The sequence below is a fragment of the Pieris brassicae genome, chromosome 7 (genome assembly GCF_905147105.1).
Source record: "Pieris brassicae chromosome 7, ilPieBrab1.1, whole genome shotgun sequence".
Taxonomy (NCBI): domain Eukaryota; kingdom Metazoa; phylum Arthropoda; class Insecta; order Lepidoptera; family Pieridae; genus Pieris; species Pieris brassicae.
In genome coordinates, this window is record NC_059671.1 from 9792019 (window position 1) to 9853238 (window position 61220).

The following is a 61220-nucleotide window of genomic DNA, read 5'->3' on the forward strand; positions in this document are numbered from 1 at the left end:
TGCTTGGTAATGTCAAAATACCGAGCTCGTAAAAAATGGTATACAGCTTACAAGAGGTCCATAGAGTTATAACCTCTACCCTGTTTTTTGTTAATTGGTATTGTTGGCAAGACTATGTATAAATAAACAATGTATCGTTAATATTTTCAGTACATTAGCTTAGTTATAAAATACGCATTTTTTCGATGTCGGTCGAACGTCATCAAAATATAAAAGCAAAGTGCATGACTATCTATGTTAACCCTCCTAAGCTAATAAAATATAATTGACCATGCGGCAGGTGTGTGCAACATATGCGCCACCCTATAATGATTATTTACCAACTATTTTAAGAGCTTACAATTTTAGGCTTCACTAGCCCTAAGACATCGCCCTTTAATGATATCGGGAGTGCAAAATAGCTTTTATGCGGCCCCTCCACCACAGATGAGGGTATGAGAGACTTAACTCTCTCCAGGTTTCTCCCGCTGCTCTGGAAAAGCATATCTACTAAAATTATCTCGAGTGTCTACTTAGGACATTTACGGTAAGTTTAGAATCGAGACTTAGTGCTCAGTCTGACAATTTTACGTGAGAAACATATTGGATTTTGACATACGGATGTCAAAGTTTACGCTGTCTTTTTCTGAATATCACCCTCTCGACTCAGAATCTTAGTGTAAAATATGTTTTAGGTTATGATTTTTTTTTTACAAAACCTTGTTAACATTCGGCAAGGCCTGATTTAGACGCCACGGGGCAACAAGGAGTGAAGGCCCTATAATTATTTTTCGAATAAAATGAAAAAAAATCTGCCGATTTTTTCAAATCAATAATTTGTTGTAAAACCAAGTATATTATTTTAGTATATAACAAATATATGAAAAGAAAAATTGTTTACTAATCGGAATTTGAAACATTTTTTTTTGTGGCGAGTGCCAAAGTCAATTCAAAGTCAAAAAATCATTTATTCATATTGGTAGCACAATATAGTGTACGTTAATATACATACATGAACGTCAAAAAAAATATACATTAAATGCTTCTAATTTTGCACTGCCAGTTCTGAAATCAAGGGCGTAGAACGGAAGAGAAGAACTGGCAATAAACTCTCCGCCACTCTTTTTATTCGTCAAGTTTTTTTTGTTTTACACAACGTTTATAAGGAGCTGCAACCATTACCACATGAGTAGGAGGCATGGTGAAACAGGAGCACGCACTAAGATCCTCGTGGGAACAACACGCAAATCCCCGCCCGGTCGCAACCTCTAAATCCGGCCCAGACGCCCAGCACACTGATACATTGGTACAAGAAACAACACATACCTACAATATTCCAATATTCAATACGACAAACACTTGTAGGCAAACATCAAGAGAAAAAAATCCATTCATAAATTATAAAAGATAAAGGAAAATTAATTAAAAAAATAGTCATACCGCTGTATTGTTGTCTTTTACCGGGCGGGTCTACGTGGTTATGGTTACATTAAGAAGGTAAACCAAAATGGCGATATTACACAGGAAATATAACGAGGTATATTTCCTGTGTAATAAGGTCTTTTTAGGTTTATTCTGAATTATGTTTGACCCTCGATATATTTTTTGTTCAGACGTGTACGTTTAAATGAAACTCTTACTAATATTGTAAATTCTAACTTCACAGCAATAGAGGGCGTGACACATTTCAATAGACTAATTACATTTTCAATACATATAAAGTTATTATTATGTGACAGTTCCTTGCTGAGTATGGTTGTAGCAGTGCGTGTTTATATTCCGATATTAAAAACGGAAGAATATCGGCGTAAAAGTTTACGTACAATTTATATGTATGCAATATAAATATAGATATGCAATACGCAAGAATATTTGCGTGGAAATCTAATTTCTTTGAATTAAGTATACTATGTTATCGATACTAAGTATATGTATATTTAAACATTAACCTTTTATCACTTCATAAATTTTCAAAATATAATAATAAACTGAAATTCAAATTCCAAATAATATTAATAAGCCCCTCCCCCCAACCATAAACAATCAAATTGCCCCCTGTGGGCGTGGGCGTCACGTTGGGAAACACTGCGTTATAGAAAACCGTGGGTTAAATGAGGCTTCAGCGATTTGGAGTTGATTAATGGATTGGCTTTATTTATTAAGCTCTTAAGGTCACCAACCCTTGGTTCCATTCAGATACACGTACGTAAGCACTTACACTAGGTATATCTATTGGAGACTCGTGGCTTATCAGTTCCAGAGCTTTTTAATAAATTTGTGTTCTCGTAGTCTACGGTAGGTAATGCAGGTCTTAGCCAAAGGTCATCTAACACTGACATAACTGACTGAAAAGTAATATCTTGATTGCCCACAAGCGAGCCAAATCTAACAAGGACGCAACGCAATCATGACAGTTTGAGTCTTCATCGGCAGTACTTGTGACACCTACAATATGTGACTACAAACCCTACCAGGACGTCATAGCATATATGGAACTTCTCGGGCCAGTGATTGGTTATACTGGTAAAGGATCATCTCTTTAAGAGGACCATAACACCCTTCTTCCATACATCATACATCCATGACATGGAATAAGCGATCTGTTCTTCCTATAAGAATGATACTAGTTTATATAAACACACTTATTGCTAATAAAAGATTTAAGTTGGCGTCTGGTAGATAGTATCTGTGACCCCTGCGCTGATGTTGTCCTCCCTCAACGAGTATAATCGCAATATGAGCTGCCAACATTAAAGGTACACTGCCACAGGGACCAAACTTTTTAAGTTTGTGTTTATTTTCTATTTATCCATTTTTTATTACAGTGCTACCTTGATATACAAGTTAAATTCGTTTCATAACCAACACATTGCCATTAATCCGTTCCAGCACCCAAAACACAACCTCAGTTGTTTTCAGTGTGTGTTGAAAAAGAAAATGATTTCATGTTCTTTGGACCCATTGTTATAAAAATAAATGTGACAATGCTTTGTAAATGAGCAATGTACAAAAAACGTGAACCGAACTTATCAAAATGCTTCGAAAACGACTCTCAACTCAAGCAAGATATCGCTAGCTCGACTGCTCGTATTTTAAAAACAGTTGTATATCGAGGGATTGTACTGTATTAAGATTACTAGGTTAAGAATATTGTAAATAATGTTTTTATAAATATAACTGTATAATAAGACAAGTTCAATATACGTTTAAATTGTATAGGGGATAGGGGTGATTCGGGATTCGGTTCCTGGCACGGGGTGCGTTCCGCACCACCAGGAACACTACGCACGCGGCAAACGGGAAATGTATTTTTTAATGGATGCCGGCCGCAAATTAAAATAACAACAGTACATTGTTATGTAAGAAATCGCGTAATCAAATGTGGTAGACATAAAATATGTCTACTTTATCACATAGCTATGTGTAAATATACACATGTAAAAAATCATATTTTGATTAAAAGCAAATATCAGACGTTTCATCGAGCCCTAAACAATTTTTTCGCAGGAAATTGACCGCAATATCCCCAATTATGACCTTAAGAGTTTCCTTCATCATCAGCAGAATACGAAATTCCCTCGTCTAACGCTACACAACTGAGCGCTTTTTTAAGATTTTGCCGCACTACCCTATGTGAAACCAGCTGCCTACTGAAGTATTTCTGAACCAATTCGACTTCTGTTCTTCACGAGCGTACCAATTCTTAATGGCACTTGCGAGCCCACTGACAATGTCTATAGGCGGCGGTATTACTTCAGGTTATGTAAAAGAAAATCGCGTAAGCGTTATAAACTAAGCCAAGCGGTAAAGCTAAACCATTTTCATATCCTTTACTTAATAATGGTACTTTATTTAGACATACGTATCGAAAAAATACATCTATACGATTCAATGGCCGCGTCTTTTTATATGAACGTGATTAACTCAAACTACACAACAGATTTTTGAACGATTACAAGTTATAGTGTAATTCCTGAGGAAGGTTTCGGTATATAATTTATCATACTTAAATTGACTGGAATATAAAAGAAATGATAGAGATGTCACAACAACTCTTGCTAAAATACCCAAATTCGTGAGGGCGAAGCAGCTGAAAGCAACTTTTATGATTTTTTATATTTATTTCGTTATTAAATAAATCGTTTTTATGCAAATTAATTAACTAATTATTAAAACAGGTAGGACAATCAGCCATCGAAAAATAGGCGTGCAAAATGTCATATTAATTAGCACGATATCATAATAATAAGAACAGTTAATAATAATTTTTATCAAAACTTATGGGATAAATCCTCTCCAACGCTATAAAGGCGAGGTTTAAAGCAATTGAGAAAATTACCATTCCCTAAACAAAGATGTAAGACACGTTTTTATAAGGAGGGCTTTAGTCGTGGTCACACGCTGTTTAAGACAATATTACATTTAAACCAAGTACTTCTAATAAGTATCCTACCATTTTATTAGAGTTAGCACTCAAAGTGATTATTGTTTGAAAGGGTGGCGGCGGGCGAAGTTTGCCCTTGGCAAATAAAAGACGCGTTTGCTATAAATTTTATCAATATTAATCTACACTTCAATTGAACAAGGAATCGGTTATAGAGACTACTTTTTTCTAATAACAGACTGTTCGTAAGTTCGATCTTTTGTCCTACGCTTCTAATAGTATGTTTTATTGACTCGTTTAATTGAAGCCAGTCCTATTTGATTGCGTTATTGAAACGATAGTTTTTACGTAAAGTAACATTGTAAGGCTTCAAAATCTCTTATTATAGTAATGAGATTCTAATAAGATAAGTTCCCAAATGTTCATTACCTTTAACCAAAGACAAAAATAACTTATATGTAGTATTTACAATATTCTTAACCTATACAGTTCAATAAGTATCGCAATACAGAGAGGAAATGCTGCCAACATTAACGGCACACTGCCACAGAGACCAAACTTATTAAATTTGTTTTTATTGTCTATTTATAATTTATTTGGAGTGAAACGTTTCAGTAAATATAATTATAGTTAATTCACTATGCACGTGTATAAGCAATCCGATTTTCGATTTTTAGACACCTTCAAAATCGTAGTTACACCGCCATTTTAATTACTACCGATGAGCAAGGAAGTACCCGCAGTCTCCGATAAGGAACCATGACTAATTGTCTGGAGCTATCGTATGCGGGCTGTTCTTACGGAGAAATATTGATCGCACCACCTGTTCGGTCGCGCACCTGCCACCACGCGCACTTTCATACCACCACTCGCCCGAACAACACCACTGACCACTACGTCACGCCGGCCGCGCCGATCGATATTGCTGAATCACCATGCATATCACATCAGGGCTTTCGCCGGCCTCTGGAGAGATGCTGGACCTCTACAGCGATCATGCGGTGCCAGAATCATCGCACACAGTGGAAATCGAATACGTGTACGAGCAGCCAGATATGTACGTGTCAGACCTGCCGAAAAAGAGACCGAAGCGTATCAGAGAAGAGCAGGAGACAGATTTAACGAATTTAAACTGGTTGCAGAATATAACGAATATAATGTCCATACCGCAATGTCCGATATCACCGGTGATCCCACCGAAATCGCACAGCACGCGGCTGGAGAAGTTCAACCAGACGATAACGAAATGCCAAGATGATTTTATGGCGAATAGAGATGATTACAAGAATAACAGTGAGAAGAAACCGCCGTACTCCTACAGCACATTGATATGCATGGCGATGCGATATAACAACGATAAAATGACTTTGTCCGCGATTTATTCATGGATTCGTGATAACTTCAAGTATTATAGGAACGCCGATCCTACTTGGCAGGTTAGTAATTATTAAGATTTATTATTGGTACGTAAAAACGTTATTAGAATCTATACATGATAGAACTTGACTCATTTTAGTGTATTCTTTTAATAAATGACTATTAATAGACTGTAAAATCTTTGACGCCATATTTTCTTGTCTTTTTTATTTGAATGATGTTTTAATACTAGAATAACTAATGCTCAGTTTTCTCCGTTAGTTATTCCTGATTTTTTTCGGATTGTTTTAATTCATCGGTAAAAAAACCTCCCCCTAATTAAAAACATTTTATTTAACGTAATAAACAAATTATGACGTTATTAATCTATTATGAGTGCTGTACAATCATTTTAGTGTAATTTTGTTTTTTTTTAAATAAATGACAGCCTAATACTTAGCTTTCCCTTGTATAATGTTATGATTCATTCATTCGGCTTCACTTCTACGAATTGATACGTACGTTCTTTAGCTCCTTTGTCTAACAATGGGTTGATAGGATATAGCACATACATAACCCTATTTACTAAGATTAATGGTATGTTTTTCGAATCAGGGCCCCACTTGAAACAGCTCCAAATTTTTACCTGTCGCTCTTATCAACTTGTATGTACCCCAAGTGATGTTAAGGTGCCTCGCTATGGACCCCAAAAAAAAAACTAATGATATTCCATGCATGATGTAAATGAATTCCTAGTGAATCGCATTAGGTTAGGTTACGTTTCACAATTCATGATGTTTTAATTAATTCCTATGGGATTGAAAGCATGCGCCACCACATTTTTGCATGGTATACCATTACCGAGTTATGAAAATATGTAGAAAATATTTTCGATCGACAAATTTACCAGAATAATAAATGCTACTAGCAAGTACCTACTTTTTATCTCGTCTTAAAAAAGCCTCCTTCGATGGGCAATCAGATACTTATGAAAATATGTTATACACGTCTGAAAAAAATCAATCTTTCTATGTTTAATATTATTAGAAGGACTTTTTGCTTTTGTCTGTTTCATATAACTTCGATTTTGTTCACTTTGGAGAGACATTTTGGCCGTGGCGTTCAAGTTAACAGACGCTAATTAAAGATTTAAGTTGGTGCTTTCCTCGCTCAACAAATAAGTATCGCAATACAGCGAGGAAAAGCTGTAAAGGTACACTGCTACAGGGCCCAAACAATTTTTTTTTTAAATTTCCTTATTATTGTTATTAATACATATTTGATTGTAATAATTACAAATAAAAATTGCAAAGCTGTATAATATATAACATGCCCTGAATCTATGTTTAATAGACGTTAAATCTGATAAGATAAAGCAAAATTGAATTCGGTAAGCCCTCAGCTACCGATAAAATAATATAAACGTATGTACATATAATAGCTACGGTATACACTACTACAATACATAGATTATTAAAATATTTGATAATAAAATTAAAATTGTTTAATTTTTTAATACCGTGACTGTATATTAATTAAGAAGAACGTGTTAATAAATTTAAGTATTCGTGGAACTTTCGAGAAAGAAAGAAGACTTTGCAAACGATTTTTATCTGACTAGGCAAGTTGAAATTGATTTATATTTAAATAACCAAATTATATTTATTTTGCTTCGCCTGAATTTTCTTGTATTATGTATGAATAAAGAAAATAGCAATAAATTAGAAACTAGCACTAAAAAAATGAATACTAAATAGAAACTTATGATTCATAAAGAGAGATCCACGAAATAACGGTAGGAAGACTGTTGTAAAATAGATCAATACTTTTATTAATGATAGCGTATTGCCGTTTATTGTATTACATTGTATTTCTTGGAAAGTTCCACGAGTATTTACAGTGTATTCTTTGATTCTTCGGATACTTGGCGGAACCATGTGACTTCTTCAATACAAAGCCTCTTAAGCGTTGTGTGTATAATCGATATATTTTCTTTGTTAAGCATTAGGACTAAGTCATGTTCAGTTAATTCCGGTAGTTTTACGAAATTTCTCTCGTATCACCTCGACGTCCGCTCTCCACAACTGAGCGTTTTTTAGTGTGAAGTATTTCCGAACCAATTCGACTTAGGACCCTAAGTCAAGAAAAATCGTAATTCTTCAAAAGCAGGCAACGCACTTGCCAGCCTTTTGGCATTTAGAGTGTCTATGGGCGGCGGTATCACTTCACCCGCTTGCCCCGTGTTTTATAAAAAAAGTTTCTCTTATAATTATTTTTGTAAGATTTTACAATTAAACGCCAAAAAAGTTTTATTAACGTTTAGTTAATAAATTGTTTAATAAAGTATAACATTATTAATCTATTGTCTTTGGTTAACATAGCTTTTACACATTGAAAGAAAACAATTTTTTAACCGTGACCACGCACGCTGTAAAACACGCGAAACGTCAGATAAATTTAAATTTAAAATAATTATAAGTTTATAATAATACAAATAGCTTTAATCCGGTTAAAAAAATATTTTCTTTCAATTATTAATCTATTTCGCGTGCGTCTTTTTATTTATTTAGAAAATAAAAACATCCCCGTAATATATTTTAGCATACCCCTTGATACAAAATCAACACCACTTTCGAAACACAATGTATAGCAGGTGCAACGTCAGGGTTCGCTCGTTCGGTCGGTAATGTGCGATATGGAACAGCTGTTTACATATGTTTGTTATAACGGTTGGTTAAAAAAGAGCTGAACGGAACAGTAAATTTTCAGTCTTAGAAACTCAGCTAAGTGCTATTTTATAACTTCAACGTTCGATGGCGAATGATGAAGTATTTAGAAAGTACGTACTTTCGACCCCTGGCTATGTAACAACTTCCTTTTTATGTGCGCGTTTAACATTCGCTCGAATGGTGAAGGAAAACATCGTGAGGTTTGCCTTAGACCCAAAAAAGTCGACGGCGTGTGTCAGGCACAGGGCCCCTTGCCTTTTAGATTGACAAATCATGAAACAACTACAGAAATTTGAGGCTTTAACTTATTCTTACTGAATTACACCATATACATAAAAACTAATATTCTGTAGTTCTTCGGCGTAGGCCTTCCTAAAACCCATTGGCATCGTATCACTCGCCAACCTCATCCATCCCGGGGCACAATGTTCTGTCTCCTTTTTCCCCATATACTAAAGTTATACTAAAAACACAAATTTTATACTTTTCAGAATTCCATCCGCCACAATCTATCCCTAAACAAAGTGTTTGTCAAGGAAGCAAGGTCCAAACAAGAGCCTGGAAAGGGTGGATTTTGGAAACTCGACCTCGCACATCTAGAAGGCACCAAGCGTATCTCCAACCGACCTCACAAGAAGAAAAAACTTGAGAGAGACTCAAAAAATGAAGACAAAGTAGCTGTGGCAAACATACCTCAAATGGATAGTCAGTTACTTGACATTCACGACATTGACCAAGCGGTGACTTTGCACCTGCCAGACTTGAGTTTGCCAATTTCCATGGATTTAGAGACGAATATTGGAGCAAATGTCATAGTGGAACCGGCGATACCACCTCCTTTGATCCCTGATGATGACCTGTCATCGTTACTCCTGAACCCAACCGATTGGGGCGACTTGCAACTTGATATGTTTGATAATTATTTGGATCCATGTTTCAAGTAAGGTAGTTTATTTAATAAGCAGATAGTCGAAACAACTCAAAACAGATTCTGAATACATTAGAGATGAATACCCACCAGTAGCACTATTCTATAAAGCCAATTCCGTTTTCCAATGATTGATTTGATTAATTATAATGTGATCTAATAAAACACTTAGAAATTAAAAATACTTTTAGAATTTAATGTTATAAACATAATTATTTATTTTTTGATATTGGAAACGGAATCTTCATTGAAGTTACAACATTGCTAAAATCACAATTTGTGGTTAGTGGTTCCTGGTATTTTACTCTGTCAGTTAACTATAAAAAGAATTCTCCTTTAATTTGTCCAATTGAAGCGATTGCAAATATATTTGCAATTAAAACCAATACACGTCTATCTTAATATATCGTAAGTAATATCATTAGAAAAGAGGTTTTATTAATTTGCAAACTGGCGTCACTTGTGTGATCAATAAATATATGTTATGTGTAGTGTAATAAGTCTGCTAAAGTCATAGTCTCTTTAGAAAAGCATAATGTATTGAATATGTGCAAATCTAGTCATAGATTTAACAGTTTTTTATTATAAAACGAAATCAGTCTGCACACTGTTGACTGAAGTATTCTTCACATTTCTCCGTCAAATTATTTTTACGGTGTGCTGTAATGAGTACTTTAATTAAGACGGTGCAATTAGACTAAGATATTTTTTTATGAATAAGGGTCTTAAACGTTAGCAATAAGATTTGCAATATAGCTCTTAAAGCGCTTTTGTTTAGTGTTTGCTCAAATTACGCTCAGAAATGAAAAAGAATCAGTATTTCACAAAAATATTTACAAGATAAACGGCAATGTCGTATGTTGAAAATAGTGAATTTTATATGGCTCAAAGAAAGTTTAATTTTTATTAAATTAATAGTTTAACGTAGATTTAATGTAAATAAACAGCGTGTCTTTACCGTCCAGTATTATCTTTATCCAAGGGTTGTATCAAAACTCATATATATATATAACGTGATAATGGTGTTTGTGGAGTGGGCTTTAGGTAACTGCTATTTCGGTTTGTAAAGGCGTTTTAAACTTAATTAATAAGATGCAAAGCATGAGTCCATCCAGATCCATGAGTTTAATAAACGTTTTTTAAAATAAATGCGTCCTTATATATATTATAGAATACCAGATGTGTTTCTTATTTATGGACGTAAATCCATGACGCCTGCCATCTGCCTTAATTGTCAATTTTCATTTGACTTTCGCGTGCAAACGTAAAAAGCGTTGTAAGAATTTTATATACACTTATATTTGACTAAGGCGGCTTCATTAGGTTCTTTTCTTTAGCGTTCCACACGTTGTCAAACTCATGGTAGAGCAACAAACCAGCTCAATTTAGTATAGAACTCTAACTTTAATTATAATGCTATTATCAGAAATTCCGTCCAAAAGGAACTTAGTCAATATAATTGATTTTTGCTCAGCACAAAGAGTATGTTGTGAATATTGTATTTTGTATCAATCGATATCTATTTATGGCACAATTTTGAAGTTTTAATAGTTTTTTACTGATTTAAATAAGACGGTTTCCTATTACGATTTTTTGGAAAATATCTTAGAAGGGGACATTTGAAATCCTATTTTGTAACCAAGAATTGCCTTTATTAAGCAAAGTAGAAGCACTAGAATGGAAGTGAGTTGCCTGTAAAACTTGGTTAGTATGTTAGTTTGTTTGTAAATATTCGAAATTAATGTTTAGCATTTAATGCACAAATTGTATTAGGTGATATTTCTATTATAAAGATCACTATGTACACATTGTGAGTCCGTTTTACGAATTTTGTAAAAAGACAACTCTGATAGTTTAACAAAACCAAGAGTCAAACCCAGGAATTCGGAAATCAAAGTTTTTTTTAAATAAAAAGTATTCCCGTCGTGCGTTATAGGTTATTTATGTGTGATTAACGTTCTAAACTTTACAGCACTATTTAAAGATAAGGTTTGAACTGGTCTTGAAGTCTAAAAATAAAAATTTGTTTTTTATTATCTAGTCACTCGTTAGCAGGTCGTAGGACTGTTTGTCTTTGAGTAGTTTAGTTAGTTTTAAGATTAATATATATTTGTATAAGAACCTCAATCGTCGCAATTTAAGCAATAATTACGTAACAATGTCCTGTGTAGCAAAGCACTGTAAGCCTATATAGCAAATAAATATTTTGTCCTTTAATAATGGACATAACATTTGTTATCTGTATGCTGATTGAACAACAGTAAATGTAGTATATACATCGCGAAAACTATCGATTTTGTAAAGATGTTTAATTGACTTGTATCACATGCATGTGTAGAAACTATCTCATTAGCGATGGTTCTCGGCATGGTATCTTTAAGATTTTGATATAAGCGAAAGTTTCGTTCATTGGGTAAAAAGTTATATGGTCGCTATCAGGGCCGAAAAATCCAATAATGTTTATTATATTAAACGTGTTTTATTGACGTGGCGTGACGTCTATTAAATCGATGAACGCCGACTGCATGTATGAGAAAGCATAACTCATAGTCTGTTATTCTCATTGTCCCGTTACGCTCATTGTACGCTTGCGCAGCTATCTCTCTTCCACTCGATTGGTCTATGCGTACGAGGTTTCACTCTTTAGTATCTACACAAAATAATGATAATTCAATAGAAAATATTCAATTATTCAAAAAATTCATAAAATCATTTCATCAATGTTTTGTTATGACGTCACGTTAAACTAACGTCCGTAAACTTTACAGACAACCATTTTTTAGTACTCGGGCAAATGCAGAACGCATACGCATGCTTAGTGCGGATAGGGTTATGTGAGACTCGCGATTGTGCAAACCCACTAAAACCCAAAGGAGCAACCAACAAACGCCTTAGGCGTGTTGCGGTAACCGCAGAGCCTTATCCGCTTCACGACATGCATATTAAAAGTGATGCATTTACATCTTTGATTTCGCACCCCAATGTGTATAGGAGCGGCACTGACATATCTTGTACAGAGTATAAGTAGGCTATGGAACACCACGGAGCTACTGTTCGTTTTCTCAGCAACAGCTGAATATGTAGAAACTAGTATTGTAAGATTTTATACGTCATGCTATAATTTCGTTAAATTATTAGCATATAATATCAGTGTCAATAACCTACTTATGTAGTCTTTTAATTAAAACATATTATATATAATAAGTGTAATAAAATGGTAGTATTAGGATTTTATGAAAATAAAACAATATTATAAATAACGAAACTGTTTTATTTCAAACTGTTACAAATAATCTTTAATTCTTAATATCATTTATTTTCTCTCTCAAATGCTTGGAATCGAACTTTCTTTGTAAAATCCGAAATAGGTTTAAAACATTCTTAAGTGACTAGCTCGTTAGAATACAAATAAGTACAAATAAACAAATCTAAAAAGTTATTTTAGTATACTAAAATATTTCTTTATTATTACTAAATAAATGGCTGTGATATCAGTCTCGTAAATTGCGTTTTTATATATTTATAAATTCTTATAATGTCTTCTTATTAGAAGACAATATAATATAATCTACAATACAATACAATCTCAATAATACAAATGGATCTTGTCATAAAGATACTTTATTAACTGGACATATATTGTTAAAAATATCTGATAAAGATCTTTGAAAGCAAATATTATTATTTTTTTGCCTTCTCTGCTGTTTTATATTATTTTCAAAGAAAATGTTAGCCATCATTGCAACAGCTGCATTAATATTGCTACTAGGTAATGTTGGCAACACTGATGCATCTACTACATACAGATTGTCTAAGCCAATAACTTTAAATGATGGATCTACTACTGAGTTATAGTCATCTGGCAAGCCCATAGAACAAGTTCCTACTGGGTGAAAAGTTGATAAAGTTAAATGTCTAATATAACATTCTAAATATGTATCGGAGAAGAACAGATGGCTCTCGCATCCTGGGAAAGGAATGGTATTTAAGATTGCACCAAAGGATTTCATTTTTTTAGACAATACAAAAGTCTTGGTGAGTTTTACAGCATTTATTAAAGTATCAACATCGTCTCTGTTCTGAAAATATTTTGGATCAATCAGTGGAGGCATTTCAGGATTCCTACTTTGTATATTAACTTCTCCTTTACTCTTAGTGTGTAAAATTAAAGCTAAAATTGTAGATGCATGCTTGTCAAATACTCTGGTGAAATAATTATCCCATACATAATCTCTTATTCTAAGAATTTTTCTTAAATGACTACCCCTGTCTGCACTTATACCAACTGGCAACACCATAAACTGTATGTCAGGTTCAGTACTGTTTTTCGTAGATAGAAAGCCAACTACCTCACAGCCAGCGGTTGTAAAAGGACCCTGTCCTTCGACAAAGTATTGAAAAATGTGGATTGGATTAAAGCAATTAAATGCATTGACCGAAAGTGACTTATTAAAAAGTACTAAATCTAAACCAGTCCCTATATGGTCTTGTAGATTTTTACCAACTGGCAACTCCTTTAAAATAGGTATATCAAATGACTTTAATAATTCAGCTGGCCCAACACCAGATAATTGCAAAATTTTTGGACTATTCAATGCACCAGCTGATATAATTATACCTTTCTTAGCATATAATCTAAGTTTATTAGCTAGTTGCACACCATAACATCTCTTGTTTCTAATTAATAGTTTTTCTACAAATGTGTTAATCAGTACATGTTTTTTCTCTAAGTTATCAGAATTTGCCCAACGTTTTCCATTTAATTGTGAAACCGTTGGTTTGGTAAAACCAAGTTTAAAATCTTTGCCTATAAGTTCATAGCCAAGTTCCTGAGCAGCAAGTAGAATGTTATCGCTCAATTCAGTAGTATATTTAATAGGGTTAAGGTGAATTATGTTTTTTTCAATATATTCAAACTGTTCTTTGATATACTTTTTAGTATATTTACCATGAAACCAGTTGACATAATGCGAAATGTTTCCTCTAACATGTATCATGTTATTGAGTTTTGATGAGCCACCAAAAATTTTGCCTTGGGTCATTTTACATTTCTGAAATACAATACAAATAAGGATTATAAAATAATTTTTAAATAATGCAAGTAATAATATTGTAAGCTTCAGTGTTTTGTTGGTATAAAGTCATATCCTAGAGTATTTTTATGACTTACATTTTCCTCCATTGCAAGGCATGCATTAGTTTGTGGAACTGTGTCATATTGCCAATCATAAACTGATCCATGTAACATCGGACCTAGTATTGGAATCTCAAAAAGTGGATTACTTTCTCCTCCGGCCTCAATCACAACATAAGTAAAATTGGTTTCTTTTGCAATTCTGTGTGCTACCAGAGAACCTGCCGTTCCAGAACCTACTAAATTGAAAGATATATTTATAAATAAAAAGTGGTACAAACGCACTACCCATTCAGAAAGTCATTGATTTATTCTTACCTATTATATAATCATAATCTTTAGAATTTATGTGTTGAGCTTTATATAATTGGTTTGTGTGGTATACAAGATAAATAAAGGCGGTAAATGCATACACACATACACTTATGAGAATGTATTGTAAAATATGAAACATCGACATAATAATGGTACAGGTAAATTTTTATATATGTTAAACAAAAGAATAACGTTAAATAAGAAAATTACTTTTATATTACTTTGAGGTTATGTTTACATTTTGATAAAAATCAGACATCAGCACTTATTGGTGCCCGGCCCTAGTGGCTAATAACTGTCAATTGTTGGACAGACAGGACAGAAGTCTAAACAGACACTTAAATGCCTTAGCCCTTTTAAAAACAGCGACATCTCTTAAATTTAAAATAAACTACAGAAATTGTAGTAGCATGTTCAATGTTCATGTAATTTTTTACAACACTTAAAAATATTCACAAATAAAAAACATTCATAAGAGATATATAAATATTTTATTACTTTTTGTAACTGTGTTATGTTGGTATATTTTTATATATAATTTATTATAGGCTTACATCATTTGGAATCAAATTTGCAAATGCAGCAAAATTCATAGCATTTTTGAGTCAAAAAAAGAAGATATCTACTATTTGTCTTAAATACGCTTTCCATGCCTTATAATATAATTTAATATTAAATCTAAATAAGTAATATCTGTGGTTCCAGCCTTAGGCGGTCAATGGTTTCTTGGGGCATACAATATGTGGGATTTACTTGTTTAATACTAGAATTTCCTAGCAAAGATAGACCCGCCAACCCAAATAAAGTGTGAAAGGGATCTGTTATATCTCCAGGTCTATCACTGAATCCTCCTGTCTCTGAATCTTGGCAAGCCAAAATATATTGTTCTAGTTTTTCTTGGTCTACCCAGTGAATTCTGTTTAACATAGATAGAGAAGCCATGACCCACCTGTAATATAAGGAACAAATTTTAACACTCTATACATCTTTAACAAACTTTACAGTTTTGCAGCTTTCCATTTTAATACTTACCAAGAGTAGCACAAGTCGGGTAATTTTTCTGGCCGACCATTAAGTCCACCACTGGGTAGTTGCCTTTCACAAAGCCACCAAGCTAATTCATCCACCTTTAAGGCATCCATGCGCTTGCATATTGATAATGTACCAACACAGCAGTAGATAAGACCTAAAAAAAGCAGCATATCTTTTTTATATTTTTTTAAAAAGTATGTTGTTAACTGTACATTCTTACTATATTTAAAGATATTGACTATTGAAAAATACAATACTCTTGAACAAATTGTAAAATATTACCTAATTTATTAAATAGTATTTTTACAAAAAAATACTTTAAAATAAACTTACCAGCATGACTTTCTGATCCTGGTTTCGAACCAAAACCACCATCAAAGTTCATACAGCTGAGGACAAAATCGACAGCCCTATTAACATTTATTGCATCAAGTCGATGAAGCAAGGATAGTGTCATCACAGCACAGAATGAAAATCTTGTATCCACTTCTCCCCATTTGTCACCTGTAAAATAATAACAAATGGAAATATTATGTATTTCCTGATATTCTATTATATTATACCTTCTTTAAATTTATATGTAGAAAATATACAGCTAAACTAAACAGCTAAGCATATGACTAGATATTACCTACCAAAAAAACTACCATCATCTTGCTGCAATGAAACCACAAATTTTACTACCCCGTCTATATTTATGGCATCCGATCTATCATACATTGCTAGGACCTGTAACATAAGGTAGAATTTATTATTAGATTTATAAAAATTTACTTTATATTAAGTGTGTTAAAAACAATATGAATAATTAATGTTTGGTTGCATTTCTTGTGTTGGGGTGCCAGACTTACAAATACCATTTTATACACAGTATTTAGTAAATTAAAGTATTTTAGGTCAGATGTGACCTGTGAGGTAGTGCAACAAAATGCAGTCAGTGAAACTAAAATAATATAGGCAAATTAATTTATTAATACCTGTACAGCACTTAGTGTGTAAAGCATGTGAGGATCATGACCATTACTTGCAGAAATACCACCACTTTCACTGTCCTGACATAATGAAATAAACTCTATTATATCATCTTTAGGCATCCTGCAAAATAAATGATGAAAATTAGGTTTATGTAACTTACATACTGAAGCAATTTATGACAGTATAAAAATAATAATTTTATGTATATAAACATTCACCTATCAGCAGTTATTAATAATGTAGAAGTTTAGAACATACACTGTTTGATGAATAGTAATTAATCCGTTTACAAAGTTAAAAAAAAGTAATTCTCTAAAATTGTTAATTGTGAAATTAAAATTATTGAATTGTTAAGTATACCTAGATGATTGGTCCATTAACTCCATAGCAGTAAGGCTCCAATAGATACCAGACATTCGAAGATATTCAGTCATGCAGTACTCAAAATCATCTTTATTTAATCCGTAACTTGCGAGGTAGTCTGCGTGTTTTTGTAGTAATAAAGTTGTCGGTCGAGTTTGGGACAGGACAACATCTTTAGTTTTAAAAGACATAGTTGTAGGTATCTTCAGGTCATATAAATCCTATCAAATTATGTTAACAACATAATTTTTAATAGAAAAAAAATACTGATTTTAATTGTAATGTCGTAGTTGCGTTAGTAATTATAGTTATAACAATAAAAAAAAAACAGCTGAATGCAATTGCGGTTACAGGATCACAATGCCAGTGTTAAGTTGACAAATGACATATGACGGCGCCAATAGCCATGTAGCTACGAATCTCGTCAGTTTTTTTGACAACTGACATACGATTAGTGTAATATAATTTTACTGCTCTAATTTTTTTTAAGTTTTAAATATAATGTATTATGACTAGTACTCTTACTTTTACGTACTCCACGTGATAATTCTAAGTAATAAATACAATCATTAAAAAAGTTATTACCTATGTTGAAGTAATGCTAAATTTTTTGTACAGAATAAGTTCCTGGGGTTTGAGGGACCACTATATTGATACTTATTCCCTTGTAGGCGGATAAGCATCTATTCAGACTTAACGCCTGCGCAAATATTACGTCAAAACACCATTGCGGGAACATTGCCATCACCCACATCAGGCGCTTGAAGATTCTTCATACAAATCCGTCTATTCATGTCACTTGACCTACGATCATTGTACAATTCACATCCTTTTTTTAATTATATTAATTTATTAAGTATCTGGGCATTTAATTTACACCATCTACCCGCTAAAGATAGGATAGTATCGACTTAGAATTAAATGTTTTGCCTTAATTCACTTGACAAAAAATAATTGAGGCGTGAAGTTTATATTGCTATATTATTTTCAATTAGAAATTAGAATGGTTTATGAAATGAAAGCAAGGCTGAAATTCTAATATATTGCGATACTTATACTAAAACAATTGTAATTATTTCAAGTGAAAGGTGGCTACTGTTAAATTAAATTCGGCTATAATTTAATATAAAGCCTTTCGGATTTCATATATTTGTGAGTATAGTGTCCTCATATCGAAAATATTACGTCGACTAAATTTTATAAGAAATAAGATAAAACGTATCTTTACAGCATCTCATTACAGCTAACTAGCTTAATAAACCGCGTTTATTATAATTTTACGATAGATAAGTGTTATCAGTGATACAAGGGGCAATAAACAATCAGTCTGACTGGTCGATAACGTTATTTTTTGTTAGGGTGTACTCACATAGAAGCCTTATTAAAATATGTCAATTATTTTTTTTCAACAAGGAAAACATTGTTCTAATTAATTTTATTGGTATTTGCTGTTCATATTTCGAAGGGAAGGGAGGGCGATGATACGTCTTGAGGGTTTATAGATCTAAGGATAAGATCTAGCTCTCTAGTTAAGTATGACTCACGACTGTCAAAAACTGTCTGTATTGGATTTTGAAATACTAAAGTCTATAATTCAGGCTGTTTTGTGTTCTTGTATCGTCGCTGAATCAGCCCCTTAATACCTAAGCTTGACATGCGATACGACTTTCTAAGCTTAGAGCCTCTAGACAAAGAATGGCTGGTTCCATTACGATGTTTTTCAGTAATTAGGAATTTGGAAAAGAATATTTGTACTAAGCCGGATTGGACACATTCTTAAGCTTCAGAATTTCAAATATAAAAACACTTTCGAAATAACAAAATATTTATGTAGGTAGTTCATCACGTAAACTAACTTTTTTATTATACGCGCGAATTACTATTTGACTGGAATATAATAATAACAAAAACTGCTCAGATATTTCAGCTTAGATTAAACATGTAATTCATGTAATTAAAATAAAAATAAATATATTATTTCTATAATAACAATAAGCCTTTATTCATCCACATCTTATTAACTTATTACTTATACAATTATAGCCGGCCCCTGTCCGGGCAAAGGCCCAACTTTTTCCACCCTATTTGATTTTTTGCCGACGTCATCTAATTTTCCACCTACCCTTTCGATCTCGTCGGCCCATCGCTCTATTGGTCTGCCCATGCTTCTTTTTCCTTTCCCGTCCATTTGGTTACCAGTCTTGACCATTTGTCTTACAGGCTACGTGCGCTGTCCATCTCCATTTCATTTGTAGGCCATGCGCTCAGCGCTATACCATTACTATAAAGAAAATTAATTTGTGTTTTTTTACGATTACTTAGTACGTAAATAATACATAAATTTCCAGGCAGTAATAACGACAATGGTACGTCGTTTATAGCCAAGAACTGTTGAACTGAACTTATTTTATTCACGAAGTTTAGAATAACGTCATTGAAAAAAATCTTCTGGTATATTTAAAGTATGCAGTAATATTATAATTGTAAACAAAGGTTACATTGCTTGCCCAATAACCCACTACAATTCCCATTATCAATTCCAGTCTAAGATGAAATGCCATTATACATTGAACCTAATGATTCAATGAGTGTAAACCGTATAATATTACACTGTGGTTGGTCGTGACATTGTACGGTATTGTTTTGCATATAAACTGTGAGTACGGTTATTAATTGAAAAAAAAAAACTATTTTAATCGTGTTGTACTTTTGTTAGTAGTTATATCTGTCGTGTGTGTTATCGCGTAACTAAAGTAATTATTTAAGTTTTTATGCGATAACTTATAATTAAGTTTGATCATTATATAAGCGAATATTGTTTATTACGTTAGGTATATATTACTAGATATTTTATATTTATTTGGATCTGAAAAGACAATAACGTAATAATAAAAGACGACATATTAAGAGGTAAACAAAATGTCCGCAAAGTTTGTGAATAACTAATTTTAGTGTTCCGAGGAATAGAAAAGTAAAAGAAATTAGTATAATTCAGTAGAAATATTGTATTGATTACTTAAACGAATGTTTGTTTATTTTGGTAATAGCAATATGCTTCGAAATTGAGCAGAGATTCCACGTATAAAAAAGTGTTAAAAAGCAAGTAGGTGTTCTGTTAAATAAAGTAATACTATTTTCTGTAATTTAGATAACAATGTAGTTATGATAGCACATGTACTCGTACAAGTGAGTAATAAATATAAATGTTCATTTATTGTTTCAAATTGGACTAGAAGTAGTCTTATAAAGAAGTAACACTAAATCCACTGGTCGATCTTAATCTCCAATTGTGAGGCCATCTACTTATCTCTGTGTTGGACACACATAAACTCAAAAAATACTAAATACCTCACACAACTTAGATACAAAAAGAGAGTGTGATATCTGAGAAAGGTTTCAGTATATAAATTATTATGGTTTTATGTAAATTTGCTAAAATGAAATGTTTATTATTCAAGAGTTCCTAAAAAGAAAACACGAAATCCACGAGGACGAAACTGTGTCCCTATAATCGATAGATCTTTATTTGATACGTCTGGTTAGATATTCGGCAAAACTATTTATTTAACGACAGGGCGATCAAAATAATTTCGTTTACATTAATCTATGAATAGTCGATTAGCTATAAAAACTATCACCATATTTATGAAGAAAACTGCAAACGAAAATACGTTGTATTAGGTGTCCGGGCTCACTCAGAGTCAGGCGCTCAGTATGTCTTTGGTATAATAAAAATTTGTGATTGTGTGTGATTTTTATATCTAATTTTCATCCTTAGAAAACATACTCTTATGCACTTTAATAAAGCACTTCTGGAAAGGCGTAGGACCTTGTACGTAGTACTTGGAGATATCCAAGTAAAACCAAATTCTCACACCGCCAATTTTCTTGTCTATCTAGTCACGTTTACACAGACTTAATAGGATTCTTAATATGTACCCTAAGTTATTATTTGATATTAAATCATTAATTGCCGAGTGGCTTTGTTCACTAAACTACGAAGAAACTGAATTGCTACTTCAAGTATAATTTAACCATTCATAATTTCCAGAATGCACTTATACTACTTTACACCACCACCCCACCACCACCATCCCAAACATTTTCTTTCTTATTGTTACGTTAATATTTCATGAAACAATTGGAAGAGCGGAGTACCCTGATGTACAGGTCTCCCTAGACTTAGTTCAGGGGCTCCAATACCTGCTAAAACAATGTAACTTGTTATTGAATAAAGAATAAAGTAATAAAGAGGGCGTAGGTTCGATTCCCGGCTGTGCAGCAATGGGCTTTTTTTCTATGTGCACATTTAACATTCTCTCGAACGATGAAGGTAAAGATCGTGAAGAAACTTGCTTTAGACTCAAAAAGTCGCAGTGTGTCTGGCACAGGTGGCTGATCACCTGCGTATTAGATTTACAAATCATCATGAAACACAGAAATCTGAGGCCCAGATCATGACTGGTTGTAGCGCCATTTATTTTTATTATAGTAATAATCTACTACTACTTCTTCATTATTATTTTTATAGCCAAGTAGGTGATCAACCGTCAATTCTTAATACGTGCCTGTTTTCTTACGATTGTTGCTTTCACCGTAGGAATTGCTCACATAGAAAGAAAGTTCCAAGCCGTGATTCGAACACGACCACAGGGTATAGTCTCTCATGTGAATACATCCTACCATCGCTGTTTTAATATAAAATTATACTGTACCTAGTCTAGCCGAAGTAAAGCCGTAACAAAGTAAAAACAAAAATTTCTATTGCAGACATTTATTATTTATACTGTTAAATACATAAATATAAAACAATTTAAAATGTGTAAGGCTTATTCAAAGTGGTCTCCATTAGCTGCAATATAGTCCTTTAAACGATGAGGCCAGATTAAAAGCACGCACTCTTTCCATGGAAATTCTTCACTACCAATCGTACGGATTGTGTTAGGGACTTCAAAATATCATGGCATTTAGAAGAAGCCGTACTCTCTTAAATTGACTATTGATCATAATCCAGCGGATTTAAGATCGGGACTAGACGACGGCCAGTGTTCAGCTCTGGTTCCAAAACGTTCGTTTCCAACCAAGACTGCGTAGGCCGAGCATTATGACCCGAGTCTTGCTGGAAGGACCATTTTTGGTTATTGAACATGGTTTTGTTAAGGGGCTTCACTAAATTCTCAAGAATGGTAGCTTGATACACTTGTGCCGATGTTTTGATACCTTATTCATAAAAGTATGGCTCAGTCACTACTTCTAACAACAAACGATCACTGAAGTTGGATAGTGCCCAAGTTGAACTCTGTCTGTCTTTTCTGTCTTGTTGTACCTAGTAATAGCCCGGTACACAAACATTTTACTAGCGTACCTCCGTAGGTACGGACACCTACTTTGTGTAATGCAATCACAGCGATTCGGTTCTCTTTATCACCACACTCCATTTTAATATCGCAAAATATTGTACAATGTATTGGCGCCAAAATGAGAAAACCTAATAAACAATGATATAAAAATGACAGATTCTAAATTCAAATGTAATTTTGTTAATTTTCAATTGTAACAGTATTTATGGCCAGAATAAGTATATAGCAACTGCTTTTTAGAATATAATGTTCTTATTGAACTTACTTTCATTCACGATTTTCAGATGTCCGAAGTTACAGCAAAGGGTGAAGAGCTATTATTTGAGCAGGCGAAGAGGAAGTTCAGTGAATTATTCGGGCGTAAAGCTTCTGCGGCAGCCAGTGCGCCCGGACGAGTTAACCTCATCGGAGAACATGTCGATTATTGCGATGGATTCGTCTTACCTGTGGTATGTTTATGCTAGACACGCTTCTATAATTCGGAGGAGTTTGACATTATAAAGAGAAGTGTTGGGTGTTGGGCTAGTGGCTTCAGCGTACGATTCTCATCCCTGAGGACGTAGATAGGATCCCCGGCTGTGCACCAATGGACTTTCTTACTATGTGCGCATTTAACACATCGTGAGGAAACCGGTTCGCCTTAGACCCAAAAAGCCGTCGGTGTGATCACTTACGTGCTTATAAGACAAATGATCATGAAACAGATACACAAATCTGAGGCCCAGACCTAAAAAGTTTGTAGCGCCACTAATTTACTTTTATATATATAATTTTATTGTTAAATTACAGTTTTTGACTTTTGCGTGTAGATTTGACATTGGCTTATGTAATAATTTCATTAAAATACATAATTTATTATTATTAAAAACAAAAACTGTCGATACCAAGCGATAGTGATAACTTTTGACACTAGAATAAACCAATTATATCGTATAGATTTTTGTATATCTACTGGCATTAAATGTAAATTTAGGTGAGAATAAAAAAACGTGAACTGACGCGGACGCCCCGCAAAACAATATCCAATACATTTTTAACAGGGACTTACATTTACCGCTAAGTATCGTTTCTGAATATCTCATAAGAGTAATTATTTGTTAAAGTTACTTACATCAATATTTTGACTGCGTCTTTGGAAATCTGTCTAGGAAGCGCGTCAATTCCCGGTGAGATACAAAAAAATGTTCGTGTCGGTATACTTATAAAGTGATAAAGAAATCTTATACTATTTGGAGGTCTTTCTACGAAACTGTTATTTTAATTGAAATGACATAATTTTACATTTCTAGTATATGTTTTTTAGTAGTTTGTTTTAGTTAAACTTTTTAAATTAGTCAATAACTGACATATATACATAAAATGGGAAACATATATATATATTTTTAATATATTATCGACAATTCATGCGTTTTATTTTTTAAATTAAAAATATTAATTACACTATATACAGACGATCATTATATACTAACAAAGCCAACGTATAAATTGCTGATAATAATAAGTGTTTTGATATAAGTGCACTGCTATTCTAGCTTTAGTTATAATAATAATACACACATCCAATAATACATACCTAATACAGAAAGCACAGTCTTACATAAAAAAATAATACCATAGATACATTATTTGGTTGTGTTTTTGTGACATTTTTTAGATTTCACTTCTAATTACATTCTGCGTAGGCAGTGTAAAATTTGATTAAAGAATTTCTTAACGAAATCTAACTTATCACCGTTTATAAATATTCTGGAATAAAACAGTTTTCAGCGACGCGTAATTCAATAAATTCTAATCCTAATTTCGAGACAGTAAACAATCACATTACATTATTAATATTGATGGCTGTCACGACGTAATTATGCTAGATTGCTTGATAATAGAATTAAACACGTTCGTCTTTCATAGAGTCAATATTGGAAATTTGGAAGAACGTTAATGATAAAACAGTTAGACAGAAAACAACGCCCGTGAAACGAGACGTTTTTATTAGGTTTTACTTATATATTCATTATTGCTTATGTGAATAAACTAAAAGTACATCTGAAGGGATACACCACAGTACAAACTTCCTTATAAACTAAAGAGTTAAAATTCAATTAATACAATTTCAAAGGCCGCCAACGCACTGGCGTCACTATCACTTAACATCAGATGAGCCTCCTGCCTGCTATTGCATAACAATAAAACAAGAGAAGGAGGATTTTTTTTTCTTATACATAATATTACATCTACGTCAAATTTATGGAGCCAAGCAATCTGATCCCAGGTTGGCTAAAATATACCTTTTAAAGGTACCCTTGCAATTTTAAAAGGTATTGTTACCTTATCCATTTTAGTAACTTTTTTTTCATTTATACCTTTTCTATAGGCAAACAGTGGTCGAAGCTCACGCGGGACTTGTCAGACACAGAAAGCCTATAACCTACTTGGCTATTAAGAAAACATTAAGATCATGAAACTTCACTTATCAGCCTTTAACTTAAAATAATTATTCTTTAAATAATTAAGAATTATAGGACATCGAGACTAAACTACAACCGAATCACCTCGACGTCCGTCGTTCCACAACTGAGCGTTCTTAAGATATGCCCAACCACTATGTGGAACCAGCTGCCTACTGAAGTATTTCTGAACCAAGTCGACTGAGTTCGACAGAGGACAGTTCTTAAAAGCCCGACAACGCATTCGGAAGCATTCTGGTATTGAGAGTGTCTACGGCCGGCGGTATCAAGTAACATCAGATGAGGCTTATGTCCATTTGCCCCCGGTTCTTTAAAAAAATATCAAGTTATTCTTGGATTCTCCATTCCTCACCTCATTTCACTTAGCCACGGAAGCGTTGTCCATTGAATTGAAAACAATATGCTAGCGACTGCTTATTTAGTTATACCAAAAATTCTTATCTAAAGTGCTTATTTACAATTTTATAATCATAATTATTTAGTATAACATTTTTGTGGTACAAAAATGTTATGGTGGTAGAATCTTAAGTTCGCATATTCCGCTATACATAATGGCGTACAAATTTGTCTTAAAGGGAATTTTACATAGTAGCTATGAGTAATATCAATTAGACAATTCTTATATTATTTGTGGTCATTCCACATTATTAAAATATATTGATACGTCTACAAATTAATATTAATTATAATGTCTCACGCAAATAATCATTATTAGAATAAAATATTTTTTCCAAAAGTCGATTTTTAAAACTCTTAGATTTTTAAGATCCTTTGATGTTTTTGGTTTATAAACCTTGATTGCCATACAAAAGTTGTTTTTCCTATACAATTCCAGATTAATTATTGGCACTGGCAATTTTTCCTCACGTCTATTTCGACAGATGTTTATTCCCGTTGACTTAAAAATATTTATATATTATTTATATGAATACTTTGAAAACTAGAACGATTTTTCTCGTCTCAATCCAAAATAGCGATTTTAGTAATTCAACTGATATACTTCATCTGGCAGTCTATTCAACCTGTAGGGTCATTTAATTTATTGTGACCCTTTAACCCTCAAGCGTAGACAATCAACTCGATATTGCATAACAAAACGTGGTATCAGCAAAATTTATCAGCTACAACGAATATTTATAGGCCTGTCGTGAAAGCCAGCCCATTAAATAACACTGTGTTTTGCAATTTTTGTTCTTATTTTATCTTTGATTGAATTTTAGCTATGCAAATAACGAGTGGAAATATTCCTTCGTTAACCTTTTTTAAGTTTTTTATAGAATACGACGTAGAATTTTTTATACGTATTGGAACCCGAGTATAGGATTTAGAGTGTCCATGGGCGGTAGATATTTCCAAACCAATACGACTTTGGGTCTTTCAAGACAAGAACGTATCAATTTTTAAAAGGCCGGCAACGCACTTGCGAGACTTATGACTTTAAGAGTGATCATGGGCGGTAGGTATTTACTTTATTTATATACACCGACTCCCGAGTGTATTCAGTGTTTGGAGTGGTGAGTGTCCATGTCACTTAACAACAGCTGAACTACCTGCCCGTTTGTTGACTAGCACAAGGAAGCACAGGTTCCATAACATAATCTTACATGATTTAATCAAACTATTTAGCTAGCTCATTATCTGGAATCCAGCATATTTCAGCAACATATATGACTTCGAAACAATGCGAATTCGAATAGTTGAACAGTTAACAATACATTTAAATAATACCTACTGGTTATGATTACGTAACGTGGACGTCTAAACTAAACCAATATATATTGTTTAATGTTCCTGTAAACTAAATTATTTAGAATGTTTCTTGTACCAGAAAATTTGGAAATGTATGGGAAACGCTTTAGCTACGAAAACATATGGAACCGGTTATTCAAAACGAGGGAAGCTCGATGGTACCTGGGCAGATGATAAACTGCGCGACACGTCTACCACCTAAGAAAGTGTCCGTGGAACCCATGAGTTTAAAAGAAGGGATGGCAGATCCCTGCAAGTCCTGGTCTCAATCTTCCCCTACTAAAGTTAATAGCCCTGTCTCTAAAGAATACTTGCTGTGTCAAGTATCTTCACAAACTAAAACTAGTCGGGCGAAACAGTCATGACGCTTGTCGGGAAGCGGATAAGGCTGTGCTGTTACCGCATCCCACCTTGGGCGATTGTTGGTGGTGCCTTGGGATTTCAGTGGGTATGCACAATAGCAAGTCCTACATAAACTTCTCGCACTAAGCAGTCACGCCGCGATAGGATATGCGCAATGCATGTTCACAAAAAAAGGCGAGGGGAGTGTGCTGGTCAAAGCTTGGTCAATACAATAGCCCTATAGTGACCGCGGTTCGTTATAGGATGAGGGCTACTAGGCTTTTACGTAACCACGTTAAGTAACGATCTCTTAAAGATACTGGCGTTGTCAAGGATCTTAAAACGTAATGCGATTGGCTACCAATTGGCCTACATTACGACTGTTATCAATTAGATCGTGAGGGGTACACGAATGCTCAAATTTTGATGACTCACAATATAATCTTTTACATAATTATGATATTATTGGTACTAAATATGTCGTAAATAGTTCGATGTCTCGGTGGAAAGTAAAATATATATTATTCACGTTAGTATAAAGTTTTTTATACGGTTTTTTGTAACGGGCAGGAGGCTTATGCTCCTGATGTTAAGTGATACCCGCCGCCAGTGAACACTACATGGGTAACATGGCGGGGTTTCAATTTAAATTTTAGAGCTCTTTGGTAACCTAATGTAGTATATTGCATTCATTTGTCATTTGTTTTTGTGAATTGGCGGCAAATATAAAACTCTTGTTACACGTGAAAATGAACCTAATGCGAGAAAATTTTCGGTCAATGATTTATTATGACTTTCATTATGGGCTTACTCAACAACAAATCTATGATAGGCTGCGATTAACATTTCGTAATGAAGCCCCATCTCGTGCCACTATTTACAATTGGTTTAACGAGTTTAAGCGTGGACGTAGGAATCTCAATTATGACCCGCGTGAGGGACCTCTATTAACAGCGACTACTGAAGATAACAACAGTGCTGATGCGACGCATGAAGAGGAAGATAAGAGAGTGAACTATCAGATATGGGTAAGCCTAGGCATTGGTATGAGTCAAGTTCAAATGATATTACACGAACAATTAAGCATCAGGAAGCATTATGCCAGATGGATTCCCCATACATTAACCGACAAACAGAAACACCTTCGAATGGACTGGTGAATATTTGACTATGGCAGGTGTCGAAATAATGAGTCATCCGTCATACAGTCCTGACCTGGCGCGCTGTGACTTTCATTTATACCAAAGAACAACAGATAAAATTCGCTTTACGAGCCTTGAAGATGCGGTGAAAGCGTACGAAAATGCCATAGGAGAGACCGCTAAGGAAGAATGGGCCCACTGCTTTTCTCAGTGGTTCCATCGAATGCGACGATGTGAAGAGAGGAATGGAGATTACTTCGAAAAACAATAAAATTATTGGCAACTTTAAGCCTTTTTCATTTTCTAAACATTTTCAGTGTTACCTAGGTAATGCCAGACGGCTCGCGATTACACTGTTAATAGAGCCTATATTAACGAGCTTTAGTCATATAGAAATATGATTTTAATGATGTATACTGGATACTTGGAATTAGTTTGTAATGTAACATACACCGGTAAACCCATTATTTTCAAAGTATAATATGAAGAGAGAGTGAACAGTTAAACAAAGGAATTACTATTAATTATTTAAGGAAAATACCTATGTTTTTTGTTTACAAAAAGTATTCTAAAAATGACAAATGAATGATGAGCACCAATTTGGCGTTTATTTTTCGCTACCGTTTAAGTTTACTTAAATAAAAAAGCAAAGGAAATACTCAGGAATACGGCACGATATGCGCGGATACATATCACGCCCGCTCCGTCCTTTATAAAAATGAAATTATTTTTCTTTCTGTTAGCATTTCCTCGCTGTATTGCGATACTTATTCGGTGAGCGAGGAAAGCACCAGCTCTGGTATCACCGGTGCTACCTACCAGGCGCCAACTTAAATTTTTTAATTAGCGTCTGTGTACTAGAATCCCACGGCCCAAAGGGAAATTCTAAGTTGAAGGAATGACCAATATTTGAGAAAATTACTATTTACTGCCTGCCAGCATACTAAGTTTTGTAATAAATAATTATAATTCAAATAATAATATAATAATTATAATTATAATTTAATTCAAAGGTTGTTATGAAATCAGTTTTTTTTAAATGATCATTTTGAATATTTGTTTTAGGCACTCCCATTTACCACGGTCGTTGTGGGAGCCTACAACAATCTGGAAGTTTGTAGGGTCCACACCATCCTCACCAATGGTGAGGAGAGAAATACCAGTTTCGTTTCTCCATCAGTTGGGGTCCTCAAACCAGGGGAACCAGCCTGGGCTAATTACGTCAAGGGAGTGGTCGCTAAATTTCCAGGTAAACTCATAAAATTACTTGGTTGTCACAAAACTGTAGCGGTTTTTGTGCTACGTTATACATTTACAAAGGGTTAGTTGTAATATAAATAACTGCTATAAGAAAAATATAATAACAGTAGGTATGACGGCTCACCTACTTGCCAATAAAAATAAATCTATCAAATAGAAAATAAATTAATAAAACAGATGCTGAATTTGAAGACGCTTCATAATAGTAGTAGTCTAAATAGAATCAGGATAATAGCGATAGTTAGTCAATTAAACGCTGTACGAGATTTCATTAAAATATTCTTACTGTTCAGGTGTCAAAATTAGGCAAAAAAATAATTAGCTGATGTCTCAAAGAACAATAATTATAGCAAAAATATAAGCACAAAAACATCTTTTTTTTTCCTCTTGTTATGGCTTTTATTTATGCCAACTGGGCACAAGGTACTTCGCCAGTATCGTGTAGATGGAGAAGACACGAAGGAGATTGATCGGTAAAAATAATAATTAAGCTAATTTTGAATATGCATAAAAAAATAGTTGAAATTGGATTGTTAGTTTTGAGACAGCACAGACAACACAAATATGAGTAAAAGCATTATTAAATACTGTTTACTATTTATGAATAATTTTTATATATTACACTTTAATTCTATTGCTTTCTATATATTTACATAAAAATCTACAATATGGACTAAACACAAACATTAACAAACATTTAACACTTAAAGGACGGGGGACTTTAGGGGGAAGAATGTCATAAAGAGGATAAGTTAGTTTGGGACAATTAAATAGTATGTGAGATACAGTGCCTTCATCCAAGCCACACTCACAGATAGAGTGATCCCTAATCCGGAGCTTGGCTAGATGAACAGGGGTGCAAGCATGTCCAAGACGCAGACGCGAGATTGTAGATGTAATCCAGCGATTTGCATTTCGATAATAACAAAACCAGGGTTGTCTTGGTATGTTTGGTTGGATGGAAGCATAAAACTTACCCTTAACCGATTTGGAGTCATTCCAAAATGTCTTCCACGTTCTGTCCAGATATATCTTTGCAAGAGAACAAAGATCCTGAGCTGAATTTTTAAAATGATCTAGAGAACCTGACTCAACAGCTGCTTTGGCACATGAATCAGCAGTCTCGTTTCCTGGGATACCTGAGTGGCTAGGAATCCAAACTAGTATGATAGACAATCCTTTTTGATTACAAGAGAGCAGAGTCTCCCTGATTTTTAGTATAATAGGAAAACGTGATTTGCTACGAAATGGGTTCTCTTTAATGGACATTAAACAACTTAAAGAATCTGTCAAAATAGCTGTCTGTTGTATGTTATGGGAGTGTGCAAATAGGATTGCTTCCAATAGAGCTGTGGCCTCTCCTGTGAACACTGAAGACTCGGGAGGACATTTAAATTTCAGGATAATTCTATACCGAGGAACCCAACAGGCAGCACCAACACAGCCATCTGGAGACAGCTTTGATGCGTCAGTGTAAATAAGAAGATGATTTGACCAATTTTGATTAATATAGCTTTGTAATTTGATGTTGGTATCTGGGGCTCCTTTGATCAGACCAAGGTCTGTGATGATGGGAGGTTTGTATACCAGGGCTTTATAAGGAGTAGAATATAGGGGATTTGTTGGAAAAGATATCATGGGGTTAGGGAGGCTGGTGTACTTTAGATAACTATAGAGCAGATAGGAAGAGGAGTTGCGGGTGCAAGGAGCATGTGATAGTCGGGTTAATCGATGCCAAAGAGGGTGGGATGATATCTGTAACATCTTGCTAACAAATTGGTCACATAAATACTGCCGGCGGATGTGTAGAGGAGGATCAACACACTCAACCTGCAAAGCATTAGTAGGGGAGGATTTCATTGCACCTAGAATGATTCTTAGGCACCTATACTGAATTTTGTTTAATTTTCCAGCAGCTGATTTGTTAAAGGGATCCAGTACAAACATACATCCATATGACTACGTACTAAGGCATTATACAATAACTTTAAAGAATAGGGATGAGCACCCCACCAAACCCCCGCTACTGCTCTTAGTACGTTAATACCTTTTTCACATTTTTTTATTATGTGTTCAGAGTGGGCAATTCCGTTCAGCCGATTGTCTAAATAAATACCTAAAAATTTTACTTTATCTGTCAGGTTGATTGCTTGATTTTCAAATGAAATGAGTAGAGTAGGAATGTATCTCTTCCTTGTAAAAACCACTGCCTGAGATTTGCCAGCTGACAGGGACAAGCCGTGGTCAGACAACCACTGGCCTAGATAATGCAAAGCAGAATTGATACGACAGGATACTTCCCCTATACTGCCTGAGCTGTGATAGAGGACAATATCATCAGCATATTGTAAGATATTACAAAAACTGGTGACAGACAGTTTGAGGTCGTGGGTATAAATGCTATAGAGCAGAGGGCTGAGAACTGAGCCTTGAGGGAGACCTTTCCAGACTAGTCTGGGGGGAAGAGAGGTATTCTGATGCTTTATCAGAATAGATCTGCAAAATAGCAGATTACATATGAGATGAACCACCCTCGAAGGTACACTCAGCTTAAGCATTTTCTGCCTGAGCGCCGGAAGTAGGACATTGTCATATGCAGAGGCAATATCAAGAAACACACCCACAAGGTACTCTCCTTTTGTAAAGGCTAGGCGAATGTCTGTTGTCAGTATACTGAGGCTGTCTGTGGTACTCAAACCCCTCCAGAACCCAAATTGGGAGGAGGGGAGAATATTTCTACTTTCCATTAACCATTCCAGTCGGTTTTTAAGAAGGTGTTCTGTTACTTTAGCTAAAGTAGATGACAAAGCTATGGGTCGATATGAATTTGAATCTGAAGGGATTTTTCCAGGTTTGAGAATGGGAATGACTATTTGAGATGTCCAAGATGCCGGTATAATACCAGTTTCAAAACATTTGTTTATTATTTTAAGGTAGTAAAGTTTAGCTTTGTCATTTAGTCTAGCCAGGAAGGAATATGGAACGCCATCTTCACCTGGAGTCGAATCTTTGAGACCATGAAGAGCGATTTGAAGCTCAGAGAAAGAAAAGGGAGCATCCATTTCATCGGAAGCTGGAGCTGGCATAGAACTCAGAAATGAGTCCACATAGGGAACGAAAGGTGGAGCCAATTTGTCTGCAAAGTTGTTAATCCAGAAGGGTTATTTGAAGAAGCATCAACATGGTTCAGGGAACGACGGAATCTCCTCACATTTGACCACACAATAGTGGATGGAGAGCGAGGGCTAAAGGATTCACAAAATTGTATCCAACTAGATCTTTTTTTTTCGATACTAACCTTTTAATTTTAGCATCAAGCCTCTGATAATTATTAAAGTTCTCCTGAGACATACAAGCTGAGTAAGATTTCTCTGTAGCCCTTCTCTTACCAAACAAATCTCTGCATTCATCATCCCACCAGGGAGAGGAAAGCAGCAGATTTTTAGGAGAGTGCTTTTTGGGGATCTGATAATCGGCCGAAGATTTGAGAGAATTTAAAAATAGATCATAGCAAGACAAGACATTTTCTTCACGTTCCAAATCCGGCAGAGAGTCTACCATACAATCAACGGATTGTGCATACTCTTTCCAGTTTGCTTTTTTGAGTTTATATTTCAAAAGGGGGTTGTGGTAAGAGAGGGGTAAGGATTTGTTGTTTAATGTAATAAGTATGGGAAAATGATCACTGCCATAGGTGGACTCAAGTGCGTTCTAAGTTAGTTGCGAGGCCAGGTATACCCTGCGAGTTGGGGAGCCATCATTGAGGATACAGAGATTGACAACGTCGAGTAAGTCAATCAGCAGTGGAGCAAACCTATCACTAGCGTGGCACCCCCACATAGTGTGATGGGTATTAAAGTTACCCATGGCTATGATAGGGCTGGGAAGGGATGATAAAATTGATTGTATCTCGGGAAGAACAGAAGGAGAAGGGTGAGGAATATACAAAGATACAAAAGAAATATCTAAGGTACGAACAGCAACAGCATTGATCTGTTCGCTATGGGTAGGAAGAGGAATTTGGGAGAAAGGGAGGGAATGCCGTACAAAGACAGCACTGCCCGCATACCCATAATTCCTGTCATCCCTCAGACAGGAGAAACCAGGTACCCGAAATCGGTAACCAGGTCTCAGCCATGTCTCCGAGATGGCAACAATTGTGGGTTTATGGAGGTTTATGAGGGAGATCAATTCGTGTTTTCTTGAACGTAAGCTTTTACTATTCCATTGAATTAGGGTTATTGGGTCCGTTTTGTAATAAATTTAAAAAGTTGGGATAGGTTTTTGGCAACGTTGGGCGGTAGGGGAATTTCGCTATATGGGGCGACAATACTGAGAAGAAATTCAGAAATAAATTCTAACATTTTGCCCTGAGAGGGAAGGGTGTCAACATTATTGTTGAGAGCACAACCATTTGGGAGAGATGAGGAGCACTCACCAACAATAGTCTGGTGAGCTGTTCTATCGTACCCCTTTGCTAGAGAAGCTTGGGGACGAGAGGAGCGATAGATTGTTTGGCGATAGGAAGTTTTGGTAGGAGTTTGGGCTGTTTGAGGAGATCTTAGAGAATAGACAGGAGGTGTAAACATTTCTTTTGTTATCTCAGCATATGAACGTCGGACAGGTGGAAACTGAATTGCTGCTTCAATGTATGAGATATTGTTCTGGGACATCTCCATTTTTATGGATTGCTGTCGAGTAAATTCTGGACAGCCCTTGTCAGAAGCAAAATGTTTACCTGAGCAATGTAGACATGTGGATGTTTCTAAGGTGACTTCGCACGTATCACCTGTATGGGGCTGAGCACACCTGTAACATCTGGGCTTAGATCGGCAGACCGATTTGATATGACCAAAACGGCAGCAGTTCAGCACTGCATGGTTGGAAGTTTGTAGGTTTCGACAGGGAGGGAAGTGTGGTAAGAGTAAATCTTAGAGTCCTTCTCTCCTTTTTTTGGTTCCCCTTGAACCTTCAGGGGACAAATGCTCCCTGCATTTGTCCCCTGAAGGTTAGGACAACAGATTGTGACCCCAGTGGTGATTGGCACCCAGGTGGTGACACCCTCAGTAACTGATTTTCGGTTCAGTCGCCTTGACTTTAACACCTCACCACATCCAGGAGGAAGCTCTAATGAATCAACGAGTTCGTCCATTGACCAGTCCACCGGTACACCTTTGACCAACCCCATTCTGGTTATGTTATAAGAAGGGATAATAGTTTTAAACTTGCACATAGCGAGAATCGGGTTAACCAGAAAGTTGTTGGCAGCTTCAGCAGAAGAGAACTCAACGGTAATTTTATTACGGCCTACATTTTTTACACCACCGTGTATGACAGAACTAATTTTGTGCTTATGCATAAACTGACCGAATGTAATAGCACGTAACGAGGCTCCAGAAGATGGGTCCTCTACTTCCCGGGAAACTTGGACAATGATTGGACCTTTATCATCATTAGAGTACGATCGAGGGCCATCGGAAAAGGAGGGGTGGACATATAGGTGTTGAACAGACGGGTTCGCCTGAGTGGGATCCGTAATTGTTTTTTTAAAGGAAGGCATATTTCTCTCCTCACCTTGTCGTTTGCGAGACGTAGAAAAGGTTCCCGGGTCGGGAGGTTCGGGGTCAGGATCCATTTTACTGGAACTGCAGCGACTATATAAGTTTAAATTTTATACTTTACCAGCATCAATAGGGTTAGTTTTGTGAAGATAGAACAATAACAACTATTTTAGCTTTGGAAAATCACAGAAACACCGGAAAAAAAACTAAAATCTCACTGACACGTGCGTCAACCATCCACCATTACAAACATCTCCACAAAAACATCTTAAATTAAATATAATATGTTTATCTCGTAGAATGGTTCAGCAAACAAAACTACGTCAAATGTTGTGTATAGGAAAGTTCTAACTTCTACAAATAAATCTCTTCTCTAATATTATAGAAGAAGGTTTTGCATTTTGAATTTATAAAAACCAGCGAAAATTTCCTGGACTGATTAAAAAGTTCTTTCATTGAATCCAAGAATTTTTCGCGTATTCTGCCATACAATGGCGCGCAAATTTGTCTTTAAAGGAGTTTTACATTTTACATTATTAGTCATATCAAAATTGGTCAATTCTTATATTATATTATTTGTATCGTAAATATCATATCAACTGTTATTAAATTTATATCAACTATAGTGTTTCACGCAAATAATCATTTATTGAGTAATACATTTTCTCCATAAGTAATACAACAAGTCGATTTTTAATGACTCTAGTCGGAATATGTTTTAATTCTTTTAGTAAATTAATGTAAACCTTAATAGCCATACAAAAGGTGTTTTTTTCTAAACAGTTCCAGATTGATTTTTGGCACAGCCAATTTGTCCCCATGCCTACTTCTTACTTCGACTTCTACATGATACGTAGCAATCAGAACCGTTCGATAATTAAAACTTTGCCATTGTAATTAATAAGGAATAAAAATAAATACATTTTAGTGAGAATTTTATTAGATGTTGGTAGATGGTAAAATTATTTTTAGTACGCACTAAGAAATTATAAACAATGTTAGTGTCTGACATTTCAAAATGGCGACGGTAGTACCAATTTCAGCCGCCCTTCTTTTTAATTTTCGTAGTCATGTTTTGTTGTGTGACGGTTCGAGAAAATTATGGCGAGGTTGAGAGACAATTGGAAGTATTTGGAGGAGGCCTTCACTCCGTTGGAGGTCGTGTACTTATGTCAACCATAAGAACATAAACTTAATGTAATCAAATTTAATTAATTATTACATAATTATTAATTATGATTTTTTTTATATGTAAAATTCAATTCACTAGTTGCCGTTCATGGATTTGATGCCGTGATTGTCTCTGACGTGCCCATGGGCGCCGGGGTGTCCAGTAGTGCCTCTCTCGAGGTTGCCTTTTTCACCTTTCTGGAGTCATTGACCGGACGACACGTGGGGTAGGTTGGCATTTGGTAATAAAAAAAATATAAATAAAAACGAAATCATAAATATATTTAAAATTTACATTATCTCTAGAAACAGAATTTGTATGGTAATAGTCACGTGACTAGGCTAATGTCATACCTTTACTAATAATATCATGACTACTACTCTCCAACATTCAGTCGCGTCTTGAAATCTACGGCTATAATCACTGCGTTATATCCTGAAACGGGCTATCGAAGTTATTCCGCTAATATATACAACTATTTGATCTTTGCCAGTCTCACCAGTCTGACAGGTCAAGGATCTTCCCTTTAGGTCGGCAATCCCGAGACGACATCAGTGCTTATTGGGGGAACTACATCTTTCATACAAACACGTCGGGTTCGTCATCGCTATTCGTAGTTACATACAGTACAATCGAGCGCTGAAATTACTATGTAATAGGGGTTGGATAATTATTTATTAAAAACTAGCTGCCCCTGAAACTTCATATTGCCTTGATTTGATATTAAGCCTAAAAATTAAAATTACATTCGTCTCATTAACTTGAAACCAAAATTTTTGTAGATTTCACTTTGCCACGTGTTAATTGCACAATGTTTTTCTACTTAGCCTACGATTACGAGTAGCAATATACCAACATATGGAACATTTTGCTATGCTACCCATATAGAATAATAATAAACATTTCAATGTTATTTTATATTTTCGTCGTTCAGTCCAGTTCGAGTTTTGCGCTTAGTAAGATTGCGATTCATTTTTATTTATAAAAAAAATATATGATTAAATACTTCAGGACACCATCTAATATATAAGATATTTGCTATCTTCGGAACCTTGCGTAAAGGGACTCGTTTTATAATATATTTTAGTTTTTAAGGTTAGTTATTGTCTTTTGTTATATTAATTTATGTTAATTTACTATAATACTGTTTTATCTAACATTATTTTATGCATTTAGGGATCTCATACGTAAGATGAGACCCAAAGTGATATATATGATCGCACTGAAATTCAAAGCAATAATAAAGTTTTGTAGTGCTTTATAAAGTTTAAAGTGAGACGCAGTTTGTTTGAGTTAGAGACGTTTACAGCTATTTATTTACACTTCGTTTCATTTATAGAAAGAAACATAACACATAACATTATAAGGGATACAATGGGTCTTATCGCTAACAACCTTAATCTAAAATAAAAAAATATATAAATTCTCATGTTCTCCATCTCCTATATTCCATCCTGCTCAACCCTAAACCTCCTTCCTATGATTTCAAATTTTTGGGAGCCCATAACTATAGCTTACGCACTTCCGAAAACTATACCCTTGAAATCCCATCTCATAACTCCTCTTTCTTGGCAATTCCTTAAAGGTCTCTGCAGTTGGGCTATGGAATTCACTTCCCGTCCCTATTCGCTTAGCTCTTTCTCTATCTTCCTTTAAATTTCTTCTGTACAAACATTACCTGTCCACATCGTATCCCTAACTTTCGTACTAACTACTAACTGACGTGAGACTGATCTAGAATTAAATAATCGTGATTCATGTATCATTTTAGTTTATTATTTGTTCCTGTTTACTTTCTTCTTTATAACTATATGTAATATGCATTCTTGCACTTCTTGCCTTGATTTTTTTCTTTACTCATGGTGGTTGCCTGGAAGACATCGCTCGAAAGCGATAAGGCCGCCAGTTGCCCTCCTTTTCATTTAATTTTGTTCAATTTTTATATTGTAATATAACAAAGTGTTAATAAATAAAATAAATGAGGGACTGAAATTGTGTAATATGAAAATAAATTATAAGAGTACCGTGTTATAATAATTAATTATTTTAAAAGTACATTTTATTTAAGACTATGACCATTTGTCCGATAACTTAAATAATAACTATCGTACTTAAACAAGTAAAAAATGTAGATAGATATCGTTTCATAAAATCTAAACATAACAATGAAATATATAAAAAATACAGTATTTACAATTTCCATAAAATAAATAATTGGTATTAACAGAACCAGTTTCAGCATAACATCTTTTTACAGACTTGTGAAGAAAGCTCAACTGTGTCAGAAGGCAGAACATGAGTTCCCTGGAATGCCTTGTGGTATTATGGATCAATACATTGTGACTATGGCTAAAAAGGATCACGCCCTACTTATAGATTGTCGGTATGTATTTTATAAACGTTGTTTGAATCAACAACTTAATTAAGCGTGCAATTCGTAATCGAGAAGTCTGTGTACACGAGTCAGCTTAACGTGCCTTTACATACACACATCTGTCAGACACACATGGCTACGTAGATAGACTTGCTTATAATAAATACATGTATAAATTAAAATTGTGAACATTTTTAACCTAGGCACCTTAAGTAAAGCAGGGATATCTCATTGGTTCAATAGACCAATTTTGTTGTTTTATGAAAGGGAAATTTGAGTATTTCGGACACGTCTTACATACCACCAAAAATACGAGCTTCTTCAACTAATCATTCAAGGCAACGTGGCAGGTAGAAGGAAATCTGGCCGCAGACGCACGTCTTGGTTGAAAAATCTAAGACAATCGTTAAGTCAAAGTACCAAGACATTGTTTAAAAGAATTTCTTGACCTTCTCAAGGAGATGGCACTATAAGATGAATAAGGATTAGTTATAATGTAGTTAATTTATTCGATTTTGAAATTCCGAAGTGTATTGAGGAATTTGCATAGCATTGATTCAAAGTGTCCAATATTCGATTTATGATTTAATGGATCAGTGTGAATTGGCGCTGAATATTTGCTGGAGAACTCAAAACATCGAGTTATTATCGTAGATGTTTTAATTAATTTATTTTTACCAATACCTTGTATTTCTCCAATAGTGTTTTAAAACAAACTTTGTTAATTGATTGGAGCGTCTAAAAAGAAACTTTTATGTACTTGAGTGCCCAAGTACTGTTAAGCAAATACACTTTAAATTCACTTTTTATTTTATAGCTTCTAAGTAATTGATAGCTTTGTTAAATTATTGTAACTTATTAATATTACTAATTTATTTGCAAGAACATGCTACAAAAATCTTATGGTGGCAAATCTTAAAAGGTTGAATAGAAGTTACTTTTTTATAACTGCATAAGCAAATAAAATACATTATTACATTATCAAATAAATATTAATTATAATATTGCACGCAAATAAGCGTTCTAAAAAATCTTCGACCCCGTACTACGCCCTTAACTTGCGAACTGGTAGTAAATGTAAATTTTGAATCTTTTTTGCTGACGTTCATAAGTGTTCTTTGATATATTTAATTGGAGTTTAATATTGCTATCTGAACTCACTAGCAAATAATATATACCGGTAATCCTGAGCAGGTGCTTTCCTCGCTAAATAAATAAGAATTGCAATACAGCGAGTAAATGCTGCCAGCGTTAAAGCTACAATGGCCACAGGGACCAAACTAATACTTTCCTTATCACTATGTAGGTTAAGATTGTGTGTGTATTGGTGTTTTTGAAATAAATAATTATTCCCAAGAACAAAGGTATATTAGGGAATACGGGTTTATGAAATCCCATATAAATTAAAAGCAGTGTTAGTTACAGCTAGACGTAGATCCTTCAAACCTCAGTTGTGTAGTAATTAATTTCTCTGTCCATACATGCGTCACTTGCTTATAGTTTTCTCACGACATCGGAACAGGTCAAAACATCGACGATGTGTCAGACAGACTATTTCCCTTCTAGCCTAAAGTATGCCCTATTTTTAAAGTTGAATGTTCATAAATACAAAATTAATTATAATAAAGTGGAATACGTTGACGTGTTTAGATAAGGGTTTACTTTAATCTAGCTTCAAACAGTCGACATCACGATCTCTGGAAGCTTAACTATTGAATAATATCGCAATATAAACTATAAATGAGGTAAATATATAATGGATAGAATCCAAAATAAAACTATATTGGTGGTGTGTGGGACATGAATATTGAATTATTGCCTTTGAAGCTGTTAAAATTAAATTAAAATTACAACCGCAAAAGCGATATGAACGTAATCTGTACAAATCCGTAGGTAGGGTTGTTAGGTTCTTAGTTCTCTCATATATACATATATCGAGTACTGTTTGCTAATACATACAATACATTACTATAAAAATACACCATACTACACTATAGTGGCATAGTACCAACAATTATTTGACATGTCATTTATATTGTGACATTTTATTAATGTCTTAAAATGAAAATGAATTTTATACACGAGAATTCGTTATATTCCTTACCGAAGAACCGGTCAATAGGAAAACATTTCTTTTACATTATTTAGCGAATCGTTAATACTATTCAATTCTTATTGTTGCCAGGCATTCAAAATGAACTGAAAAAATAAACAATAAACAGCTTACAATGCTGAAGATTCCGTAAGAGTCTTTTACCGTATTGAGCCTACTTGATAGATTTAAGTTCCAACAGAAACTCAAAACGTAAAGAGAAAAATAATACTCATTACAACCTTAAAAAGGTTATTTGTAAATTTCTTATAACAGAAATAGTTGCTTAATACTTTCTACCACGAGACTCATTTTTAGACTTTCTCCCTTCAGTCGGTAGCTCATATCTGAGCGTCATTCAGCAAACATCTGGAGCCGACCATCTGTTTCCACCGGTTTTTGTCCAGCGCAAGCTTTCAGGGCCATGAGTATTTCACTAGATCGGTCCACCTGGTTGGTGAATGGCCACGCGATCGCTCGCCTTCTTTGTTACCAACCACGATCAGTTTCTCCAAGTTCTCATAGGCCTTTGCGCATTGTATGGCCGAAATTTGATATAATTGTAATTCATACAAATTGTATAAAATCTAGGCCGTTACTAGCATCTTATTGGAAGCTACATTCATTACAATTACATACACCGGTTTCTTTTCATCACATCACATCGTAAACAAAATTGGACAGAACGAGATAGAACAGAGATTAGACGGAGTTTCCCTTGCGCCGGTATGAAGTATGAAGACATTTGTTAACTACACAGATTTAAAACAAGACAAACAATTAAACAATTTAAAAAATCTATAAAAATTCTGCTGCGTTTGCTTGTTTTAAAGTTTTGTTATCAGGATCATTGTTAAATAATATTAGGTCCTTACATATGAAATTGGCGTTTTGTATGGGAGGAACAAAAAGTCGAATATTTTTAAATATAATATATTTAATTAATCAAAGTATGAACCATTGTTTTCTATGCACTTTTGCCATCACATAGGTAGTTCATTGATCCCTTTACTAAAAAAACCAGTCGGACGGGAATCAATAAAATCTGTGAAGGCGATTTGGACTGCCCCATCAGAGTTAAATTTTTTCCCTTGCAAGAAGTTGTCCAAATTTCGAAAAAAATGGTAATCTGTTGGAGCAAGGTCCGGGGAGTACGGAGGATGTCTTAGACATTCCAATTTCCTCCTTTCAAGCTTTTTAATCTTCCCAATTTGCTTCAAGTGAATTAAAACAGTTTTATCACTAACACCGCAGCCTGCAGCTAACTCGGACGTGGTTTGCGATGGATCCGCTTCCACAATAGCCTTCAATACTTCATTATCAACTTTGGTCTCAGGCCGTCCACGGGGCTTGTTCTGCAGGTCGAAATTTCCAGAACGAAAACGTTAGAACCAAAAACTAACTGTGTTTTCTTTTGCAACATGACCCCCATACACATCATTTGCCCTTCGAGTCGTTTCCGCAGCACTAGTGCCACGGCGGAACTTGTACTCGTAAATAATGCGATACTTTAAGTTTTCCATTTTGTAAAATGAGTGACGCAAACAGAAAAAAACAAATGAATTACGGTCATCGAAGCACAAATACATGAGTAAATAGCTGTACAAATTTGAATTTGAAATTCCTAACCAAAGAGTAGGTATTTGAGGTCAAAGTGACCAGTACGAAATACGCCAATTTCATATGTAAGGACCTAATATAATTATTTTCATTCTTGAAACGGACAAAGTATTCCAACTGGAGAGCGCTGCAATGGACTGTCTACCCAAAGAATAGTTTACCATTTTAAAAATCAACTTAATGTACTCTAAAATATGTAAGTGATAGCAACACCCAAAAATAAATTTCGCTTTCAAACACATTTGTAACTATATCTATTAAAAACTCCATCAAAAACAGTTTTGATGTTTTTGAGAATACAATTTTCTCTAACTTCGGGGGTATATTCACTGAAATTTGCACGTATGGGTTGGTCAAATTTGTGGACCTGAAACTGTTCGTGACGGGTTGAAGTTGTGTATGCATCCTGAGTAGACCACGCAACTCCAGCAATAGTTTTACGAATTTTTTGTTATGCTGTTTATCATATTTGTGAATGGTTTGGGATGAGTGATGATTGAAAGAAGTTATTAAGGTTATGATGTGTTTGTTGGAAAAGTGTTAGGTATTTAGGCAGGCAACGTGTGCTCTTATCGCTATCGACTGAGCGGTAATTTTAAAATAAATACCATCTACCAATATATCCCTAACATTCTTACTAACGATCGGAAATTATCGTGATTCATGTGTCCTTTTTTATTTCTGTTTCACCCGCTGCCCTCATTTTAATTTAATTTTATTCACTTTTCATATTATGTACAACGAAGTGTTAATAAATAAATATCTGTTTACATATGTTTTAATTGCTTTGTTTTGTTCCATTAGTTTTGTTTAATATAGTTTTGCATTTCTTTCTCTCTCTATCTAATTTTCTAAACCTTAATTGGAAGAGATCGCCCGAAGCGATAACGCCGTTGCCCTTCCTTCTTATTTGATTAAAACATATATACTTACAACGAAGTGTTAATAAATAAATGTTTTGTTATCATCCGGCAAATAAACAGTAACATACGTTGCTTATAAAATACAATATTTAGAAATATTTCTGTTCCGTTTTCATATAACTATATTCTAATGAACAATATATGAACCTATTGATTGACAAATGATCATGAAACAGATACATAAATCTGAGGCCCAGACCTATATTTGCCACAGATTTATATTTCATTTTAACTTAGCAATACGAAGAGTTCTTTATAATACTAAGTGATCTCATTCAGGTAGCCCTTGGGTTTAATTTAGGTTATTTTTTCCAGGTCCTTAGAAGCAAAGCAGATCCCTCTAGAAATAGGTAACGCAGTGATTTTAGTAGTGAATTCCAATGTAAAACATCAGTTGACTGGGAGCGAGTATCCCTTACGTAGATCGCAGTGCCAGGACGCCGCGAAGATACTCAAAGTAGCCTCACTTAGGGATGCACGTGCCAAAAATATAGAAGGTACTACCAGATTTTACATTAATAGTATAAAATACATTTAACGTGCAACCGTATTACTTCATTACGTGTTTAGTAATACGTATAAGTATGGGTGAAAACGTGCAACTTTCAACTGGGTGAGTTGGGCTAGTGCGAATCGTGGATCATGAATATAATTTTTTGCTTAATTTTTTGACGGCGTATGTCAATTTCCTTATCGCTTACATATCTATATTAAAAAATTATAAGGAATACAGAAGTGTACGCCCAAGTCCACTTATTATATCTGTTAAAAGAAGTCAGTGGTACTACAACATTTTTAGGTCTGGGCGGCAGACACACCGTCGACTTTTTGGGTCAAATGCAAGCCGATACGATGTTTTCCTTCACCATTCGAGGGTTTGTTAAATGCGCACACATAAGGAAAGTTTATGAGTGCACTGCTGTGGATCGAAACTACGACATTAGAATCGCACGCTGAAGCCATTAAGACAACACTGCTCTACATTATTTATATTACTCTCTAAAATGTAACAGCTATTTCTAGGAAGCAAGACTATCTTTTATATATCTTTAACCATAAAACAGTGCAATCAATTACTAAACAGTTTAATAAAACGTTTTATAGTATCCATAATAGTAACATTTTATCATTATTGCTTTATTGGTAAGTTCACGTTAATAATTTAAGATATTTTTAAGCGATATTGAAATCAATATCAATATCGATACAATTATCGACGTGAAAAAGTGTGGAAAGAAGAAATAGAAGCGTTAACAAGAAAATGGAGAAAGAAAGACATGGATAAATTTGGATAAAGCTGGAGATGGCCTTTATCCTTTACCCAATCAATGGAACTCAATGGAATATCCTATATTGAGTAACAGGAACAAAAACTAATCCTTAACTTTTGTACTAACTGATATGAAACTGATCTAAAATATTGTGATTCATGTGCACTTTTTCTTTTTCATGTGTCCGTAACCTAATTTTTTTTTCTAACGATACTACAAAAAGATATTTATCGATTAGGAAGCATGACAAACACTTCACAAATACAAGATATGGAAGAAATTATATGTACAAGTTATTATTATAGAAGTGTTTTTAAATTGTTTCACAGATAAGTAAATAAAAGCGATAAGGCGATAAACTGTATATTCAACATTTGTAAAGATTCAAAATAAATAGCCTTTTTTATTACTATTCCTAGCAAAAATTTAATTGAGATTATAACTCTGACAGTTCGATAGGATATCACAAGAATTGTATTGTTATTGGAATACGATCACTGCAATATAACTAATTGACGATCTTGTGTACGGTGTTCAGGCTTTATTAATTTATATACGATACTTTCAAAGCATTCCCGAAACAATATTATTAACCTATCATCACCGATACGGTTATGGTTAAAGATATATAAAAGATAATCTTATTTTCTAGAAATAGCTGTTACATTAAGGAGAATAATGCAGAGCAGTTTTTTGTTCAGTGTGGGACTCTGAGGTCGTAAGTTCAATCCACGGTTGTGTATTAATGGAATTGCTTTCTATTTGTGTATTTAACAATCACTCCAACGATGAAGGAAAACATCGTAAGGCTTGCGTTTGACGCAAAAAGTCAACGGCGTGTGTCAGGCACAGCAGGCTGATCACCTACTAGATTGACAAGTGATCATGAAACAACAGAAATCTGCGGCCTAGACCTGGAAAGGTTGTAGTGACACTGATTTTTAAAAATATAAATAATAAGTGGACTTGGGCATATACTTCTGTATTCCTAATCATTTGTCTATATAGTTACATATGTAGGTGATAAGGTATTTTACACGCCGTCCATTTTTCCCATATAAGAATAATGCTTTATTTATTTATACAAAACTAATACAGTGGGAAAATTTTAATAATGCAATGGCCATATCGCTTAAAAGCAAACTCTTTTGGGCAACCATAGTAAGGAAAAATAATATATACTACTCCTAAAAACACGAAGAGACACTACCAATAATAGGATTTTCTGAATTTTCTTTTTCATTTGAGAGAGGTCAGAGATAAGTGGTAATAACTATTGACTCTGTCAATAATTTTGGGTCAAATATATGTCGTACCACACGATGTTTACCTTTTTCGTACGACGAAAAACTATTTCGATTCATTACAGATTTGAAAAGTCTTAACTCGGATCCGGATATTGTGAAGAGGGCAAAGCATGTCATCGAAGAAATCACACGGACTGAGAAAGTCGCTACTCTGCTACCAAAAAAATATTTAAAGGAAGTAAGTAACATAAAAAGTATAAAATAAAAATGTTATACAAACCATTTCCAAGGAAACATTTCCGCTAGGTTCGATTCCTGGCCGTGAAAATTATATTCGTTGTGCCCTTTCAACTGCTTGACTATATATAGCGTTGTAAAATGTTACTTAATAAATGGAATATAAAATTCAAATAAATATTTGATTCAACACACAATAGTAAAACAACAGTATCAAATTTCTTGGGTTAACTTTAATATAAGATTTTAGTTTGTTCTCCATCTCAGATTTATAACCAAACAAAACCTCTTACAATACGGCTATTATTTGTAATTAAACGCATATCGGAGATAAAAAATGCGATTGCAGTTCTTTGATCAGCTTGCAGTGCTTGGATTTAGCTCCCGAATGTAAAAAAATACATTTTAATATTTGTTTATTTTTGTAGGTATACTTATGTGTTGACTATAAATCTTTCAATGAATATAATAATTGCTAGAGTATAAACGAAAATATTATTTAGACACAATTTTTATACTTACATTACATTGATATTGACTAAGTAGAACTATTTCTGTAGATTAATTAACCTCAAACCCTCTCCTAAGTTTTAACGAAGTCTTTGCTAAAGCAATGTATTGTCACATTTTAAAATAAATCAAGATCAACAAAAATAAAGGAAGTTTATCGTACCATTGTTTAAACCTGTCAAGCCAGCTATGTATTACAGTTTTTTAAGTTAAAACATTTTCGGCTTCCACCGAGGCTGGACTAAAAGCGGCTCCCTCCTAGCTGTTCTATTTTACAAACCCAAGTTTTTCTCAAAGTTTTGCGAATAGGTAATCGACCCCTTAACCTTTTGCCCCAGACCCTTCTTCAAATTTTCTCATCGCACCCTAAACATACTAATCTAAGTAGCTAAAGAATTTTTACCCGTTAAGGGCAGAATATCAACAAAGTTAATAAACCAATTTTCAATTTATATCAGTACCTAGCCCGCGACCGTCTGTACGTAGACTTACGACAGCATTTTTTAGGCTTATTGTTTTGTAACTAAAACACGTACAACAAAAGAAGCTATTTACCGTATTTTACTGCACACGTGTGGGTAACACTGAAAATGTTTAGAACTGGCCAGTTAGAAACATTGCTTATCTCAGTGGTTCCATCGAATGCGACTATGTGTAGAGAGGAACGGAGATTACTTCGAAAAACAATAAAAGTTTTGTAACTTTCTACATTAAGCCGTTTTTCATTTTCTAAACATTTTCACTGTTACCTACGTATATCTTATTTAAGTATATTTTTATATACGACGTTTTTAGTTTTTCCATCTTTGGCCAAAATAAAGGGTTTCGAAACACGTGAGCATGTCACAGAGTAGTCCATGAGAAAAACATGGTTTTTATAAATGAAGACATGCATCCTTGACCTTTCTATTCCCTATTCTATTTCTATTTCCTTGCCTATCTATTGTAATTGCGAATGATTTCAGGGGAAACTGTATTCCTTTAAAGTAAAATGGCCTTACAATCGTAATTATTGGGGAATAAAAACGTTTTCTCTAATTTTATTGGTCGAGTTCAGTGGCGGTTTTTTGTATGAAGATGTTTAAATAAAACTGTCTATTTGAAGCTGGGTAACAACTGACTTTAATGGTTTAAAATATGAGATTATAACTAACACAATGCTAGGGGTAGAGGGGTTGCGATGCTAACAAATACAAACTTGGCTTGTCAAAGGGTTCATAATCGTAAATCTAAATGATACTTTTGTTATTGGACATTATCGGAAACGAGAATGTTAAAATACAATTTATAAGTGTGGTAAAAACTAACTGAGAGGTATTCGACGACAACCCCTTCCACACACGTCTGGCAGAGTTGTCTGCCCTTCGTTGTCTACCCGAATGGGCAGTGAGCTCGCCCACCTTCGTCGCGCCGCTCATTGTGTATGTCTAGGCAAGTTACTTACTTACTTACTCAGATTTTGTATTAACTCTGTAATTCTCTGTATTTTGATTTGTAATACATTATATATTATATACCATACAAACATTCCTTCCCTTACAGACCTTTCTTCGCATTAAAGCCTATTCTTTCTCAGGCTCTAAACTATCTTTGTACCAAATTTCAATCAAACTAGTTCAGTAGTATAGACGTGATTGCGGAAAACACGTTACTTTCCCATTTATATTAATATTGTTAGTTCGTTTTATAATAAAGAAAGAAAAGAAGATTTATGTTAATTTGCAAAAAACAATAATAATCTGCAATCTATTCTTCTAACATTCGCTCGAACTGTGAAGGAAAACATCGTGAGGAAACCGACTTGCCTTAGACCCAAAAAGTCGACAGCGTCAGTCAGGCATAGAAGGCTGATCGCCTACTTGCTTATCAAATTAACAAATGATCATGAAACAGATACAGAAATCTAAGGCACAGACCTAAACAGGTTGTAGCGCCATTGATTATTCTTATTATTATTCTGCAATCTATGGTTTGTATTGTCTCGAAGTCATCAATATTGTCATAAAAAAAGAGTCAATACACAGTATACGTTTAAAACTAATGAAAAACGATCTTGAGAACATAAGCGATTCTTAAAAAGTTAAAATTCCTTTTGTCACAATAGTGTTTTTTATATAACAAAGGAGCAAGTGGGGAGGAGGCTCATCTGATGGTAAGTGTTACATGGACACTGTCAACGCCAGAGAATTGGTACGTTCTTTACTTGAAGGACCCTAAGTCTAATTGGTTCGGAAATACTTCAGTGGGCAGCTGGTTCAACATAGTGGTAGTGTGCGGCAAAAACTGCCTTAAAAACGCTCAGTTTTATTTCACACAAAGTATACGAATCAAGAATATTCCATTAATAATAAATAAGAAAGATTCCTAGTGAAAATAAATGTATATTTTAGACCTACACTAGTGTAAGTCACTACTGGTCTAGACAAACATTGTGACAAGTGTGACAAAACCATTACCATAAACTAAATTACGCATTTTTAGTGAATTATTTCTGTTTTTAATAGGTTGGCGACCTTTTATACCAGTCACATAAATCTCTAAGTCAATTAATGGAGGTCTCTTGTCCTGAGTTGGATGAGCTCGTTGATATAATGAGGACATTGCCGGGTGTTTATGGGGCGAGGATGACGGGCGGTGGTTTCGGCGGCTGCGTTATTGCTTTGGTAAGAGAAAATTAAAATTTTAATTGTGGCAATGAAAATTACAATAAATTTATATTTATTTATAACACATTATTCGTTATCGAAAATTTTTTTTAGAAATAACGTTTTCTTTGTGTACGTTCTAATTTTTCCTAGATATTATAGCGGTAAGAATGTTGTATTACCAATTTTCTTAGAATAAATTTAATTACAGCTTTAATTTGGGATAATGAAAGTGATATCCTTTAAAATGAATTCTTTTAACAAGAAAAAAATCTTTACAAGAAGCGCATTCTATTGATATAATAAACAATAGTTTTTATGTCTTAACTGATGTAGTAACGAGAATTAGATCCTTCGAGATTAGATAATTTTAACCTCGAGTAAAACCATAGTCGTTTCTCCCAGTAATCGATAATATACTTGCGCTAGGAATAACAATACGTGAATATAAGAGAGAATGAAACCTACGACATCAGGGATGAGAGTCGCACTCTGAAGTCACTTGGCCAACACTGCTCTCAACAATTTGGCGTAAATACTGGAAAATAATCTATCCTGTCATCATCATTATTTTAACATCTACCTAGTCATATATTGGACAGACAGGTAATAGCCTACCTACGTAGGCAGGTAAATAAAGTAACATCGGCACTATATACGCACTATATGGTGCACTTAAAAGGGCACGAAAAACACTAAGCAGGTACAAAGAATGTACACATTTACAGAAATACATTCCAACGTAACGTTCAATTTTCGATATCAGAAACAAAGTGGCTTCTTTGCTCAAACGAAACCTCATCGCAAAATCATGGCCATCATATTATTCACATAAGTCTTTTCTTTCTTCTAACCATGTTGGACGTCTAGGTATAATTTCCTCTTCATTATGACTATCATCAATCATAATGCTTAAACGTTGCATTATACAATGCCAGACTATTAATTTAGTGCGTTGCGTTGACTTGAAATTTAAACACAGAATAAAAATTTGTGAAATGACAGAAATCAGATGATTGGACTGACTGACGCCATTACATTATTCTAGGAATAGCTCCGTTATTCCGTGCGAAACGGCGGCATAGTAACTATTCCCGAATAGACCCCTTATTAAGAGAATTGTACATAGTAAAACGTAAAATTGATTTACTCTCGATTAACTGACGATTTATTCTAAGATTAAGATCTTAAGATTTACTCTTGTATTCGCATCCACCGTTAGTTAAGTACTTGTATTCTGAAAATATATTCATTCTATAGCTAGTTTCCTATATGTTCCATAGGCTTAAATTATGTTAAGTCGCTATCAATCAATACCATACCTTCTATGTCTGTCTACCGCCGTAGATAGATAGATAGAATATGTAATACCTATAACACTCACTTCAAAGATATGTGTTCGTGCTCCCCTACTTTTAAGCGCCTTTTAAAATCGTTGTTGTAATTGTTTTGGTATTTGTGTATGTACTATAAATTTCTCTGTTTACATTTTTGTAGAGCAGTGTTAGCCTAGTGGCTTTCAACGTGCGACTCTCATCCCCGAGGTCGTAAGTTCGATGTGTATGTCAATGTGCGCAGTTAAAATTCCCTCGAACGGTGAAAGACACACCGTGAGGAACCCAGTTTGCCTTAGACCTAAAAATCGATAGCATGTGTCAGGCACAGGAGGCTGACTTGCCTATTAGATTGACAAATGATCATAAAACCGATACAGAAATCTGAGGCCCAGAGCCAATGTTGTAGAGCCATGGTTTGTTATACAATTTCGTGCCTATATTCTTTATATGCGTTACTCATTCCGTTATAAAAAATCTTATCTTTGAAATGACTAATTTAAAAACACTTTACATATCTTGTATTTGTGAAGTATCTCATGTTTCGTTATTGATAAATATATTTTTGTAGACTGTAGCCAGAGGGAAGAATATAGATTTTTATCATATTTAAACCTAACATCTATATAAACACTGAGAGAAGTAAACAATCTAAATTAGTTGTTTAAGTTGGAGTTTGAGTTTAAGACGTTAGAACTGAAATACACTGTAATAGCAACTTCGTGAGGTCAAAATGATAAGATATTTCAATGGAGATCTATTGAAACTATCAATTTCTGCTTTATTATAGTCAATCGAATTTCAAAACAGTGATACCTACGACCAACTTTAAATGTCCCAAAATATCGATGAAAAAGCACTCGGAGAGGTCATTTAACAAAACATATTCGATGATATCTTAGTAAACACACATATAATATTTAACATAAGAAAGTGTCCAATAACACTACTTACAGTCTCGATTAAAGGAAATTGTGTTCTATTTTTTCACTTGACACTGTTTACACTTAATACTAACATGCAATAACACTAATTCTCTAGTTCGAATGGTTTTGTCATATTCAGTCATCTCACCAGGCCCGTGGTGTCAAGGAGTTGAATAGCCTCGACTTTACGTGATGGTGATTCAAATATATAAATCAAAATCTTGGTTGATATATTTGATTGGACATCTTATTTCCGCTTAAATTTAGGGGAGAAGACCCCCAAGTTGTTATCACTGTTTCAGAGAGTTTAGATAGTCCCTGGGTCGATCCCGGTTACATAACGTACGGAATGACACACTAGTTATTCTACTATATTCTCACCCAAGATATTCTACTTTATTCAAGAGAGGGATATAATACTAACCACAAATAACTTTAACATTATTATTAAAATCTATATATTTGTATAGAATTGTTTTGATATCTCGTTTTACACATGCAGAACGCCCTCTTTTAATGAATAAATCATAAAAATTAAATCATTAATCAATACAATTGTATTCGAGTTTGAGATAATTACTTATTTTCGGGTTAAACAGGGCTATAAATGAATAAGAAGGAATGTATATGACTCTAATTGTCGTATAAAAAGACAAAATTACCTTTATAATCTCAATATCCTTTATAATTTGATGAATATTTAAATAAACTCCTTTAACGAAGCGCGTCATTTATTCACGTCATTTATATTTTAATATGTCCTTACTGATTGTTTTATACGCCTGTTCATGTATATGTTTGCCTATAATGTTCCTGTCATTAGAACTAGCTAATTTGATACATTGTTATCAACTGTATATCTAAATCTTTACCAAAATCATCCCATCTCTCGTGAAGCATGGTAGGTATATATGATTTTAGCTACCGCAACAAATGGGTTGATAGCTTCTTGTCACAAATGAAATAAAAAGAAGACAGATCTTAAGATATATAAGTTCATTTGTTGCTCTTTTAATTAAAGATTCCACAATTTTCTTTAAACCGATTAATGTTATTTCTACTGTTAGTTAGAGTTTAGCGTTAGTATTGTAGTCATAATAAGGTCCATTATTTTCAAAGCGCAATGAATCAGATCTATTTTAAATATCGCGGAACAATTATGTAGCAGTTTTGGAAAAATGTGTCTCACACATTATGTTTTATTCCTCTTTGTGTTAAAGTACTGCAAAATCCCATAAGTGCCGGAGATAAGAATAAACACTGAAACAAAGTAAACACCAACCCCCACCAAACCATTACTGAAGTCAAATAGTGCTGAGATTGATTAGAGTTTTGAGCATAAATACGGTCATATTATTTGTTAAAATTTTGCTCAATTGTAAAAATCCTCTTATCAGTAAACAATTTTTTTCTGTGATCTGCCTTTGCGTACCGCTTCAGTAGTTGTTTCAGTTTTACCTCCCTATTCTTTTATTAAATTATCAGTTAAGAAATGTTTTTTATATGCTGCAAGCCCTAAGTCATCTTTTAAAATACGCGACATGGTTCTAGGTGGTATCTTCATCTTCCGAGATAAAATCTTCTGCCAAATGTAATATTTTGTAAATTTTCAATTGTAATAGTATTTATGGCCAGACTAAGTATTTGTATATAGGATTTTACGGAGACAAACTAAGATACATGTGCTTTTATTGAGATTCAATAATAACGTAAACTGTGATCTCAGTAGAACTCTGTACTCATAATGGCATACGTCGAACTGGGTAAGTTCTGGGGTCACTGGTATAGGCGCACAACTTATTAATTAATCATAATGTCAATAGTGTTTTGATCCCTCATCTGTATTCGAATATGAGAAACATTATATATTATATTAAGGAAGCGGTGCAGAATGTTTGCTAGATGCCAATCATAACTTTGGCGTAGCAATAAAACGTGTAGCTACGTAGCCTTCCGACGAGGCTACGAGTCTACGAAATTATGTAGCAAGCTTGCCATTCGTCATAACGTGTACATCTTTATACATGTGTTCAGATAATAATACTATTGTATGTTCAAAATATATATACATATTATATGTCAGGTCATAACCATTCACTTTTGTGTAAATGAGACGTATATAGCGACTCCCAGCGAAATATTGTGTATATATAATACTTGTACACAACTCGCCCATGTCATAAGGATATTAGTTGTAGTGTAGCACGACAAGCCTTTTAACAAAAAAATAATATAATAAACTAGTATAATGCTTAGTATTAGACATAAATCTTGATATTAATAATGCATGTTAAACAAATATATGGTTAACATTCAACTCTAAACTAAGCCAATTTTGATTAAATTTTATATTTTTAAATCAGAATTAAATAAAAATAAACCAGTGACGCTACAACCTCTTTAGGTCTGGGCCTCAGATTTTGAATCTGTTTCATGATAATTTTTTTAAATCCAAGTGACACAAGCCGTCGACTGTTTGGGTCTAAGACACGTCGTTATCTTCACAATGTTTTCCTTCATCGTTCGAAAGAATATTAAATGCGCACATAGAAAGTAAGACCATTAGTGCACAACCAGGATCGAACCTACGACCTCAGTGATGAGATTCACACGCTGAAGCCACTGGGCCAACACTTCCCTAGACACAAATCAGAATTATACTCGAGTTAAAAATAAAATAATCCTTATATTCATGTTTTTTTACAGATAGAGGAGAAATATTCAAAGGATATCAAAGAAAAGGTTTTACAGGAGTATAAAGGAAATCCGACATTTTTCGTTTGTAAACCAAGTGATGGCGCCAAAATTTTAAAAATATAATGATATTTATAAATAGGTTTTTGTTTTATTTACCTTTAAGCCAACATAAAAATAGCATACACACGCTGCGATATTTTTCTGCGAGTACGATGTCTTCGGATCTTACCAAAAGATTACCAAAAGCATAGAGTAAAGTAACTTTTTTATTTTTATATAAGCTAAACGGAACATCTGTTAAAATTATATTTTTAACGTTGTAGTTTTTTTGTAGGGTGTTAAAAAACCTACAACCTTTTTAGGTCTGGGACTCAGATTTCTGTATCAGTTTCATTATCATTTGTTAATGTAATAGGCAAGTAGATAATCAGCCTGACGCACACCGTCAACTTTTTGGATCTCAGGCAAGCCGGTTTCCTCACGATGTTTTCCTACACCGTTCGAGCGAATGTCAAATTTGTACAAAGAATGAAAGTACATTGGTGCACAACCGGGGATAGAAGCTACGATCTCAGGGATGAGAGTCGCACGCAAAAGCCACTAGGCCAACACTTAAAAAAAATTGGTGTGTGTACTAGTGTACACACGTAAGAAGTGAAACTTCTTTATGACCTTATTTTTGAAAAAATGATCTACTGTATGCAACTTAACAGAAATTGGTAAAATAAAATAAAATTAGATAAAGTTTAACAAAAGGCTTTTATTATCATAGACAAATAATACAATGATTTCATTTTACCTTATTACTACTAAGATTATTACAGAATTTCATTAATTATTTCATTTATTACCATCATTGTTATTGTTATTAAATATTTTTGTTATTATTGGCTTCGAATTTCTTCGAATCAACCGTGATAGGGACAAGAAAATGATGGCACATAACGGAAAATGTGACATGTAACCCAAAAATGTGACGGTAGTTTTTTTCCAACGCCGATAAAGATCACTTCGAAAATTAAATGCTCCTAAATCTTGATAGAAGTGTTGTCAGCTATTAAATTAAGCGCATATAACGGATGAGCAGTGATGGCAATAAGCTTTCCGATACTTTAATCGCCAAATACTCTTATTTACACAATGATTGCAAGCTCCCGTATACATGATATCTTATTAATAACAGTCAGCATGTACTAAAAAGTTGACAATTAAAAATCCCGGGGTTGAAACCTTTTTTGTGTACGACTGCATATATTTCTTTTATAGGAGGTCAGGTTCCATGCTTAACAAATGTCGAAATCCTCAATCTAAGACATGGAACTTAATATTCCATTAACATAATAGGTATATCTTAGAACACATATAGAATGTAAAAGAGTAATTTTATTGCAAAGGTAATAATATATTCACTTTTAACAAGCGCTAAGCTTTGCGGGACAATGTATCTTAGCTTCTTAAAAAAACACCTCAGCGGCCTGTTTACTTCAAAGGGATGCAAATCTGTCCGCATTATATAATACTTAATATGCAAGAATAAAAATAAACCCTGTCAAGCCTTGTTAGGAGGACTAGTTTGAGTTCTGTACTGTTTTATATAATGCCGATAAAACTTTTTGATAAATGGTTTTAAATATTATAAGACGTATTTCGATACTACTTTAAAAAAATAGAATAAAGTAAAAGTAATTTTATGTAAAGTTTAAACTGCTTAATCAATGTAACATTATAGTAGTTTTGGCCAAGTGGATTCAGCGACTCTCATCTCAGGTCGTAGGTTCGAGCCCCGGCTGTGCACCGATGGTCTTACTGTCTATCTGCGAATTTAATAATCATTCGTCCGGTGAAGAAAAACTTCGTGAGAAACCAGCCATGCCTTAGGCCGTTTGTCCACCATCGCCGTCACCGGGACTTCAAGTTGACGGCGTGTGTCAGACACATGAGAAATCGTCCGGATGGGTGATTTTTGACTTGCCAAATTATTGTAAGCCATAATATTGACAAATTATTATGAATCAGCAACATTCGGAGCAATGTTGGCCTAGTGGCTACAGCGTGCGACTCTCATCTCTGAGGTCGTAGATTCGATCCCCGGCTGTGCACCAATGGATTTTCTTTCTATGTGCGCATTTAACATTAGCTCGAACGGCTAAAGAAAACATCGTGAGAAACATCGCCTTAGACCCAAAAAAGTCTACGGCGTGTGTCAGGCACAGAACGCTGATCACCTACTTGCCTATTCGATTTACAAATGATCATGAAACAGATACAGAAATCTGAGGCCCAGACCTAAAAAGTTTGTAGCGCCATTGATTTATTTATTTTTATCATGGTACCTGATAATAAAAGAGTTTATATATGACTTATTAAGAGTTTAAATTAAAAAAAAATAATCCATTCCATATTAGCGTCTATAGATTTCCAGTAAGTTCTCTTCTCCAAATGCGCCATTGGAACTTCTGTAGTTCCATCTTAAGATTGTCTATTTACTATCGTATCTCGAGGGAATAAGGAAGATCTTTATTGAACAGAATACGTTAATACAAACTGAATATTTCAAGTATCTCAATTACAGAGGGTATCAAAAGATTGTATGTTGAGTGCAGACAGTGAGAAACCTTAGGAGGAAAATTTTGTATATAATTTATGCTTGATAAGTCGACCACTGTATAACGTGTCATAAAGAATGTTTAATTTTATATTTGAATTAAAGATATCATATCATTTCCTAATATGTATAGTAATTTTCTGATTTTTTAATCAGAAGCAGGATATTTTTATATGAAAATATTTTCAATAAACTTACATCAAAAGGTCCGAAAGCTCACGACATATATGTTTAATGATCCAAATAATTTTCTATGACATCAATTAAGTTTTCAGCGTCTTAATAACAACTTAGAAAAAAGAAAGAAGCACACACAAATAAAAATCTTTAGATGAATATCCACGTTAACCACTAACATTACCCTATAATGTGAAGAAATGAATTTCATCACGAACCTAAACTATATTAAAACTACATTATGCATAGTTTATCTATTCAAAAGACTTTGGCTTTCGAAAGCTTTTTTACATACTCTGCAAGTTTTCACAAGGAGATTTAAATTAACAAATCAGGTTTCAGTTTTTTTGTTGACTTAAAAATGTACAAGAAATACGTCTATCTAGGGCAGTGTTTCCCAACGTAGGGCCCACGCCCCACGGGGGGCAATTTGATTGTTAAGGGGGTTAAAAAAAATATTAAATTTGGAATTAGAATTGAAGTTTTTCATTATGTGGTTTCTAATAATTATTTCCTAAAAGGAAAGATTCGATGGGTATCATTTGTTTGTTTAATGATAATTTTTATTTAAATTAAAAGGTATATATTTAGTATGATTGCATAAAAATGGTTGGGAAACACGGATCTAGGGCAACTTACTAAAAAAGTTTTGCTTTGAATACACGACGACATTTTATGTACGGTAAATGGTAACCTTTCTAGTTTCACCCATTCGCACAAAAGAAACCTACTATTTGCTTAGAGCTAAATCGAGTGCACGTAAATATAAATTTAGACGATTTGGGTTCATTATCTTTATTTGAAGTCGTATAACAGTCAAATACGTACATTTTAGGTACTTCATAGATCAACCTCAACCTCTTTTCGAGTCTTCTGTTGTTTGTTACCGCTTCCTTAATTGATTAGCTTAGCTTTCCTTGTTACTGATTACATTGCTCATTTAATCGCCTTAAATGATAGAATAATGAACAAAACATTAGAACTTAACAGATAATGAGACAGAGAAGAAATATTGTATCTACTTCAATTGCAGAACTTCAAACGACGCCTTACTTTGCGAACGCCCATTAGTGGATGTTTCTGAAGCATAATTTTTCTTTCTAAATCTCACTTTAAATAAGGTTTTTAATTGTTTATTATCTCGATTACTGTCACAACTTATTAAATCACGTTTATTTCTTGGTTATTCAAAAGACAGTATACGGTATTTAAAAAGAAAGCAGAGCGCACCTACTAAAATAGGTGTCCATGGGCTGCGATGACTATGGGCGTCCCGTAATAGTAGGGGAGACCACAATGCTAAATAGGGATTTACTCGGGTATCATAGAGGCCTATTAAGTTTCGAAGCTTAGGTATACAAAGAAAACAATGTTTTGTAAGGTGGTGGCAATAGATCTTCAAAAAGAAAAAAAACTGTTTCATGCACAAATTCGAGCGCATCAGATATTGATAACATCCATGTCCTACGTATTTTTAAGAACGTACGTTTATTAATCTGAGTGTTTGCATTATGGGGGTGGGTTTAGGTAAGGGTTAAAATAAGAAAACAAAAACTATATCGAGCGCGCCAGATTTTCTGAGGGGTTAAGTTAAGTAAGTTTAGTTAAGTGAACATAAAAAAGCTCTCATGTCTCACCTGACGATTTGGTATTGACACAAACTTGCGGCCATTATTATTAGAATGTACCAAAAATACTTTAAAATACTCAAGCGCGCCAGATTAAGATATATATGGTACATCTGTATGTCCTAGACGTGCTGTCTCATAATCTGTATTATGGTAAATAGGCAAGTAGAAGAACTTATGTGCCAGTAAACGTCTATTGGATGTAAGACATACCCATTTACATACTATGTTGTTTACATGCTAGTGTTAATAGTTAAAGATAATATAACGTACGTAGCAGCGACAGAATCAAAACACCCGACCTCAGGGATGAGAGTACTAGCCACTAGACCTCCATTGATATGAATCTTAATTTGCATAAACTTCCGCGTCCTCACTAAATGTCTGTTGATGAACCCAGTTCCTTTTAATGACGCTATAATAATATTAATCACGCTTATAATAAAATAAAACAAAAGTAAACCAATGGCGCTACAACCTTCTAAGTCTGGGCCTCAGATCCTTTTATATGTTTCATGATAATGTGTTTTCTCATATTTATTTTGTTTTGCTCTCACACATCACACACAAGTACAATCAGATACTTCAGATCAATAGATATTACAGAAAATAACATGAGAACTTAAGAAGGCGCGACGATAATCAGATCCATGCAACTTCCCCACAATCTCACAATCCCTCACTCCGTATGGGTCCGCCAAGCATCCGCGAATATAATGTAAACTTATAATTCTCTAGGAATTAAGAAAATAATCATATTAGGCAAGTAGGTGCCTGTCACACGCCGTCGACTATTTGGGCCTAAAGCCTCATGATGTTTTCCTTCAGCGTACGAGAGTGTTAAATGCACACATAGAACGTCCATTCTAAAGATAACAGTTTTTAATGCAACTTAGGACAAATATGTCTCTATATATTCTTAATACATAAGAGGTATATTAAAAAGTGGGGGTGTAGGTATAGATTATATTTCAGAGATGGAAATTTACACAACGAAGGTTTCAGATTCAGTCGACTTCACGGCAGCGTTGATGTTGGACGCGATAGATCGGTGCGCGGAACTTTACGAGTTTGTGTATTGTGTTGTTTAAAGTAAGTATTTTGCTTATGCAACGAATTATATTATAAGTATGCATATTTTTTGTATGTTTTCATGTATATATTGCAAATATAATTTCGGCTTCTCGATTTAATACGACTTTTCTTTAAGTTACTGTTGGGTAAATTAAAATTGAAAATCTTTTTGTTATATGATAGTTTTTATAACATAATTAGTGCTATCAAAACTAATAATAAAAGTTGTTTTTGTTTGATAGAATCAGAATTATTCGATACATACATATTTACTCAATTTAACTGAAAGAGTGACTGCTCAAAGAAAAAAGTTTAATTAATTAATAGTGATTTTAGTTTAATTATTCTAATCGATTGATATTTCGTATATCAACAGTCCATCATTGTCCGCTGTTAAATAAAATAACTACGACCATAAAAATAGTTTGGTAATGCTTATAGGTACAGAGTTCGGTAAAATAATTAATTCTTTTGTTTTTGTCCTCCGGATTGATTCATTCAAAGTTATTGTTTGACATTAAGTAAATTACTTCACTTACTTTGTCCCCATGTGGGGCACAGGGCGATCACCGTATATCACCAATCTGTTAGGTTCTGGACTAGCTTCTTACGTAGAAAGAAAACAATTTTTTAACCGGATTAAAGCTATTTGTATTATTATAAACTTATAATTATTTTACATAATTTTTTATTTTTTATTTAGCTTCTTACGTCTCTGCAATGATGCTTCGTTGCTAGATCTGTTTTTGTTCGGGGATTCCATTTGAGGACATTTATTTTTAATTATTTAGAGCCCGTACATGGCCAAATTATAACAAAATACACTATTCAGTTACAATACAATTAAGCCACCTTTACAAAATCCACAGAAACGTTCGCTATCCACTAATCCTCTTCTAGTATACCCTGAAATTATAGTATAGTACGAATCATGCGCCATTTCTCCAAACATCTACGCCGATTAAATAATAATATTAAGGCGAATAACATTAACATACAGGCGAGTATGAAAAAAGACTTGCCTTCTTTCACTCTGCGATAGACGCCGCCTGATCGAAATTAGCTTTGTTTACAAAATTTTAAATACTTGGATTTACCAGATGTTTTAAGTCAAGTGAACTTGCTCTTAAAAAGGAACACAAGGAACATATCAGGCCTTTTTTACGTTCGGGCAGTAAGGACCAACGTTGGTTGTAATGCACCTCTAAAAAGATCTCTATCTGCATTAAACGACACTCTGAGTAGATCCATACAGTAACAGTCTCCATGTCTACAGGCATAAGATGCTGCAGTCACTGTTGATCAATTAACAATTGCAAAGTAGAAATATATTAAAATATTTGCATCACATTGTTTTTTTCTCTTTATCATTGTTATTGGGACGGCAGATGTCGACGTGTATCTCGTTCGTATATACATATTAAAATTCTTATGTTAATAAAATACATTTTTTGTAATGAGAAATAAAGTTCTTTAAACATAATGTTTCCCTCTAAATGTTGTGCACGCTTGTCATTGATCGACATGCGTTGTTGTTCTCTGTAAGTGTTTCGTTAGGCAAGGCACACTCTTTTAAAATAAACAAATAAATAATACGCTTCACAATGAGGTCGCTCTC

At 34.2% G+C, this 61220-nt stretch overlaps 4 protein-coding genes across 6 annotated transcripts; 2 read left to right on the forward strand and 2 right to left on the reverse strand.

Annotated features, from left to right (window-relative positions):
* The first annotated feature begins 5265 nt into the window (after window positions 1–5265).
* On the forward strand, window positions 5266–9392 carry LOC123712383 (forkhead box protein J3-like). The gene is made up of 2 exons (XM_045665434.1): window positions 5266–5799; window positions 8940–9392. Exons 1-2 carry the CDS (start codon window positions 5299–5301, stop codon window positions 9390–9392), a joined length of 954 nt encoding a protein of 317 aa, XP_045521390.1. The 5' UTR covers window positions 5266–5298.
* Window positions 9393–12863: 3471 nt separating this feature from the next.
* On the reverse strand, window positions 12864–15099 carry LOC123712527 (glucose dehydrogenase [FAD, quinone]-like). Of its 2 annotated transcripts, none has more exons than XM_045665661.1 (3): window positions 14829–15099; window positions 14547–14746; window positions 12864–14427 (listed from the first exon to the last, which is right to left on the reverse strand). In XM_045665661.1, exons 1-3 carry the CDS (start codon window positions 14968–14970, stop codon window positions 12985–12987), a joined length of 1785 nt encoding a protein of 594 aa, XP_045521617.1. In that variant the 5' UTR covers window positions 14971–15099; the 3' UTR covers window positions 12864–12984. The 2 variants fall into 2 exon arrangements, with proteins under 2 accessions (XP_045521617.1, XP_045521616.1); XM_045665660.1 differs by having other exon boundaries at window positions 14547–14749.
* Window positions 15100–15297: 198 nt separating this feature from the next.
* On the reverse strand, window positions 15298–17537 carry LOC123712516 (geranylgeranyl transferase type-2 subunit beta). Its single transcript, XM_045665643.1, has 6 exons — window positions 17193–17537; window positions 16835–16952; window positions 16493–16586; window positions 16191–16361; window positions 15858–16011; window positions 15298–15774 (listed from the first exon to the last, which is right to left on the reverse strand). Exons 1-6 carry the CDS (start codon window positions 17384–17386, stop codon window positions 15504–15506), a joined length of 1002 nt encoding a protein of 333 aa, XP_045521599.1. The 5' UTR covers window positions 17387–17537; the 3' UTR covers window positions 15298–15503.
* A 2206-nt stretch (window positions 17538–19743) lies between these two features.
* On the forward strand, window positions 19744–54256 carry LOC123711827 (galactokinase-like). 2 transcript variants are annotated; one of them, XM_045664653.1, is made up of 9 exons: window positions 19744–19851; window positions 22840–23004; window positions 29316–29499; window positions 36342–36468; window positions 38500–38625; window positions 43567–43748; window positions 45892–46007; window positions 49021–49179; window positions 54128–54256. In XM_045664653.1, the coding sequence occupies exons 2-9, from the start codon at window positions 22840–22842 to the stop codon at window positions 54239–54241; spliced, it is 1173 nt and encodes a 390-aa protein (XP_045520609.1). In that variant the 5' UTR covers window positions 19744–19851; the 3' UTR covers window positions 54242–54256. The 2 variants fall into 2 exon arrangements, with proteins under 2 accessions (XP_045520609.1, XP_045520608.1); XM_045664652.1 differs by lacking the exon at window positions 19744–19851 and adding an exon at window positions 19862–19948.
* Window positions 54257–61220: the final 6964 nt, after the last annotated feature.

Coding starts and splice junctions, on each gene's coding strand:
- LOC123712383 (XM_045665434.1), top strand. CDS start 5,299: ATGCATATCACATCAGGGCTTTCGCCGGCCTCTGGAGAGATGCTGGAC. Junction 5,800..8,939: donor ACGCCGATCCTACTTGGCAG/GTTAGTAATTAT, acceptor TATACTTTTCAG/AATTCCATCCGCCACAATCT.
- LOC123712527 (XM_045665660.1), bottom strand. CDS start 14,970: ATGTCGATGTTTCATATTTTACAATACATTCTCATAAGTGTATGTGTG. Junction 14,750..14,828: donor AGATTATGATTATATAATAG/GTAAGAATAAAT, acceptor CTTTCAATTTAG/TAGGTTCTGGAACGGCAGGT. Junction 14,428..14,546: donor GCCTTGCAATGGAGGAAAAT/GTAAGTCATAAA, acceptor ATTGTATTTCAG/AAATGTAAAATGACCCAAGG.
- LOC123712516 (XM_045665643.1), bottom strand. CDS start 17,386: ATGTCTTTTAAAACTAAAGATGTTGTCCTGTCCCAAACTCGACCGACA. Junction 16,953..17,192: donor TTAATGGACCAATCATCTAG/GTATACTTAACA, acceptor TTTATTTTGCAG/GATGCCTAAAGATGATATAA. Junction 16,362..16,492: donor AGATGATGGTAGTTTTTTTG/GTAGGTAATATC, acceptor ATTATTTTACAG/GTGACAAATGGGGAGAAGTG.
- LOC123711827 (XM_045664653.1), top strand. CDS start 22,840: ATGTCCGAAGTTACAGCAAAGGGTGAAGAGCTATTATTTGAGCAGGCG. Junction 29,500..36,341: donor AGTGGTCGCTAAATTTCCAG/GTAAACTCATAA, acceptor TCAATTCACTAG/TTGCCGTTCATGGATTTGAT. Junction 46,008..49,020: donor CAAAAAAATATTTAAAGGAA/GTAAGTAACATA, acceptor TGTTTTTAATAG/GTTGGCGACCTTTTATACCA.